At 53.5% G+C, this 71,174-nt stretch overlaps 1 long non-coding RNA gene across 1 annotated transcript; it reads right to left on the bottom strand.

Annotated features, from left to right (window-relative positions):
- Positions 1–46,853: 46,853 nt before the first annotated feature.
- Positions 46,854–49,024, bottom strand: LOC147582916 (uncharacterized). Its single transcript, XR_015243613.1, has 2 exons — positions 48,895–49,024; positions 46,854–47,434 (listed from the first exon to the last, which is right to left on the bottom strand). It is a non-coding gene; the product is annotated as an uncharacterized LOC147582916 (long non-coding RNA).
- Between the last annotated feature and the right edge of the window lie 22,150 nt (positions 49,025–71,174).

Below are 71,174 nucleotides of genomic sequence, written 5' to 3'. Positions count from 1 at the left end.
TCAGAAGTCACAGGAATAGTCACAGATAAATACGCCGTGTTATTTTTTTTTTCCAAACCAAGAACAGCAAGGGTGTCTCATGGCCTGTGTCTGTCTGATCCGGCCCTGAGGGATATTGCACTGTGGGCGCTGTGAAAATCAAGGTTATTTTACCCTCTAGAGATGCAGAGGGAGAGACCCTGTGTTTCTTCCCGAGCTGGAAGGTGTACCATGTTGGATGTTGTCCTCTCTCCGTGCGACCAACTGATTGAGCTCAGGTTGGATGCGTCTCCAGTGATGTTCCGGTGGTCGTACCCCGAGACACCTATGTCGAGGCTTCTGCAGGTGATTCTAGCTGTCAAGGGACGGTGGCATGTTCTAGAACTCTGTCTGCCTCGGAGCCGCGACAGAACGCAGTGGACCTGAAGCCGGGAGGTCCTACTTGCTCTGTGACCTTAGGTGAGATGTGTCATTTCTTGGAGTCCTTCTGTTGCAGGGCTCACAGCTCTTGGTGACCAGAGCCCCAAACTTACTGTGTAATTATGGACACTTAAACCATATTTAAACAGGTACTTAGGTTTCTAATTAAAAACGAAAAAGAGGGGCGCCTGGGGGGCTCAGTCGGGTGAGCGTCCAACTTCAGCTCAGGTCATGATCTCCCGGTTTGTGGGTTCGAGCCCCGCGTCGGGCTCTGTGCTGACTGCTCAGAGCCTGGAGCCTGCTTTGGATTCTGTGTCTCCCTCTCTCTCTGCCCCTCCCCTGCTCCTGCTCTGTCTCTCTCTGTCTCAAAAATAAACATTAAAAAAAATAAAAGAAAAGAAAAAGATAATCTGTGTAATGCTATAATAACTCTTTTTTTTTTTAATTTTTTTTTCGACGTTTATTTATTTTTGGGACAGAGAGAGACAGAGCAGGAACGGGGGAGGGGCAGAGAGAGAGAGAGACACAGAATCGGAAACAGGCTCCAGGCTCTGAGCCATCAGCCCAGAGCCTGACGCGGGGCTCGAACTCACGGACCGCGAGATCGTGACCTGGCTGAAGTCGGACGCCTAACCGACTGCGCCACCCAGGCGCCCCTAATAACTCTTTTTAAAGTTTGAACGTACTGATAAAGGGAACCCAAGAAATTATTGTGTGCCACATTTCTTCCTGCATGCGTTTTTGTGGTGGCTAATTCGAAGCTCCTTTGAGCCATATCTGTGTCATCTGAAACTTCAGTGAGCCTGACGTGCACACTATAACAGACAGGAGCAGACCTGTCCTCAGTATTTCTACAGATCCGTCCTATGTCCAGTCACCAAAACAGAAATCCCATCCTTCTGACATTTGTGAGGGAGTTCAGGTGAGTTCAAAACCCAACGGCGTTTCAGTGAAAAACGCTTCCCTCATTACGCTGGCGTTGAGGGTTTAAACCAGTGACGTTGCACTGGGTCCTCACCATTTAGAGTTGTTTTATTTTATTTTATTTTATTTATTTTTTTTTTTTTTTAATTTTTTTTTTTTAATTTTTTTTTTTTCAACGTTTATCCACCCTTGGGACAGAGAGACACAGAGCATGAACAGGGGAGGGGCAGAGAGAGAGGGAGACACAGAATCGGAAACAGGCTCCAGGCTCTGAGCCATCAGCCCAGAGCCCGACGCGGGGCCCGAACCCACGGACCGCGAGATCGCGACCTGGCTGAAGTCGGACGCCCAACCGACTGCGCCACCCAGGCGCCCCTAGAGTTGTTTTAATCTGTGCGTGTGAGTATTCTTGTATTCACGTCGTCAATCCTATGGAACAGGTCTCGTTGACAAAGGATGAAAACAGAAGGCTGGTCCCTGGAGAAGTTTGCAGAAAGGAAGTGAGATACACTGACATCATTGGATGCCAGACCAAGGACTTTTGAGTAGGCTTGCCTAGAAAGAGCCATCAAGAAGATACTTAACTACATATACCTGGGAATCCAAACCCAGAATTTCTGGTGCATTTTTAAGGTATGTCTGAGACATGTGTGTTTCAATACACATTTCTGAAATTTAAGCTTGAAAATTTAGGGAATTAGTAAAAATAGTACTTTTTTTGGTTTATTTACATGCTTTTTTTTGGTAAATCACTGGATTGAAGCAAAATAAAATACCCGTGACTTAGAGAAATTGTTCTTAGTTTGAGTTCACAGTCTTAGGGAAGATGGTCTAAGAGGTTCTATTCGGGCCCTGGGGTCAGAGCCACTGTGGCTTCTTGTTTTTCTTAATTTTTTTTTTTAATGTTTATTTTTGAAGGAGAGAGAGACAGAATGCGAGTGGGTTAGGGGCAGAGAGAGAGGGAGACACAGAATCGAAAGCAGGCTCTGGGCTCTGAGCTGTCAGCACAAAGCCCGATGCGGGGCTTGAACCCACGAGATGTGAGATTGTGACCTGAGCCAAAGTCGGACGCCCAACCGACTGAGCCACACAGGCGCCCCTGGCCACCAGCTTTCTTAATGTTTATTTATTTTTGGGAGAGAGAGAGAGAGAGAGAGAGACAGAGACAGAGCATGAGCGGGGGGGGGGGGGGGGCAGAGAGAGAGGGAGACACAGAATCCGAAGTAGCTCCAGGCTCTGAGCTGTCAGCGCAGAGCCCAATGCGGGGCTAGAACTCATGAACCGTGAGATCATGATCTGATCTGAAGTCGGACACTCAACCGACTGAGCCTCCAGGCACCCCGAGCCGCTGTGGTTTCTTATCGCCTCCTTTAGCCACCGGGCTGGCAGGTGAGGGCAGCTGCCCCCAGGGTCTGCGTGGGGCCCGTGTGCAACTCTCACAGACCCTCTTTTTGTAGCCCAAACTCTCTTGCAGCAAAAGACTCTTGAAATTATCTTTTTTAACTCTTTAAATTCTTGTGTTCAGGGTCCTCCTGGGAAGATGGGGGAACGGCTAGGTCATACCTGCCTACATTTGCCCCGTATGTTTGATGACCATAAATCTACTTGAACTGGCCCTTCTGCTGACACAAAGTTCCAAACTGCTTGGGTGAGCCTTGTATGCACTTTGGCCTCATTCTAGGGAGCCGTTTCCTGGACCTTCACGATTCTTCCGCAGCCACCTCTGACATGCAGAGGCCCCAAGTGGCCAGTGTTGACAACAGTGGCCAGATCACCTTTGTTCTCGCGCATTCCAGTCTCCAGCAAAAATATGCAATCGCTTTGTTTTTGCCTTTCTGAATAACAGGACCCTGCAATGCTCTTTTCTCAGCATCCATCCAGTTCGTTTCTGAGGTGGGTTTTTTTGTGCCTTCCTTGTTTCTGTTCAGATGCATTCCCACAGGTAGTTTAGATCCCTCCTGTTTGGGTGTGGAGCAATATCTAGTGATCAAGACCTGGTTGACCAGAGGAGCCACAGAAGCACTAAGATACTAGGACCCGGTCTGAGAAGAGCTCTTAGAAGTGGTCCGCTCCTCCCTCCCACGCCTCAGTCTCCCCAGGACGGTCCTTGCACGTAAATTCACCACTGCAGGAAGCAGTACGCTCACTGCGGGGCAGCTCTGTCAGGAAAACCCACCTCCCTCCGTCGTCTGCCCGTCCCACTCTCGCTGGACTTAGTTTCCCACTGACAGATGGAAGGCCACCGTGAGCATGGCCAGCGTGAACTCCCCCCCCTTCACAGCCCTCGTCAACTGGATTCTAGCTGACTCCCCTCTCCCTAGATGGATGGAGGCTGGCAACTGGATACTTGGTTTCTGACAGTTATTGCCAGGATATGAAATAAATCCTGCTTTTATTGGAGACAGGTGTTAAATGAAAGGAAGCAGGAAAGTCTCCATTAGGGTCTGAAACATCCATCCGTGCCCCATCTCCACTCCTGAGAGCCCCTTCCTTTAAGCTCCAGCTATGAATCCTATTCATCCATCCATCCATCATCCATCCATCTATCATCTGTCTTCCAACTATTATCTATGTATCTAGCATCTATCTATCTATCTATTATCCATTCGTCCATCCATCCATGCATCCATCCATCCATCATCTAGCTTCCATCTATCTGCCATCTGTAGATATCTACCTATCTATCTATCATCCATCATCCATCTATCATTTAGATGTCTCTCTCTCTCTCCATATATATGGGGTAGGAGAAACTGTGGCTTCAACAAGGATCACCCAGGCAGAACCACCTGGCACAGATACTGGTGACATCCCTTTCCTGGCAAGCCTCCTCGAATCACTCCCATTCTCGGGAGCAGCCCTTCTCATCTAGTGAATTCCAGGTCCTTCTCTCCTCGCATGAGTTTCTGCGGAGGTATCAGTGTTTGTGAGACGAAAGTGACCAATGGCAAAGACTCAGACCCGTCTCTCTTTAGAGCTGAAGGAACGCATGGTTCAGGCCCATTTTCTTAGACCAGGACAAGGTGGTCCTACTCACAAAGCTACCTGCCCAAAGCCCTGCCAGCACGCCTAAAAGCCAGGCCTCTGCTCCCACACCTGAGCCTGTCCTCTCCAGCAGGCTGCCTCTCCTCCTCTAGAAAATCCTACTCTTTAATTTGTATCCATTAGAATAGGGGTAGAATGTCCCGGGGCGGGGGGCGCTCTGGCCAGAGATAGTGATTTAGGGACAGTCCTCATGGGAATGAGGTTGTGTTTAGCAAATGCTTTTTGTTTTAGCCTTGGGGACACTGAGGATATGTGGAGCATAATTTTTTTTTTAAGTTTTTATTTGTTTTGAGAGAGCGCACGAGTCGGGGAGGAATGGAGGGAGAGGAAGAGAGAGAGAATCCCAAGCAGCTCCACTATTACAGCTCGACACAGAGCTCAAACTCATGAACCGCAAGATCATGACCTGAGCCGAAATCAAGAGTCAGACGCTCAACCCACTGAGCCGTGTGGGGCATAATTTGACTCCAATGATCCTCTCAGACGTGTCAACAGGAGAGATCTCTTCTATTGCGTTGAATGACAGTTCACCTCCAGGCGATCAGCTGGCTGTGTCCTGAACTTTGGAAGTGACACGTAGAGAGGGCTGCTGCTCTGCGTTGGCCTCTTCTCACGTGAGCTTTGCAGGAGTCAAATATCGGCCACTTTCCAACGTCTCCCCGTGCATGCGGCACTCGTGAAGTCCAGAGTGGGGCAGAGACGCGGCATCTGCTCTGGTTGGATCCCAGTTGGGAGACTGAAGTCCAACATTTATTTGAGACGAAAGAGACGTTTTACACATTTTGATTTTCATGTAATATCCAGACCATAACTCTCTGCGACTGACACGAGGATCCATTTCACCTCGAGCAAAAGTAGAGCAGGTGCCTCCATCCGGGCGAGGCTCCCACATTGCGTCTTGCAGTGTCTTCCCTGTAGAACATGTAGTAGGTTTTGAGTAACACTCGTGTCTGCGGAAGCAGCTGTTGGGACGGATAACATTTGGAAAGCAGGGATCTGTTGGTGCAGGAAGCTCTGAATGCCAGGCCTGGCCGCGTCAGGACTAGGGTAGAGCACGCTCTTGATCACACCCAAACCCCTGTCACTTTAATTTTGGGGTGTCTCTGTGGACCTTGATTTCCTTACACACCTTCCTCGTGGACACCTGCAAAGCCAGGCGGGAGTGGGAGCCACACCTGTCACTCTAACCATTGAGGGAAGAAACGTCTGGACACGTACTCAGCCACCTGGCTCCCTCCTTCTGTCTGTGCCCGCCATCCCGTAGGGTTATGAGAGCCTTGACCACGGGGTCACCACCCCACCTTGTAGGTGAGGGCCATGCACTGAACAGGTGCCAGTGTGGGCTACCCCAGGGGGCTGAGTCTCCCACTGACACATGTATTGTGTAGTTTCCACCTGAATTTCATCACTAATTCAGCTCCTCAAAACTTGTATATTCTTTTCGTTCTTTATTTATTTTTTTTTTCAACGTTTTTTTGTTTATTATTTTTGGGACAGAGAGAGACAGAGCATGAATGGGGGAGGGGCAGAGAGAGAGGGAGACACAGAATCGGAAACAGGCTCCAGGCTCTGAGCCATCAGCCCAGAGCCCGACGCGGGGCTCGAACTCACTGACCGCGAGATCGTGACCTGGCTGAAGTCGGACGCCTAACCGACTGCGCCACCCAGGCGCCCCCTCGTTCTTTATTTTTAAGATTTTGTTTTTTTTTTTAAGTAATCTCTACACCCCACGTGGGGCTCGAACTCACAGCGCCAAGACCAAGAGTTGTGCGTTCCACTCACTGAGCCAAGCGGCACCCCAACATGTGTATATCCTTGTTTGTTTCTGCATAACGAGGAGGCGTAGAAGGAAATAAAAGTACCCAGCACTCACTGCAGGTGCTCAGAGCAAAGGGGAAGCGTGGTAACTGAGGGCCACGCTGCACACACGTGGCCTGTCATCTGCGGACCTGGGAGGCGGGGATTCGAGTTCCCCCTTTAAGGAGCGTGGAAATGAAACGTCCTCCAGATGACAGGAGCCAGGATCTGTCGGCTTGACCAGGGTCCTCCTCCACTGAAGCCCCGGTTGTCGTGTGTGTGTGTATGTGTGTGGGCACGTGTATCCACACACGTGAACATGACAGGGACTGGAAAGGAAAGTCCACTTGCTCCTCCTTCTTTGCGGTCATCTCAGCGAGGGTGATGCAGGTTACAGCTGACCTCGTCCCCTCTCACCCTGAGACCTCACTCGGCCTCTGACACCCTCCATGGACCACGTGTTCTGGGGCTCCACGCCAGCACCACCAGCCACGGCAGCCTTCCTCCCCTGCCCGGTCCACCGCACAGGATTGGGCGTCCCTCCCGCGTGCTCCCTCAGCACTTGATGCTGTCCTAACCCGGGGCTTTGGGAACCGGCTGGGAGCGACTCTTCCAGGGGACATCTGGAGTGTCTGGCGGCATTTTTGGTCATCCCACCGGCCACTGTGAGACTGGGTGGGGGCCAGGGATGCCGCCGAACTGCTTACAATGCTCGTGACGACCCCTCGAAGAAAGGGTAAGCATCCTGAGAGAGCGGCACACCAAGGCTGGGAAGGCCCAGCTGCCCTGGACGGGTACCACGACTTATCTCTGTGTTCGTGACAGGTACGTGTAAGTGCTCACTGAGTGTTGAGTACTGTTCCAAGAGTACCCCATCGACTCGTAAGAGTGAAGCGTCTGAGTGGAAGGAAATTCAGAATATTTGCCTTATCTCCCATCGGATACACCCGATCTGTGAAATTTATTATCACTGAGCTGAACATTTACCATGAAAGATTCCTTCCCTCCACCTCTGCAGGGTAGGACTTCCCTCCGCATGGCGTGAACTGTGTTCTGTGTTGAGACTAAATTCTTTGGCAAAAGGCTGGACTTGTTAAGGTTGAGTTTGTTAGCTCTTGATTGAGAGTTTGTACTTCTTGATTTCATTTTATTTTTTTACCTGAATGTATCAGTGGAACTGTGTACAGTGACCGGGAAAACCACATTATTCCTCAGATAGTCCATGAGTGGCCCTGACTTCGGAATCACTTAATAAAGAGCACTTTATTACAACTTTCAGGGAATCATTCTTTTATTGCTTGTTCGAGGGTTTTGAGGTGACAAACATTTAAATCAACACCATGAAGTCTCCTGACGGTGAGATAGAAGATTTCCAAGGATAAGTGACACTCAGCGTACTTACTGAAGAGAGAGGTAGGTGCAGGGAAGGGAAGGCTGTGTCTAAACCAGGAGAGCAATCGCCACAATGTGGGAAACAGTGCCGTGTGCCTTAGCTACGGGGCCGTCAGGCAAGACAGAGGAAGGCCCTGGAGATAAGTACGCTTGTGTGACCCACTGGCCACCCACCATCACCCCACCGGAGGGTCTTAAGGTCTTTGACCTATTGTTTTCAATCTGCGTGACTAACGGGTGACTTTGCCACTTCTCAGAAATGAAATTTATGAACTCTGATATAGTTTGGCACGCTTAATAGGTTCTCACACTTTCACTTTCTGGATGATACCAAAATGGAATCAATTAATTAATTAAAATACTGACTCATTCCAAAAAAGATTAGAGGCGGTGAAATGAGGCATACGTAATGTAAAACCAGTAAAGAGGTTAAGATGAATGTAAGATAATGTGTAAGGGAGCCAGCAGTGGAACTGAGACACAAAAACGTGCTGTGAAATCCTGGGGAGCCGCTGAAGGTGAGTCGCAAATCGGGGCTCGTTCATTTGTTCTTGTTGCAAAGCAAGAGGAGACGGCCGGTTACAAGAGTGGCCGTGGGCAAAGTCAAAGCAGAGCAGCCGGCACGAGATTAATCAATAATATCAGGAACTCTTATGTCAAAGATCTCCAAGGGAGCGTGTGTTAAAATTAGTATGTTAAACAAAGAATCGGACAGCCGCCGCGAACCTAATTACCAGATAAGTTAAATCAATTTCTACCTTGCGTGTGGCTTTTGTAAATACAGGATCGGGACACTGCTGGCCTGTCAACATTTTTCAAAACTGAAACAGAGACGGAAGTCACTAAATGTCTCTACAAAAGCCGTTCAGGTTAACACCTTGAAGCCGATGGCTGAACAGTAGTTGACTGCTTGCGAACGGACCACCTTGTGGCCAGCACTTCTCGGGCCGAATTTGCGTCCCGGATGATCGCCATGTCCACTGAGCGGGGAGGTGGGCCGTGACGCGCCGGGTGAGGAGGCGGCTGGCGTGGAGCGTGGCGTCCACGCGAGGGGGCCACGTGCCAGACACAGGCAGGCAGCAGGCGTGTGGCCCGCAGGGTGCTGGCAGACCTGGTCAGAGCTGGCCGGGAGGCGGGCAGAGCCCAGGCATCCAGAAAGGTGCGGCAGGAGATGCACTAGGGCTCTGGTAAGCCGCTGCTGGGTCTCCTGCCCTGTGCCCCGGGACGCCGGCCCCGGGGAGGAGGGGGAGGTCAGGAATGTCCGTCTCCCGGCCCCTCTCTGGATGTGGCCTTGGCAGCTGGCTGGGGCTGCAGCTCCCACCTCCCGATCCCAGGCTCTCTGGCCCGGCTACAAGTTCCCTCCAATTCTCCGTCCAGCTGGGTAGCGGCCGAGGCTCTCTGCTGTTTCTGGACCCCGAGCGCACACTGAGCGGTGGACCCCCTAACCTCCCACGTGTCCAGTATGGACACCCCAGGAGGGAGTCCCGGGAAGGAGGAGTCAGGGCAAGACCCAGGGCCTTCCATCCTCTACCGCCCGGCATTGATCATTTCCTGCCCTTATGTGGGTTTTCCTCCAGCTACCACAGGGGTAAGCCCACTGCGGGGTGCCCTGGTGGCAGGGCACAGGGGCCCCCGGAAGGCAGCCCCCAAGCAGATCCACAGATGGGTGTTGGCGTCCTCACGAGCAGGTTCCTGCCCCTGGTACCCTCCCTGGTCCATGCTGAGCGCCTACCAGTGCCCATGAACGCAGGGCAATGACGGGGGCGTGACTGGGCTGCCATGAGTCCACGGTGATATTCGCTGGGGAGTGGAGCCCAGGGAGGGGCCGTGGCCACCGTGGACAGAGTTACAGCCTGGTCCTGCGCGATTCCCTGGTCGTGGCTTCAGAGCAAAGCCAGATGCCACAACCTCCGCCTCCCCCCGCCCCGCCCGTGTCCCCTGCACACCCTTGAATCAACAAAGTTGACTGTTGCCGTTGGTAAGCCGTGCCTTAAAAAGCTCTCCGAGAAAACACGCAGGCTTTCACTGCTACAGGCCTTTGAAATCGTCAGCACTTTGTGCAAACAGCCTTTGAAGCCCCTTCTCGTACCTGGCTCGTCTCTAAACTCACTGTTGTTTTGGTTTCTCGAGAGCCTGCTGGGCAGGAATTGCTCCCTTGAAAAAGAAATCGGTTCTTTAAATACGCTTTCCCCTTAGACGGATCTTGCACAAACCAAACAGTGGAGTCTGCTCCCACCCCACCCCGGACGGACCCCTCCGTCCTGCTTCTGAGATGCCGCAGCTTTTCCTCGGAAACCTCTCATGCTTTTAAAACACAATCCCCCCCGGTTCTGTTCCTCAGAAGCTCTGTGTGCCGGGGGATCGTCCTCACGAGGTGCTTGTGAGCTGCGTGCACCTTGCAAAGCACCCTTTTGTCTTTCTGACCCCACCCAGAGCCGCAAGCAGGCCCGATTTGGGGCAAAAAGGGAGAATTCAATTTACTTGTGAGTCACCTGTGCTGTGTGCTCCCGTGCCGCGTTCCGCCCAACGGGGCTGGGCGCTCAGGTGGCTGTGGTCACGATGCTGTGTGGGTCCGGGCTGACGGGGGAGGCGCGGTGGGGCCGCGTCTAAAGAACACATAGGACTTTTGCAGCTGGAGACAGAGGGGCGGGGGCCCCGAGCCCCAGCAGAGCAGAGGCCTTCGGGGAAATAAGCTGAGAGGGGAGGGGAGGGTCCTGCCTGACGTCGAATATTGAGCTAAGACATTTATTTTGTACTTTGTCAGTTGTAGAGTATGGATGGGGATTTGGCTCTTTGTTTATATAGATTCCCTTGGTACAATTCGTGCAGTAACCAATCCCTGTGATGGCGTCTGGGGCGTCTGGTCCCTTCTCGACCGTGTGGACGTGCATCCCTCACGGGAATCACATTTTGCTGAGACAAAACACAGAGCTGGATTGCACAGCACGGTGCATGCCGAGCCCGTGGAGAGACCGCAGAGGAGAGAAATCTGCAGGTTGACGTTTCTGGTGGGGCCGTCCGTGTGGGGCTCTGCAAAGGCCCGAGAGCAGTGAGGTGGGCCCCGAGGTACGTGGGGGAGCCCCAGCCCAGGGGACAACCAGCCGGACGTCCCACACACTGGGAGTTTGACACCATCTGTATGGAGCTGAGAGCAGGGGTAAGAGGTGAATTTCTGCCCTCTGGTTGCTCCTGGAAGGTTCTCAATGTCCTATGTCCCATGTCCCAATGTCCTATGTCCTATGCCCTGATGTCCTATGTCCTGATGTCCCATGTCCCGATGTCCCGATGTCTTATGTGCTATGTCCTATCTCTTATGTCCCAATATCCTATGTCCTATCTCCAATGTCCCAATGTCCGATGTCCTATGTCTTGATGTCTTATGTCCTGATGTCCTATGTCTTATGTCCAGATGTCTTATGTCCTATGTCCTATCTCTGATGTCCCAATGTCCGATGTCCTATGTCTCAATGTCTTATGTCCCGATGTCCTATGTCTTTCATCTCAATTTTCTATGTCTTATGTCCTATGTCCCAATGTCCTATGGGCATGGCCTCCCCTGTGTCAAAACTTCTCAAAGGAAAAGTCTATTTTTTCTGGCTGATGAGAAATTTTAAAGCATCCTACCCACCATCTTATCTCCCAAAAGTGCCTTTCATAAGGATGAAAGCCTTAAGGACGGAGGTTTGGAACCCAGAGGAATTTAAGGGGTCTTGAACCGGCCACAGGGGTGGCTGGAGCATCACCCCAAGGAGAATTTTCTTTAGGAGAATTGCCGTAAAAATGCAGGCCGTTGCCCCCTCTGCCCATGACTGAGCCAGCTCTGAAAGGAAAAAGACCATGTATTAGGCTCTACAGCACCTGTTCTGGAAGTGTCTCTGGCAACCATAAATCCACACCCGCTGCAGACCCAAGAAAGTGTCCTCATCCCCCGGCAGGCGTTCCCTGTGCTGAGGACACGGGGAGACTATTTTCTTAGCATGAGTCACGATATTTCCAGGTTGGAGGGGGTCTGGGGGAGGCTCTCTGAGCTCGTGCTCTCATTCTGATGGGGAAACTGAGGCCCAAAGAGGAAGAGAAGCCATGCGGTCTTGGGCACGTCAGTGAGAAAAGGGACAAAGACCAAGATTTCGATCCCTGATTCACTTCTCCTTTTATTTATTTATTTTATTATTTTTTTAATTTTTTATTTTTTTTCACTTCTCCTTTTATTTATTTATTTATTTACTTATTTATTTTTATTTTTTATTTTTTTTCACTTCTCCTTTTATTATAGCAATTTAAAAAGGGGGGGTGTTTCTATTACACCCTTTCACTGACAGAATTATAAGGTAGGATATTGCAGAGCTCGGTGAGGCCTCAGGAATGATTCAAACTCCAGCACCTTCCACCAGTGTGGTGGAAGATGAGACATCTGTCATCTGACAGACGAGGACACTGAGGCAGGAAGGAACTGAGTGACCGGTGAGGGGGTGGGGGTGCCTGCAAGCCAGAGATGAGAAATTTAAGGCAGACAGCAAACGGCCGCCTCCTCATTGGTGACTTCTGTCTGCGCTACGACTCACCGTGATTTATTTGGGTTATTCTCGTGGGACCCTTTGGAAAGGGGAGGGAGGGATGGCCCCGGTGCACGCACGGACGGGTGGGAAGCCGGGTCTTGCTTTGGTGGGTGCCTGCAGCGGGCTGATCGCCCCTGAATGAATGTGGGCTGCCAACGGTGAGCAGAATGAAGCAGATTCCGGGGTCTTCGAACATTAATAAATGCTTGAGAGATTTGTCTCAGCGCAAAGCCGGGGGCTCCTCCACAGACGACCACAAGAAAGCAGAGACCCGCATTGCACTACCCTTAATTCGGGAGCAAACACAATAGTATTTTTGGAGGATAATGTAGAGGTAGGGAATGTGGCTGCTAATTTCTCTTTGGAGACAACGGAGGGAAAGAAGAATAGAGAAGAATTTATTTTGGCAACAATCCTTGATCTTCTTTTTACAAAGAAAGTTAAAGCCATAATTCCCCCAGGTGCAAATGCCGCAGCCTGAAAAAGCCTTCGTTAAAATATATTAAATTATAGAGAGGTAGAGAAGTAGAGAAGCAGGGAGGAACTTTACCTGTGGCTGTACCAAATGGCCTCAGGTTTTATCCTTTGAAGAGCTCAGAAAATGGGATCGTTTTAGGGACACCTTTCAAAAATCTAAGTATGGTACGAATGCGGGAAATGCGGGCAGTAAGTCACCTTTCTGGTAGGTAGTGAGACACTGACGGGAACCGAGCAGGGTGAGAATCCTGGGGCCTGCGTCCTGCTCTCGGGTCTCACCGGCTCTGGGACAGGGCTCTTGTCACAAATCACTCTGGGGAGGTCGCTGTTAGGCTCTGGGACGTGATAACCGGTGAGTGATGACATCGAGGACATAGTGCCCTGAAGACACCATAGCTTCCGACTGGCAGAGGCACCCTGCACCCCGGAACGCCTTCCCAGAGTGCATTTAGGACCCTACCTGCTTGTAAATCCCTTCTTTCCTTTGGGCTTGCCCCCCTCAGCCTCCTTCAGTGCTGTAAGTTGTAAGACGGAGTGGGATATCTTTTAGGGTTAATTCACTTCTTTAATTAACGTGACCTGCTGTGGATGCGGTTAGCAGTTGCCTCAGCTCCCTGTTGGGGAACCCAGTGACCGCCAAGACCCCAGCTGCTTTCATTGAGGAGGGCTGGCCAAAAGTGAGTGGCACGAGCTAGGGGGTCTCAGGGGCATCCCAGAGGGGACACAACCTCCCTGGGTTTGTCTTAGGTCTCACAGAATTCTGGTTTTTCCACAGCCTCTACCTGCAGCCCTCAACCTTCATTTGTGGACCTGATAGGGTGGCTGGTGCATGGTGTCCCTCTCTCCTTCCTCCCTTCTGCCTTCCCTCATTCTTTCTCGGGGGCCTAAGGATGGGCTTCTGCTATGTCACCGCGGCTCACGGGACAAGACGGGTCAGCGAGGGACATCACTGACCTGGGATCCAAGCCGCTTTGGATCAAACTGGTGGTTACTCAGCACTCTAGAAATGAGGCATCCAGGCCTGGGCTCCCATCTGCCAAACAGGTTCCAGGAACTCCTAGACTCAGAAAATTTTAATTCAGGCTATGGGCCAGGACATATAGCCATAAAGTAACAATGTCTTCATTTTAGACAAATAAACCAGAATTTACATGACGGCAACTTAGTTCTACAGAGCTTGAAAGAATGAGTCCTCTGACTAGTGGAGGGAGTGTGCGTTTCTTTACCCACCGTTAGAAAATATTGAGCCAAATGAATAAAAATATTTCTGCTGTACGTTTAGAAACCAGAAGGCCAGGGGCGCCTGTGTGGCTTCATCAGTTAAGCGTCCGACTTTGGCTCAGGTCATGATCTCACGGTTTGTGAGTTCAAGCCCCATGTTGGGCTCTGTTTTGACACCCTCTGCCTGGAGTGTGCTTTGTCCCTGTTGGCCTGCTGAATTATTTCTCCTCTTATGAGACTCAGCGAGGAGTTCATCTTCTGTGTCTGGCTCCCCAGACCCGCCCCCAGGCCAACTCCTAGCCTTGCACCACGTCGCCTCCATCAGGAAGCCTCTCGTGCTTACCCATGCGTTCCCCGTGCTTCTCAGTAGACCATAGTCTCCGGAAGGAGAGACCTCATCACATCTTCTTTCTTTTCCATCTGGTGAGCCCGGATCGGCACAAAATGGAGGGGCCTGTGCCGTGGAACACAGTGTGGGTGAACAATGAACGTAGATCGAATTAAGCCTCCATGGGTTACGACTGCACAGCCCAGTCCAGTCTGAAAGGAGTCTGACAGTCAGTGAGTAAACAAATCAAAGAACGAGGAAACTGCCAGCAGGTCAACACAGAGAACTGGCGTGGGGTAACGGAATGTGAGGGGAGTGGGGCCCCTTCAGATGGTGTGGCCACGGAACTACCACTGTGGTGGGCTTTCAAGTCTGGACGGTAGGAGGGGGTCTTTCATGATGAAACCCAGAGTAGGAGCATTGCGGTTGGAGGGCAGCTCATGCAGAGGCCACAGGAAGGGAAGTACATGGAGCTCTGACACCCAAAGTCAGGCAGCCTAACTGGCCATTCCGGAAAGGAGAGGAACAGGGTGGAGGAAGTCAGAAGGGACGTGAGGTACTAACCCTTCATCAGATATGTCATTTGCAAATGACTTCTCCCATCCCGTTGGTTGCCTTTAGTTATGCTGTGCAGAAGCTTTTTACCTTGATGAGGTCCCAACAGTTCATGTTTGCCTTTGTTTCCCTTGCCTCCAGAGACATGTCAAGTAAGAAGTTACTACAGCTGAGGTGAGTATCAAAAATCTATAAAGAACTTACCAAACTCAATACCTGAAAAACAAATGATCCAGTGGAGAAATGGGCAAAAGACATGAACAGACACTTCTTCGAGGAAGACACCCAGATGGCCAACAGACACATGAAAAGATGCTCAACGCCACTCACTCATTTCCCTGATGAGGGAAATACAAATCAAAACCACAATGAGATACTGCTTCACACCTGTCAGAATGGCTAACATTACCAACTCAGCCAGCAACAGATGTTGGTGGGGATGCAAAGAAATGGGAACCCTCTTGCCCTGTTGGTGGGAATGCAAACTGGGGCAGCCGCTCTGGAAAACAGTGTGGAGGTTCCCAAGAAAATTAAAAATAGAACTACCCTACGACCCAGCAATAGCACTGCTAGGAATTTATCCAAAGGATACAGGAGTACCGATGCATAGGGGCACTTGTAACCCCATGTTTATAACAGCAATTTCAACAATAGCCAAAGTATGGAAAGAGCCCAAATGTCCATCAACTGACGAATGGATAAAGAAGGTGTGGCTTATGTATACAAAGGAATACTATTTGGTGATGAGAAGGAATAAATCTTGCCATTTGCAACAACGTGGATGGAACTGGAAGGTATTATGCTGAGTGAAATAAGTCAGTCAGAGAAGGACAGATATCATGTTTCCACTCATATGTGGATCTTGAGAAACTTAACAGAAGACCATGGGGGAAGGGAAGGGGGAAAAAATAGTCTCAAACAGAGAGGGAGGGAGGCAAACCATAAGAGGCTCTTAAATACAGAGAACAAACTGAGGGTGGATGGGGGGGTAGAAGGGAAAGTGGGTGATGGGCATAGAGGAGGGCACTTGTGGGGATGAGCACTGGGTGTTGTAGGGAAGCGATGAATCATGGGAATCTACACTGAAGCCAAGACTACATTGTATACACTGTATGTTAGCTAACGGGACAATAATTATTTAAAAAACCCAGAAGGGAAGTGAGGTCTGAGCCACAGAGAATTCTGCACCCAGGCTACCGTTCTGGATCTCACCCGGCCCTTGGGATCCCTGAGGCTGCCGTCTGGGATGCCTGCTTGATGCCCACATGGTATTGGGCCCTCAGCTGCCTCTCCTCCCACTTGTTTCTTGATTTGGGGTCACATCTTGACAGATGAGACCGTCTCTGGGCTCCAGGTAGCTAAGATGGGACAGAAGGCCGAGTGTGATAGAGGCCAGGCTGAAACTCTCAGGTAAAACAACAAGCAGGTGATTGCTGGGCAGACCAGGTGACCAGGCAGGCCACACACCGGGTCGGGTAGGCTGGGGCTTCGTCTTTTGCAAAGGCAGTCACAGCAACACTCAGGCCATCGGGCAGCAATCCAGCAGAACCTGATTTTCTACTCCAGGAGAGATTCTGACCCTTGGACTGTGGGGCTCAGAAGCTGCACGCATTAGAATTCCTGGCCCCTCTCTTGTATTATCCAGGATGGGGGTGCTCTAGCCACGACCTGGAGCCATGTCCACCCCGTGGGCAGTGCGGCTCTGTGGCGTGTGTCTCTTGCCGGTGTGATGGGGCCAGCATCCAGGCCTCTGGTCACAGGAGACTTTGCACGGAGCATTTGCAAAGGCTCCTTCTCTAGGAGGCCAGCATGCGGGGGGCCCATCCTGCATAAAGAGCTCCAGACTTTCACTTACACAACAGCTCCTACACTTAGTGATAAACCCACTACACGCTATTTACAAGCTCATAAAATGGAGTGACAGGAAAGGGTTCAAAAGATGAATTGTGCGTGTGCATACAGAAAGAGAGATCATAGACTGATAATCATGCACTGTAGACACGCAAGTAAAGATATCAGAAGGACAAAGACAATAACTTTGTATTTTAAAGGGTCCGATTCGCAACACAGAGGTATGACTGTTATGAACTTTCAGCGATTCGAAAGACCTCACCCAAAACAAAATGTAGTAGGAGACCTGATATTCAGCCTTGACCGATGAAACAAATTTTAAAGAAAGATAGAGAGAGAATGAAGAGATAACCTTACAAATGATGTAATATAGAAATTAATAACCTAGAGAAAATAAAACCTTTTTCGATGTCTGTAGAAAATTGGCTCACATGTATCAGGGAAAGTACCGTCAATAAAATCCCAAACGGTCAAAAGCAGAATGTGTGTAGACCATGATATGCAGACAAAAAAAGAGAATAAGAAGGGAGGGAGGGAGGAGAGAAAGTTTAAAAAATGATGGTAAGTCGGATGCCTGGGTGGCCGCGTCGGTTAAGCGTCCAACTTCGGCTCAGGTCACGATCTCGCAGTCTGTGAGTTCGAGCCCCGCGTCGGGCTCTGTGCTGACAGCTCAGAGCCTGGAGCCTGCTTCGGATTCTGTGTCTCCCTCTCTCTCTGCCCCTCCCCTGCTCGGTGTCTCTCTCTCTCTCTCTCTCTCTCTCTCAAAAAAAATAAACATTAAAAAAAATTTTTTTTAGATTATAAAAAAAATGATGGTAAGTGATAACAAGGAAGAAAGTTGCATTGACCAGTTTTACCGTCAAGAAAGTAATTTAATCTTTTTTAAAAAGCGGGAGAAAATACGAGGATTAAGTAATATGGTGCATTCAATATTACTTAGCGCATTTCTTGGTGTATTTTAAACGCTCAAAAATTAGCCGCAAAAAATAGCACACACTAAATCCTACAAACTAGTTAATTCACTGAAATATTGCAAAGCCCAAGTTGATGATATATGTCTACCCTCACTGTTACTGACCAGAAGACCCGTGATAAATACTTTACGAATAAGAGGTTACATCACAAAACGTCTACAATAATGCCTTGGCATAAAATCCTAATTCGCACAAGAATGTCTGGAAAACTATTCACCAACATATAAACCAACAGTGGCTTTCTCCGGTGATGTGGTTTTGGAGGATTTTTGTCTTCTTCCTCCTATTTTTCTGTATGTTTGAATCTTCCCTTTTTCCGTGATGAAAATGAACAATTGTTATGGTCCATGAAGACAATGATGTTTTCCCTTGGGGAAAGGAAAACACATGGAACAAAACCGCTTGAGCAACTGAAACATACATGAAAAAAGTTTAAGAGCCTTCATATACAAAGGACATTATGAGTCATTAAGAGTCAAAAGACATGAAAAGACAATTCACATACACAAAACAGCACAGCCAACAAAGTCCGGAGGACAAAAATCTTTAACCTCAAGAGCAACAAAAGAGAGGCAGCAGACAATGAGTTTCCATTTCGTTCTGTAACACTGGTAAGGAAACCAAATTCTTTCCATCGGTTCACAACTCCTGGCTGTTTCTAAAAGTCAGATCTATTATCAGGAGATGATTTAATGTTAACACAGCTGCTCTTTAATCTTGAGCCCCATTCAGATCAGCATTATTAATATTATTACAATTACCGGCCACTTCCCAAGAAGACGCCGAGGTAGCTTTGCCGGACCTGGCAGGGAAGCTCTGCTCTGCAGTCACAAAGACCGTCGGGAGGAAGGGTTCGGGCGCCCTGCCATCTGGGGGGCCGAGATCTCGTCCACCACTTGGATGGAATCCCACTGAGAGCTTTCTCGAGACTATTTTAATTTGATTAATTTCTCCAATTTATAAAGCTGGAAAGTTTTTTTTAAAAAACACAATTGCATTATGTCTTGGAGCCTTTATAGATTTGAACCACCAATATGCATTAAAACAGCCACAATTAAAGCAAACTAAATGTCTTTGTTGGTAGGGTCTCTGCTCTGCAGCCTTTAAAAATGCCATCTCTATACTTTATCTTTAGCAGCGGGACAGAACGTTCTGTTCACTCAGAGACGTCCATTCATCACAGCACAGATGAAACTCAACTTCAAAACAGTGACCTTGCAGTTGGGAGCTAGATTCTCAGCCAGCAGGAAATAGAGAGTATTCTTGCAATGCTCGGAAGGCCTTAACAGGGAGGCACGGAGGCGGACTTGCAAAGAGACCGTGTGACTCCAGGGACATCCCTGTTCAGCCTTGCACCCTAAAACAAATGCCTCTCCCTTTTCGCTCTCTGGTGCCCACATTTTTCCAACCGAGCCCTCTTTTCCACGACACGACCAAAGGCACAATATACAAACTCTCCACCACGGGGAACATGATGATTTATACTCAGAACAATGACTGGTATCAGGCCTTCTGTACAAGGGAGGGCACAAGGCTCAAGGTCATTCCTGCCGGAGGAAGAGACGGAAGAGAAAGCAGAAGGAATGGTGGACGGAGAGTTACGGTCTGTGTGGTCCCATGGCGGCCGGTGTTGCACGCTAGTGGACCTCACACACAGCTACGTAGCTGGAAATGGTCACCATTGTCCACTTGTCTATTTCAGCACGCACAGATTATGACTTCTCTCTTCATCTTTGAAAATAAAGACTAATATCTCGTGTATAGAGTTTCCATTAAGAGAAAACCAATATATCCAAGCAGCCAATTATCCTCTGTTTTCTTTCACCCTACGCTAAATAAAAGACAAATATGGAAAGACGGGCAGCCGATTCTGTATCACAGAACTGCACGTGTCCCTGATCTTTTTTCAACCTCTGGTTTTGGACGGTTAGCCTTCCTGGTCACCATGTGGGGCTGACCTACGGTGATGCGCCAGACGTCTCGCTCCCCTCCCTAGACTCCTTCCCCATGGGCTGCAAGCGCTTAGAAAGCATGCAACAAGTCCTCTGTCCCGAGCCCCTTTCCTACGATTCCCTTTGGCAAGAGTCCCATGTCATGAGTTCAAAATATATTTAAATTCCAAAGCGAATTCAGTGCATGTAACTCTTACATAAGGTTCCATAATGGGCATATTATAAAAATATAATTCAATAAACCCCACACTTAGGAAAACCATTAGGCCCATTAGTTACCTTTGAGATTTCAAGGGGATTTGGATGTGACACTAGAAAATCTAAGGAAAGTCTAAAAAATGGTAATAGTCCTGTGACTTTGAATTTTTTTAAAAATTACTCTAGCTGAAGAACCACTGAGAACATAAAAACATACTCAGTTCCCAAGCCCGTACGATGGAGTAAGATGCTAAGCAAAACTGTTGAGGTCCATGGGGGTCAGATTCTGGATGATGGACCCAAAAAGCATCGGTCCCATCAGAGGCGGGAGGGAGTTAGAGGGGCCCTTGGAGATGTGACCCGGGGTCCAACCTGTCCAGAGTCAGAGGCCGTTACGGATGCACCTGCTAGAAATTCCATTTCTAGCTCCAGCTGCTGGAAATGCCTCCTTTGTGAGCCAGGATCTGTGTCCCTCTAATGTCCTCCCTGTCCTTGTCCCGATCAGGGGGGACGCTCAGCACGTGTCATTCGCGGGCACTGGAGACTGGCTCCCGTGTGTCTCTGCTCACTCACGCCGTCCTGAGGTAGGCGCCTCCTTACTCCGTCCCTTCTCTGTCGGTGGTGGGATTGCCAGATGCCTGGCCTCCGGGGCCACCAGCCTTTACCGCACAGATGAGCTGCCCGGACACGTCTATGCACTGCAGGGAAGACATGGACTGTCATTACCGATTCTCTTGTCCAGAACCTTCCTCTTCACACCGATGCCTCCTTACCGAGATGCAACAAGCGAATGGGACGGTCTTTCCTTCTCCGGGAAAGCGTCAGGCTTTGAAAGAGGGAAGGTGCTTTTATCTGTTTCGTGTCTCGTGAGACTTTTGCCCCCAAGGCACACAACTGCCTCCAGCAGTGGAGGAAACGCAGTGGAGCTGTTTTGGGGAAGCAAGGTGAGCTTGTCACCTCAGACACACACTTAGCCTGGGCTCAGGTGTATGTTTGTCCTTACCTACGGGAGCCGCTGCGTCCCCTCTCTGTGAAGGAACGCCCTGACGGCTTGGCCGAGAGCTGCCGTGGAGTCGTGGATGTGGGTTCATTCAGGGGCGGGGGTGTTGGGATGCGGGGAGAAGTGGACTTCAAAGAAACAAACGTCTGGTGGGAAGGTCTGGAGGGAAAATACAGGGACCGCTAGCGTCCTGGCCAGTTTCCCGATCTGTTCCCACTTTCGCTCCTGCATTAGGTGGATTCTGGCCCCGGGGGATGCTTAGACTGGCTTCTCCCCGGTGTGGTGAGTCTGCAGGCTGGAGCAGGGAGCAGCTCGATTCAGAACCGTGACTTTGCACCAGCTGCAACTGTAAATGCAGCCGGTGGGTCCCCCGAGCCCCTCGACCTTGAAATAAGACTGGTGAGCAAATACCACCGGAACAGCCTCCGAGGAGGCTGCTCGTCCGTGTCGTGTGCTCCTGACGCTGGGCCCAGGGGAACACATCTCAGCTCGGGTCCCCACGGAGCCGGCCCTGAGGAAGGATGGCTCAGGAGTGGTTTGGGAGCAGGCCGCGGGAAACACAAGCGAAGGACGTGAGACGGGGGAAGGGAGACACAGGGCTGGTCCCCGTGGAAGCTCTCAGAGGAGCTGTGTAAACGGTCCTGCCCGAGGACCGTCCGCTGAGCCTCAGAGGACACGGGATGGGCGTCCCGTCCCCAGGACCTCCCTCGGCCTTGCACGAGCCTAGAAGGCCCCCTGGATGCCGGAGCAAGCGGGCAGCAGGGATGCCCACGGGGCGTTCGTGGTCTGACTCGGGCTCTGCTTTCCTAACTCGATCCCGACGGTCTGCCTCGTAAGCTAGGGAAACGACAGGGGTCCTGGGCTGGGGAGGGCGGAGGGGTGCGGGTACACCACTGCGGAAGGACCCGGAATGGCTCTTGGGGAGCAGGCAGGTGGGCGGAGAGGGTGGGGTGTGAGCTCCGGGGACAGGGGAGCCAGCGCAGTGAGCAGGGGGACAGAGAGGTTGGCCCTGGGCCTCCAAACAGAACCGAAGGGGGACAAACAGAATCGGAAAGAACAGCCACAGACCCGGGGCTCCTCCTGGTCTGAGCGGGGAGGCACAGGCAGTTCTACATCACTGTGCTCCTGGGTGGGACGTGTCCTCCGGGGAGGGTTCCTGCTCCCAACCGCAGACCAGGGGAGCCTGCTCCCCTCTGCTGGTCCGATCTTCCCTCTGGCAACGCACTCCGAGCCCTGCCGAGTGCGCGGTCAGCACTACCCCAGGGGGACAAGAGGCGAGGGCTCTGCTCTCCGGGAACCCACCTTCCCGGGGGCCACGGGGAGACCGCACTGAGCCTGACACGCACCCCGGACTCCACAGTGAGGTCCAAACCACACTCGGACCAGCTGGGGGCATCCGTACCCAGAAGGGCGTCAGCGGGAGCCTCTGGGATGTGGCTGCATCGCGTCTGACTCCTAATCCACACCCAGAAATGCAGGCAGCTCAGTGATTTCTGAAGGGGTCTGTGTCCCCTGGTGACGCGGGGTTCCCCGGGCCGAAGGGAGCGGCACCAGGTCTGAGCCTTGCACACTTCAGTCTGCTTGTCACCGGATGCGGAGGCTTCAGAAAGGACATTCAAGGGGTGGTGGGGTTGTCGCGTGTCTGAGCCACATTTTCCTGGTCCCGGGGCAGCTCCGCCCGGCCCAGGATCTGCGGCGGAGGAAGGCGGCTGCGGGCACAGCTGGAGCTGGGCGTTAGGGGCCTGGGTCTCCCCCGGTGCGCATGGTTACTCTCCGTGGCCCCGGTGTGCTGCTTCTCAGTTGCCCTCGGCACCTGTGTCTGTTTGAGAAAAGACACACGCGCCCGCCCTTGAACCCCCGTGGGCCTCTGCTTCACGGAAACCCAGAGCTGCAGGCCCAGGTCAGGCGCCCGCCCAGGAAGCCGGGTCAGGAGGGACACCCGGTGCACGTTCAGGCCTGAGTCCCAGCGGCTCATCCCACTCGATCTGAAGTCACTTCTGCTCTGCTGTGTGTGTGTGTGTGGGGGGGGGTGACTCCAGGACCAGAGGGTGGGGTGGGCTGAAGCAGAGGACCCAAGAGAAGTGGTCCCCACGGTTCTCTGCTCCTGTGCTCCCGCAGGTGAGCTCTGGGGACTCTGCCAACGTGCAGAGCGCGGGGCCCGATGACTCCCTGTCTCCGTGGCTGTGTGTGTGCAGGGAAACACGCGCCGGGCATCGAACAGTCCGAACCCAGGACTTATCCATCCGAGAGGAGTTGCTGGCGGAGGGGAACGCCCGTCAGGGCCCCGACAGGGGGGCACCAGTGATTAAGACACTTACGATAGACCCCACGTGTCACCAGGCAGCAGCTTTGCTGGCTGTGCTACTGGTAACAGGCAAGTCCCCCTTTCTGCCCCCCGCGTCTCTCGGGCTGGAGGGTGTCACCTGTGGCCGGGACAGTGTCATCAGAGAGCTGGGGCCCTCCTCCCAAACCACCGTGCCACTGCTGCCTTTTATAATCTGTCCTGAGCCACACAATTTCCTTGACATGCATTTCGAGGGTCACGACCGCATCCACTCTGGTGAGGGAAACAGGCGTCTTGTCTCACACGCGTGTTTGCAAAGGTTCTCTTTGACACGAAGGCCGGCCCTTTGTCTCAGCCGGAAGAATTTTGCAAGTCAGAGCCCCGCTGTCCATGCCGATGTTTGAAGAAGAGGTTAGAAGGGATCTGCTCCTGTGTGTGGGCAGTTTAATGTCCTCCTCCAAGAGCAAGTGATGTCCTCGCTGGGCAGAGGAGGCCCAGGCCCGGACAGGCGTCTCCTGGTGGAGGAGAGGGGACTGGTTTGCCAGCCACGCCCAGCACTCCTGACATCTCCCCGCCCCCCCTTCCTCCACGGCCAGTCCCCCTGAGCCGCCCCAGCGCCCCGAGGCCTCAGTACGAGTCTCTGGCTGGCGTGCGTGTCCCGGCGGCCAGCCTGCTCCCTGCCTGTTCCTCGGCGCCCCGTCGTGTGCTCTGCGTCCTGACAGCCGGTGCCCCCACGTGCAGGGACAGCACTGGCACAGTCCCCTAGAGAAGACCTCGTCGCTCTTGGTGGATCAGGGATGAGTAGAGAGTCGTGGAGTGACCTCAACACCCCTCAGGCCCCACAACACGATCACGACCGGGACTGGGCTGTGGATCCAGACCTCCCTCCTGACCCCCTCATGGGGGAGGCCGAGCCCTTCGGACCTGAGTCCCCGCGGCTCGGGCACCGTGGGTGTGCGGGAGGCCCTGGCAGAGAGCAGAGCTTCTCAGTAGGTCAGTGACGCCTGCCCCACACGTCCCACGTCCCTTCTGTAGGTACACAGGAAGTGTGGTTTTCGCTAACGGCCAGGAAGGGAGATGCGGTCCAAGGCCCTGTGGCTGCCGGGGGCTGGAGACAGAATGCCCTCGGCCTTCTCCAGGCTACCGAGCTGCGACGGCGATTCCAAGGGCGGGGTCCACGCCAGCCCAGAGCGCGGGCTTGTGACCAGCTCCCCAGACGTCACAGTGCCCCAGCTGAGCCTGCATACACCCGCCCGTGCCTGGAGCCTGCACGCTGCTCACAGACAGACAGAACTTCCTGCCCAAACAGCATGTCCGGCCGCAGGGACCACACTGCTTCATCCTGAGTCCCCGGCACCCACGACTTGGCCCCACGTGGGGATCATTTGTTAACGAATGCGCATACGTATTACCCGCCTGACTCCTGAGCTCTTGCTACCTTAGCGGCATTTGATTTTTAAATGTCTGACTTCTGGAAAATCTGTTTTCTTCTAAAACGTGGTAGGTCAGTAAATGCGTCTCCCGTCCTCCCTCCCCTCTCCTGTCTTCACGGGGGCTGGGAGACTCCCAGGAGCCTCTGGGACTCTGTCTTCCACTTGGGGGGATCTTGGCAAAGCCTCTTTATCGCTGCTGTGCCTCAGTTGTACCTTGACAACCAGAAATCTATTCTCCAGTATCAGTTTTCAATCACCAGAGCCTCGAGTTAGCAATTACTTTAATTCAGAAAAATCAGTGGGAGGCGGGCAGCTTTGGCCCCGCGGTGAGAAAGAGGACTTGTTTAAATGCCGGTGAAGAGTGGCATCGAGCTGCGTGACCTTGGGCAGGTCACAGCCCCCCTGTGCCCCACTTCTCATGGAAGAAAGGGGACAAGAAAGCCTTTCCTGCTTACCGTCCCCCCCCCCAGTATTTCAGAGGATCGAATGGGATCCAGTGAGAAGACCCCAGGAAAGTTCTTGCAGGATGTTCCGTTCAACGCCAGGAATTACAATGACCACGTCACTGTGCGTGGGCACCCGGGCCCTGCGCTTTGCAGGGTGGCTTCAGGAGTGTGTGCGACAGTGGCCAGAGCCCCGGCCACCTCGGCAGAAACGTCACTGTAGCTGCCCACTTCTCGCTGAGACCGCTGGTGGGTCCCTCGGCTGTCTGCCGCCAGAGAAGCAGTGAGCGGTGACCATAACAGTGACTTCATGGTGGACCCCCATTTTCGGTTCACGACGTGTCAGAGACCGGAGGTGTTTGTTGACGTACGCCCCAGAAAGGGGTGTGTCACGGGGAGACTGGTGATACCCACCTGGAACAGCATCCTGATGGTGGGAGAGGAACATCTGAAAGACCACCTGTCGGGTCTTAACATTTCACCATTAGTGACATACTCCTTTGCTTTTCTTCTGTGTTCCTCGTTTTTTTTTTTAATTTTACATTTTTATTTGTTTATTTACTTTAATGTTTATTTATTTTTGAGAAAGAGACAGAGAGACCAAGTGCAAGCAGGGGAGGGGCAGAGAAAGAGAGAAGGAGACACAGAATCCGAAGCAGGTTCCAGGCTCCGAGCTGTCAGCACAGAGCCCCATGCGGGGCTCGAACTCATGAACCGCAAGGTCATGACCTGAGCCAAAGTCGGACGCTCAACCGACTGAGCACTCCCAGGCGCCCCTTGCGTTCTTTTTTAAAATTAAAACGTTTGGGGGGTAAGTAACATGGCAAGTGCCAAGATCACTTGGCGTGAGGCTGGGCTCTGGAAATGATGGGGAGCTGGGGGTTCTGTGGGAGAGGAAGCAGGTCTGAGGGAGGAAGGGAGCCGACAAGAGGAAAGGCAGAGGGGAGGGACAATGTAGGGAGGCCCGAGCGGGGAGGCTGGGAGGGGGCCGGAGAGGGAGCAGTAGGGTCACCCTGTGTCTATTTTAATGTCATCGGGGGCCAGTCTCCCCTCCGAGAGCCCTTTCCAAAGGGCACGTCTCATTGCTTGGCTTTCCCGTTTGCCTCTGCCTTTACTCTTCAGATAGACTTACTTCCCTCCGAGTCACCCCCGAAAGTCCCATCTCCCCACACGGGAGCCAATTCCAAGTCCAGCCTTGCACCATTGACCCTGGGAACTTGTCCTCATCGATAAAGTCCGGGCTCAGGCCTGGCATCCATCACGTATGCACTGCACCCGGGTGACCAACCGCTGCTCGGCCAAACGGAACAAAACCAGGACGGGAGGCTGGACCCTTAGGGCAGGATGACAATGGGCTTGGGGTAAAGGCCCGTGGCCGGGGACCCCAAACGAGTTGGAGACTCCTCGCCCCAGGCTGAGTGGACACCGGGGGGTCAGATGGTTTCTACTCTTTGTACCCATCAAGGACTTTGTGAGCAAAACGGTCACACAAATCTCCAAATTATAAATGTTAGGCTCTAAATATTTATTTGCACATCAGCTGTTTGTAATTAAGGAAACGTTTTCTAATGGGAACTGTTAGCTCTGGGTAGGTTCCCAGGCTACCTCACTTGAAGTGAACTAATAAATCAGAATAGAGCACTTTATGTTCATAGTTTACCTTTAAATACCTTCGTGTCACTGTAGAGGTGAATACAGAAATAATTTCTGCTAGTCTGTGGTTTAATAGGTATTCGTGGTTAGCCTGAAAGCCAGATTATTTTTTTAAAACACTATTTTGGGGTTTGAAGGTGCTCTGTTCTCACCTGCTGTCACAAAGAATGCTACCGAATGGTCCCTCCCCCCACCTCAAAACAGTGAGGACCGCAGTTCATGTTTTTGTTATTTGCAATGTTTTTATGTTAACTGGTGAACTGGTGGGTTAACTCGTTTTTGTGTTAACTGGTTTCTAAGGACACTGGTTCTAAGAATTGGACTTTTCCGGGACGCCTGGATGGCTCAGTCGGTTGAGTGTCGACTCTTGATTTCGGCTCAGGTCATGATCTCAGGGTTCGTGAGTTCGAGCCCCACATCGGGCTCTGTGCTGACAGTGTGCAGCCTGCTTGGGATTCCCTCTCTCCCTCTGCCCCTCCCCTGCTCATGATCTCTCTCTGTCTCTCTCTCAAAATAAACAAATAAACTTAAAAAAAAAAAACAAATTGGAGTTTTCCATGCTCTTTAATCGCCTGATTTAATCTTGAATCGGAAAATTAGTGGGCAGGTTGAATGTTAATGGCAAGCACTTAAAAATCCTAATACTTAGCACTTGTCTGAGTCTCTAGATCAGGACAGCTCCCTATGAACCTTTCATGGTTTTGTGTTCAGGTCCAAGTCTTGATAGCAAATGAAGATAAACCAACCACTGTCTTAAAAATCCCTCCAAAGAGAAACAGCAGTATGGGGAAATCTGGCAAAGGAAACTGTCCCGTAACCACACTCGGGGTGTGTGAACAAGAGTCACCACCTGGGAAAGCATCCAAGGAGGACACACAGGGGGAGAGTATCGCCAGCCAGGTGTCATCTCTATGGTCACCTCCTCCTTAACTTCAGAGCAAAAATGGCTGTCCCTGAGCTCACATAATCACTCTAGACGGACGCCTGACATCCAGACCATGAGCGCCAGGAATATCTGGGTAGGGACGCTGAAGGAGAGCCAGAAGGAACGAGACACTTAGGACACTGACAGTTTCCTGGGATATGCACCGAGTGGGCATATGGGTGGTCTTAACGATGCCAGTTCGGGCCGATCAGTGGATCATTCTGGGCTCGGGCTGGTCACCTGTACTGGGGCAGGATGGGCACACACTCCCCGTGGCCAGGGGCACCGTGGCTGAGGGACTGGGGCCGCCCAGATTCGTCAGCAATCAGCCTGTGTGGTTCAGCGTTGCCGGATTTTCTGGGGCAGAATTCGAGGTGAAGAATCGTTTCCATCAGCATTTTGAAGATATGGGTCATGGTCTTCTGGTGCCTTTTGGTGGCTGTTTGTTCCCGGACAATTATTGTTCTGCTTTCTCTCTAGTGCTTTTAATACGCTGTATTCTTTATTCTAAATGTATGCTCTACACTCTGCATCTATGTACTGAACATTGTATACTGTTTATACCACATTCTTTACTGTTGATGCTTTATAGTGTCATTGTCGTATCTTTCCATGTGGACTTTTATTTAAGTCTCTTTGTCTTCCGAGTGCATTTTTGATGCGGGAATTAATGTCTTTCGATTCTGGAAATTCCCAGCCATTCTTTTTTTCACATATTCCTTCTTCACAATTTCTTCTTCTCTTCCAGAATTCCTATTTGATCCAAGTTGGAAATTCTCCCCCTACATGTTCTCAGTGCTTCTCATAAGCATCAGTTTGTGGTCTCTGCCCTGGGCTGTGGCCGAGAACACGAGCCCTCTGCTCTCTGTGCTCAGTCTCAGGACGTCCTGCCTACAGGTCCCTTCTTTTGAGCCATATTGTTCATTCCCAAGATCTCTTTTCGTAGTCACCTCTCATTGTGTAATTTCAGCCTGTTATTGCTTAATTTGCTCACAGCCGTTCTGAAATTGCATTATTTTCCTTTCCTCTGGAGTGAATTCATGTTCCAACAATTGGCTGTGCTCTCCGTTTCTGTCTCTGTCTTCTTATGTGTGATGGTTTGTGCTCACATTCTCATCGTGAGTGGGATGCTCTCTCCTTTCCCCTCCACACTCACCCCTCCCAGTCCTCCCGCATTTCCGTTTCTTGACCCCAGCCTTGAGGGGCCTAGCCCAGGACTGCAGCCCCTGTGCTGACCCTGCGGGCATCAAAGAACCAGCTCTTGGGAATCAGGTGGCCGGTCTTGGGTTCCGGTCCACAGCTGTGTCTATATTCCGTGTCCCCAGGCCTGTGACTTTGTGTAAGCCATAACCCAGCACAGGGCTCACAGGAGCTTAGCCTTCAGTCCCTGGGCCATGGTTTAAGTGATAAGCCCAGATCGGGTCCATGACATTGCCTTAGAGAACACAACTCTGTTATTGCCAGGAGCTCAGTTGCAGGATGTCTCTGCCCACTTCTGAACCTCAAGAACTTTGAAGTTTTGTCCATCACTGTGCCACAGAGACTTTGTTTCTATCGAACTTTGAGAGACAATGCAGACGTAATACAAAGATCGCGGGTGCCTTTACCCAGACTCCCCCAGCGGTGACATCTTACAAAACACTTTGGCACATATCGCAACCGGGTGTTGTCCCCGATGCAGCCAAGACTCAGAACATTTCCATCACCACACAATGCTGGTGTTGCCAAACTGCCTTCTTTCCCTCCCCACCTTCTCCTTACCCCTCGTGCCCACTCACCTGTTTTCCATCTCTGTAATTCAGTCACTTCGGGAAGGTTATGTAAACGGAATCATACAATGTGTAGCCTTTTGGGGTTGACTCTTTTTTCACCTAGCACAATCCTCTGAAGATTCACTTAGGTGTTTGTATGTGTCAACAGCTCCTTTTTGTTGCTGAGTTTATTCCACAGTATGGATGGGCCACAGTTGTTTACCTTCTGAAGGACAGAGGGTTGTTTCCAGTCTGGGATTATTACGAATTCAGCTGCTATAAACACTTGTGCACGGGTGTCTGTGTGAACATAGGTTTTCATCCCTCTGCAGTAAAAGCCCAGAAGTGCATTTGCCAGGTTCTGTGATGGTTGCATGATTAGTGTTTTTAATAAGAATTTTTTTAAGTTTATTTATTTATTTTGAGAGGGAGAGTGTGAGCAAGGGAGGGGCAGAGAGAGAGGGAGAGAGAGAATCCTAAACGGGTTCCATGATATCTGTGGGAAGCCTGGGGCTCGAACTCAGGAACCGTGAGCTCATGACCTGAGCAGCAATCAAGAGTCAGATGCTTAACCGTCTGAGCCACAGGCGCCCCTGTGTGATTAGTTTTTAAAGACACTGCCAACTGTTTTCCGGGGTGGCTGTAAAATTCTACCCTCCTTGAGCAGTGGAAGGGCGATCTGGGTTCTTCACATCCTTGCTGTTGTCACCATTTTTTATGTTACGCATTCCAGCACGCACGCGCTGGTCTCTGACTGTGGCTTTCCCAATGGCTGATGACGCTGAGCGCCTTCTCACAGGCCCATTTTCTAATTGGGTTGTTTGCTTTTGCTTCGTTTAGCTTTGTTGTTTCTTTCCTCTTGTTGTTTTTCACTGTCGGGCTTTCACTTTTTTTAAAGAGTCTACTTTTTCTCACTTTTAAAATTGCAGTATAATTGACATACAACATTATGTTAGTTTTGGGGGTACAACGTAATGATTCAACATTTGCAGATATTTTGGGGCAATCGCCACAGAGAATCTACTTCACACCCCTCATCATGCATAGCTACAGGTGTTTTGTGTGATGAGAACGTTCAAGAACTACTCTCTTAGTAACTTTCAAGTATATAATGGAGTATTCCTAACCACGATCTCCATGCTGCTCAACTCATCCCCACGAGAACATTCTAGATACCAGTCCTCTGTCAGATCGGGGCTTTGTAAGTGTGTCCTCCTCCCCGTGGCATTTCTTGGCACAAGTTTTTCATTTACGTCAAGTTCAGTTTATCATTTTGTTTTTGTTTTTACAATGCTTTTGATGTCAAGTCTGAGAACACTTTGCCCTGGCTCAGATCCTGCAGATCTCCCATACTTTTTCTGAAAGTTTTACAGTTTAATAGTTTACGTTTGAGTCCATGATCCATTTTTGTGGAAAGTGTGAGAATTAGGCTGACTCTTATTTCTTTGCAGATGAATATCCGACTGCTCCGGCACCATTTTTAGGAAAAGCCATCCCTCCTCCATTCAATCGTGTTTGCACCTTTGTCAAAAACGAGTTAGGCACATTTGTGTGGGTCTATTTCTGGGCTCTCTGTTCCGCTCCATGATCTACACATCTCTTTCCGTGCCAGGGCCACACAGTCTTGGTTACTGTCGTCGTGCAGTAAGTCCCAAAATCAGGAGACCGATCTTTCCGCTTTAGTCTCCCTTTACAAAAAAAATTTTTGGCTATTCCAGTTCATTTGCATTTTTCATATAAACTTGAGAATAATCTTGCTTGTATCTACAAAAAAAATCTCGCCGGGTTCTGATAGGAATTGTGTAAAAACCTTGTATCGGTGTGGGGAAAATTTGACATCTTTGCTGTGTTGACTCTTCCAGTCCAAGAACATGATACGCCTCTCAGCACCCAAGTCCTCTGCACGTTTTGTTGGATTTACTCATAAATATTTCATTTTTTAAGCAACCGTAAGTGGTGCTATATCTTCGCTATCGATGTCCATGGACTCACTGCCAGCATGTAGAGATACAATTGATTTTTGAACGCCTACCTTGTCTCTTGTGAACTTGCTGACCTCACTTATTAGCAGGAAGAGCTGTTTGCAGATTCCTTGGGTTTTCTGTGTCTGTAACCATGTCATCTCTAAGTAGGGACAGGGTCCTCTCTCCCAACCTGTATGCTGTCCATTTCCTTCTCTTGCCTTATTACAGTGGCTGGGACTTTCGCGCTGTGTTAAATAAAAGTGGTGAGCACAACATCTCTGCCTTGTTCCAGGTCTTAGGGAGAAAGCATTTGGTCTTTTATCATGAAGTATAAGATAAGCTGTAGGGTTCTTGTAGATGCTCTTTATCAAGTGGAGGAAGTTCTCCTTTTTATTTTTCTGAGGGGGGGAGGGGAAAGGAGATCATTTTATCACAGGGATAGCTTTTATTTAGCCAAGTGATGCAAAACTCTCATCCTCATTTGTTACTTGCTATATACTGGTAAGAAATCTGTTGGAAAAGATGGGGAGGAAAGAAGAAGATGCTGAGGTCAAGATATCTTTCCAGAAAACTCCAAGGAAATTATCCTGGTGCATCTGAGTCTTACGTGCCCAGCTGACACACATCCACCTACCACATACACACTCTCCTCTTTGCAGATGGGCAAATTGCAATTACCTAGGGAACTTACTTAACTGTCAACTTATTTTCTAATGACATGTGTAAATGAGACATTGTAATTGGTGCGGGCCAATTCTTCCATTTTCAACAGGAAGGTGCCCCGTCCTTAGCACGTGTTAAATACGAGTCTACTTGTGAAGTCCTCTGCCCGGGGCTACCCTGCCTGGCTGGACCTCCATGGGACTCTGTCCCTGAAATTTCTTCCACCTCACCGAACGTCCATACATCAACCTCCCTACTACTCTCCAAATTGTGTGTGTGCGAAAAGAGAGAAAGGTTTGTTCCTGGGGTCCCGAAGGAGAGCACAGAGGCAGACCTTCTCCTGCAGCAGGAAGCAGAGGGAGGCAGGGGGTTGACAAGGAAGGAATGAGAGAAGGAGATGCCGGAGCCCCAGCCCACCCAGCACTCGCTGTCAGGACTCCAGGACAAAGCTCTAACAGGTGCATTTGTCCGTCAGGGTTCCAGAACCAAAGAGGCAGGTGTTTTCTACCATGTTTCCAGAAGGTGTTCAATATGGGAAATTAATTCAAATTACAGGCCAGACAGGGAACACTCAGCTGGAAAGTCTCGGAGTGCACGGCGGTGGGACTCACAAAGAGGACATTCAGCTCCACACAATCTCTGCTCATCTGACCCGTCCTCTCGTATCACTGTTGCTTTGACTGCCACTTATCATTTGTGTTGGTGGAGTCGGGGTTTTCTTGTGAGCAGAGAAAAAGGTACTTAATTTGTCACCAAAGCTGGATTCCTTTTTTCTCCCGCACATAAATCCTGTCAATTAGGTTAATAATAGAAGCAAACTTCATCATGAAATGAAATCTCCCCCAACACGTAGGACTGTGTGGCGGGCTCTTTGCCTAATTGTATTAATAAAATTTTTAGCAACATAGTTTTGGGAATCAATGCAGCAGGCCCTGCCAATCAAAGACTTTTCTACTCACTGAAAAGGTGCTAGACTTTTTAGTTTCTTTGTGACGGACTAAGGAAAGGCTGAGTTGCCCCCAGAAGATTAAATCTTTAATTTCACATTATTTCCAGCCATGTCTATAGAACAAAGTGGGCTTTACCTGTTGAATATGGGGCTTATACAACTTGAAGCACTCTTGAGACATTAAGAGGCGGCCGTGAACGGTCTCTGAGATTTAAGCTGAGGGGCATTCTAAAGGGATTACCACTGCATTTTCCATAAAACGAGAAATAAAAACAGACTTAATGCATGATCATAAATGCATTCCTGCTGTGAGGGAGAGCCCTGTTCACACTGCCGGGCGGAGGCCCAGGCGGGAAGGTCTGCAAAGGCGTCCACACTTGTAAGGATTTGTGTGAATCCAGCTCACAATGAAGTTAGGGCTGAGTACTTTGGAAAGATTGGCTATTAGGAAGAAAAAAAAAAAAAAAAGATACTCTTCCATTTTCTCTGGTCCAAAGGTGAGAAACGCACACATCATTTTGACATCATTAAGATATCTTTTGTACAGAACGCCAACCTGCCTCGACCAGAACCGGATAATTCTCTCTATGAATAAAGTAAGAACAAAACTCTTCCTGGGAAGATTTTCATGACTGATTAACTATGTGGGATGAAAAAAAAAAAAAAGGGATGTCTTCCAAAGCCTAAAAGAAAATGGGGACCCCAATTAGAATCCCACCGTCCTCACTAATCAGCTTAGAGACTCAACTAAAACAAAAGTGCTATTAAAAATGTGCCCGCATTCTAGAGTATGCATTGATTATCCAGCGACGCACGTTTTATATAAACACTGGATCTATTTAAGTCGCAGGCACATCTTGCTTTGTAAGCGGACGACGGAAATACAGCTAAAGAAAATTAGAATATGTCGCAGACAAAATATTATGGGCTTGGAATAATGTGATGTAAAAAGCTCAACTTGTTTTCCTATGTATTTTAAAAATAATGGTTTCTAGATTTGGAGGAATCCAGAGAATATAGAATAAAGAGACAACGCCCTCCCCGGGGCCATTGCCTTATTTCACAAATGAGTTACATTAACTCATCCATCCTGATCACAGTTTTTTAATAGAAAATTAAAATTTTATGACGTGTTGCTCCTTACCCTTACTGGAAAAGACTTTTCATGGCTTTCCGGCCATAGCATTTCACAATTAGATTCTCCCAGCCCTTGGCTTCGATGATTCTAGGTACTACACTGGTATTTTCCAGCAGTACAAATACAGACCAAATATGTACACAGGAAATTTAAGAACTGGATGGTTTTCAGACCGGAAGCTTCTAGGATTTTATAATTCTGGGGACCGACTTGCTCAAGACAGCGGATCTAGTTGGCGGACGACCTAACGGGAGAGCCCAAGCGTGCTGATGCCCCGTCTGGTCTCCGTCCCCCTCCCTGTCATCTCATGCCCCGGCTGTTGAGCTCCAAGCTGGGACTCACACCCTTTCACCCACAGTCCTCCTACCCAGGCTCCCCGCAGCGGGCAGAGTGGGCTGGTCCCGCGGGGAGACGCTCTCAGCCCCGGTGCTGGTGAAGTGAAGATGCCCTCGAGGTGCACTTCACCCCCCTTCTGGGTCCTGCTCTCATTCCCAACTTGGCCCGGCAGGTGCCCAAGGCCACCTCCAGTCACCTGGAAGGCGCTCCCTCCTGGGAAAGACCCCACTTTCTACAGTGATTTCAACTGACATCCACCTCGGGAAAGGCCAGGCAGTGTCCACACGGCCAGCAGCAGGCTTTCCGGTCTGCCTGAAGCATCCCGTCTGGAGCACTCTGCCACCTGTCCTGTCACACGCGGGCCCCAGGGGCAGGACACGGATGTGCAGAGCGGGCTGAAGCCGGGTGCAGGAAGGGGAAAACAATACGGGGGCAGATGGGGCGGTGCTGGTCTCCACCCAGGGGAGCAGCAGCCCCACCCCGACCGCTGCCTGGAGACCTGCCCTTGTCCTTGATGCTTTCCTGTGGGGGGTGAGTCCCCTGGAGAACAAGTGTCTCTGGCAGCGGAGTGGCGGGAGCGTCTGTCCCCACCTCCTGCGTCTACGTGGCCCCTGCGTTGTGTGCTCTTGGGGTCGGCCCAGCCCTGGACTCTCTCCTACCACGTCTCCCTTCCCAGGTGGCCCAGCTGCAGCTCAGGGCTCCTGGGACATGGAACCGCCTCCCTCGTGAGACTCCCGCCCCCCCTCAGTCGCTGAGTCTCTGAATCTCCATTCTCGTGACGCCCTGCCGACAGCGGGCTCTGGGTCCCCTTGGTCCCACCTGGAGGTGGCTCGGGACATTCTGACCAGCCTTCTGAAGACACCTGTTACCTGCTTTTCTTCAGGACAGATACAGCCCATTCGTCCTTTGAACCCATTCACATGTGACATGGTCCACGGCCTTGTCACCGTCCTCCCCCCGGGGGCATTCCAGTTTATTAAGAACCTCTTAAAATGTAACACTGCAAACTGAATGCCACACGGTAGGAGTTGTCTGACTGGCAAAGGGTGAAGCAGGGGAGAGGCAGAGAGAGAAAGACGGAGGGGGAGCAGGGGAGGAGCAGAGAGAGAAAGACAGAGGGGGAGCAGGGGAGGGGCAGACGGAGAGACAGAGAATCCCAAGCAGGCTCTGCACGCTCATGGTAGAGCCTGATACAGGGCTTGAACTCACAAACTGGGAGATCATGACCTGAGCCGAAATGAAGACTCAGAACCTTAACCCACTGAGCCCCCAGGCGCCCCCAGCACAGTTGGTCACCGTGCTCTTTGCAGTGGGGTGCTTCCTTTTCACCTAGAGCCTTCAAAGCTCACCTCAAATTTATAAAATGCCCACTCCGATCACGAAGACCCGAAAACAAATATTTAGCTTTTTACATCTCATTATGTTAAGCCTGTGATATTTTGCCTCCCGCTTTTTCTTTTCTTTTTTTAAATATTTTTCTTAATGTTTGTTCATTTTTTGAGAGACCGAGACAGTGCGAGAGGGGGAGGGGCAGAGAGAGGGGGGAGACACAGAATCGGAAGCAGGCTCCAGGCTCCGAGCTGCCAGCCCAGAGCCCGACACGGGGCTTGAACGCACGGACTGTGGGATCATGACCTGAGCCGAAGTCAGATGTTTAACCGACTGAGCCCCCCCCAGGCGCCCCTTGCTTCACACTTTTCCTAATGGATTTCCATGATGCTATTTAGGAGTTAATCTAGAAGCAAATGTCTGTCGGACGGAGAGATACGGTATTACATAAAATGGATATTATTGTACATCCTCAATAATGCTCTCGGTTTAATTCTATTTCTGGGCTGCCAACAGTGGGGGTTAAATGCGGCTTCAAATTTCTTCTACTTCTTGGAAAATGTCACTGTTCCAATCCACACAGGCAGTCGATGTTTGCACCTGGGCTCCCGGCTCCCTGCTCGTGGTGCCCATAAGGTCACGGGAGTTTGTCAGAATAGTCTCGTGTGTACAGGTATTTCCTGCATCAATAATGTGCCACACTTGACTGACCTTTCCAGAAGCACATTTTGATGGAGACCACCCTCCGACTCCGGCCTAGGAGAAGAACACCCTCCCCTCCCCAAAGCAGCCAACATGCGTGAACTCTAGCTTTGAAGGAGTCACTAGCCTCACAAGGGTGTCCAGGCCCAGGGCTGTGTCTCTGGTCTGGGCAGCGCTGTGGGAGAGGCCCCTGAGGAAGGGGTGGTCCAGGCTGGCCCTCGAGGGAGGACTGTGGATACGCCGGGTTGGCGGGAACCCATCGACAGGGGCCTCTACGCAGGCACAAGCGGGGCCGGGCTTGGGAGAGAGGCCGGGTTCTGTGGCCTCATTGGAGGTTCTTCCATAGACCTTGTGGCCTGGACACGGGGCTGGGGCCCTCTCCTCTGGGGAGACCACGGAGATGAGAAGCAGAAGGCCTGCGGGGGACACCCCCGGCTGTTCTCCCGTGTTATTAATTGTCCCAGTGAAGGTTTGAGGCAGTGAGGACTCACAAATGGGGCTCTGGGAGGGTGGGGATGGGGGGGATAGATCTGAGGTTGTGCTGGGTCTGGATGTGGGAGACTAGGGGCTCGTCGGGAGAGGGCACTATCCAGCTGGGACCCCTCCTGGGAGCCGTGCTCTGGCCTCTCATCGGTCGGTGTCCGTCCTGCTGAACCGGAACCTCGGCCGTCCTGGCTGAGCTTTGCCTCCGGGAGTAGGTCTTAAAGAAAACAGGAAATTAGGAGCATGATCGGGCCACACTACTAATCCGAACACGAGAGCTTCAGAGACCCAGATGCCTCCTTCCACGTGGGTCACCCTCCGACCACCCTCCATGGATATGGGTGTTTTCCTTAGTTTGAAAGAAGTCGAGAAATGTGTCTGTTTAAACACACGTGAAACTCCAAGATAAAACATAAATCATCATTTCTGTTATGTTTCAGCCTCTTAACTTCTCCAGCATCTGTACAAGCCACTGAAAAAGTGGCTACAAAAGAGACTGAAATGGGGGCGACTGGGTGGCTCAGTCGGTTAAGCATCTGACTTTGGCTCAGGTCATGATCCCGCAGTTTGTGGGCTCGAGCCCTGCATTGGGATCTGTGCTGACAGCTCGGAGCCCGGAGCCTACTTCAGATTCTGTGTCTCCCTCTCTCTGCACCTCCCCTGCTCGTGCTCTCTCTCTCTGTCCCTCAAAAATAAAATTAAAAAAAAAAAAGAGATCAAAACTTTTAAAGTTAAATGAAGCTTCAGGGCGCCTGGGTGGCTCAGTCGGTTAAGCGTCCGACTTCGGCTCAGGTCATGATCTCACAGTTCATGGGTTCGAGCCCCGCGTCGGGCTCTGTGCTGACAGCTCAGAGCCTGGAGCCTGCTTCAGATTCTGTGTCTCCCTCTCTCTCTGACCCTCTCCCACTCACACACTCTCTCTCTCTCTTTCTCTCTCTCAAAAATAAACAAATTTAAAAAAAAGTGTAATCTTTAAAACAAAAATAAAGTTAAATAAAGCTTCACTTAGCAAAACTACAACAAAGCCGAGAGGCCCCGTGGCCTGGCCCAGGCACACAGACCCCGTCTGGACCGGGGCGGGGGAGGGGGGGCGGTGGGCAGGAGGCAGGCAGAGGACGGGCTGGATGAAGCAGGAGTGAAGGCCCTGGTTAGACCAGAGATGTAGAAACGCTTCATGGTTGGACACTGATACGAAAGACAGAGCGACAGGAAGGTCATCCCAGCATGTGGGCACAGCACACTCCCTGGGCTCCTGGATGGGGAGGCCTGGGTCGGGGCCACGACTCTCAGGTCTCAGAGGCGGCTTTATTCCAGCGCAGGGACGTATTGTCTCATTTAATCCACGAATGCAGCGGGTAAGGGGCCGGGCCTGGCCGCCCCTTCGTCACCTGGTAACGCACACGGAGCTGCTGCTGGCCGCTCGGCGCAAACACACAAACGGGAGCCGAGGCCACTAGAGGCACGGGCGCGTGGCCCCACCTCATTCTTTCTTTGTGCTCAAAGCCCGTGCCCACGCCGCTTCCTCCCAGACCCCCACGTTCCCGAGCCCCCTGGTCTGCACTGCTTCCAAGGGGCACGCAGTGGCCAACCTCTCCCCCCCGGAGCCACCTGGGCAAATGTCCCCAGCAAAGAAAATCCCCCTCTTGGAGCAAAGCCCCTCCTCCCTGGTTTGACGGGACGGTTCCACGGCTCCGATGACCCCGGCGTGTCTAAGTGGCCTGCCTGATGATGCTGGCGGGGTCCAGCAGACCGAAGGTGCCAGCCGCCTGGAAGGGCCAGGCCGCCTCGCTGTCCCCAGCCTCGCACCTGCGCCACACTTGTGTTCCGTGTGTACAAACATGCGCTCCTTCAGGTCACCGCAGAAAGCGGGGCTGCGGCGCGGAGGGGGCGTCAGAGTCACCTGGGGAACCGGGAAGGCGTTTGCAAAGGACGCCTTCTCAGGTCCCTCCTTGGCCACCAGACAGTGAGCCCCCGTGGCTGGGCACGGGGAGGGACCGGGGGGCTGTTGTTTATGGGGCAGGGAGTTTCAGATTTGTAGGAGGTGAGGGTCCCGGGGGCCTCTCTCGCGTGAGAACACTGTGTCCTGCACTGTGCACTTGAAAAGAGTTATGATTAGGGGCGCCTGGGTGGCGCAGTCGGTTAAGCATCCGACTTCAGCCAGGTCACGATCTCGCGGTCCGTGAGTTCGAGCCCCGCGTCAGGCTCTGGGCTGATGGCTCGGAGCCTGGAGCCTGTTTCCGATTCTGTGTCTCCCTCTCTCTCTGCCCCTCCCCCATTCATGCTCTGTCTCTCTCTGTCCCAAAAATAAATAAACGTTGAAAAAAAAATTTAAAAAAAAAAAAAAAAAAAAAAGAGTTACGATGATAAGCAGGATATGTGGTGTTGACCACACTTAAAAATTTTTTTTTTTTTCAACGTTTATTTATTTTTGGGACAGAGTGAGACAGAGCATGAACGGGGGAGGGGCAGAGAGAGAGGGAGACACAGAATCGGAAACAGGCTCCAGGCTCCGAGCCATCAGCCCAGAGCCTGACGTGGGGCTCGAACTCCCGGACCGCGAGATCGTGACCTGGCTGAAGTCGGACGCTTAACCGACTGCGCCACCCAGGCGCCCCTTGACCACACTTTAAACTGAAAATGTCCAAAATTGTTTACTGTACCTGCCCACCCACCGTGCATGGAGATAAGAGAGACCGGAGAGCTGTTATCCTCGGCGCCCTGCTCGACGTCAACCTGACCCTTCCCTCCCCCTCCCTCCACGCGCTGCACTTGCCCATGCTGCCCAGCACATTCCAGACCGTTCCTGTCTCCTGTGCCCGCGTCACTCCTCCCACGTGTTGGGTGAGGACCTGTAAAGTGACAGGCTGTCTGTCCGGGGGTCCGAGGCTGTCTCTGCAGGATTGTTGACCCAAGTCAACGATCGCCACAGAGGGAGACTCAGACTTCCAAACTGTAAAGCTCCCTCTCTTCCTTCTCTCTGGCTCTTTTCAGTAGTGATTATAGACTGATTAATGGATATATTTCAACTTCTAAAACACGCTGCCTTTGTTTTCCCCCAAAGAAGAAGGGGACATCCCTGCACATCCTTCGGGTGTGATGAATCACGAGAAGAGCCTTCCCCTTCATGGGGAGGAGAGAATTGACGAACTTTTATCGATGAGCTGCTCAAAAGCAATGGTCTTCCTGCCCCACAGAGTCCCTGCCAGCTGGAGAGACAAGTCTGGGCAATATTTATTTTATTGTACAGCAAACGATCTCAGGTGATTACATTTTTTAATAGATTAAAGACATTTTTGTCATTTTTAATGTCTTACTACTAGTACTTTATAGAAAGTATTTGAGATTATGTTGACATACGTTTTATAGCAGGAACAGCTTCCGCGGTACTTAATGGATTACTTATTACAAAGAAAGGGCCCCTTAGGCTCATTTTCCTTGGACTGGAGGTGCCATCTTCGAGCGTGTTAGCCGTGTACAAAGTAGTGTGAGGAGTAATAAGGCAGACCATAAATAGCACTAACAAATATCTTGCTGGTTTATCAAGAAGCCTTAAGAACCCCTATGTGAACAAGAAAAGCATCATCTGTCAACGAGGGGGAAACAGAACAAGGGCTTCGAAAGTATTCCTTAAAGTGTCACCGCAGAAAAAACAACCCGATGCTTACTTTCACAAAGACTTAGAAGATGTATTTGTGCATTTTGGATAAGGTGCAATTTCGGATCAGATCAGACCTGTGATGAGAAATGTTATATCGATAAGAGGTCTCACGTTTGAGGAAGAAAATGACACCTGAAGTTGAGTTCCGTTTGCCTTCAACTGCTTTGAAGGACAAGCATCTATTCTTTCCAAGTTCTGCTAGGAATGCTCTTGGGGAATCGAGACTGCACGTCAGACAGCGCCATCCCGGGACCGTCTGATGGGAAGAAGTGCAGACCAGCCACATCCACTCTTGACCTCTGTTCTCCCAGAAATGAGATTCTGAAATCCCTTCCCTCTTGGGTTTCCAGAGAAGCAGAGGATGTCCACTTAAATCTGAATTTCGGATCAATGACAAGTATTTTATGGGACATACTTAATACTAAAAAATAATTCGTTGTTAATGTGAAATTCAAATTTTACTGCATAGCCTCTGTGTGTAGTTGCAAAATCTGACCATCCCTTTTCCATTGTCGGTGCATTTCAGAGCGGCCAATCGACAGAGTTCAGGGCGATAGCTGTCCCTGGTCTATCATCACTGACGGTCATTCGGCAACAGTTCTTGAACCACACAACCCTGCCCTGGGAGCTATCGAAGATAAGACATAAAAGGAAGACCCTAATTTCTGCCTTGTGGAGCCTGGGGCAGAACTCTCACTGCACAGCCACAAAAGCTGGAGATCTTGTACTTTACATACATTTTTTTCAGTAATTCTTTTTTTCTTTTTCTTTTTGTTGTTTTACGTTTATTTATTTCTGAGAGACAGAGAGAGAGCGAGAAATAGAGCACCGGCAGGGGAGGGGCAGAGACAGAGGGAGACACAGAATCCGAAGCAGGCTCCAGGCTCCGAGCTCTCAGCACAGAGCCCGACGCGGGGCTCGAACCCACGAACCGTGAGATCGTGACCTGAGCTGAAGTCGGAGGCTCAACCGACTGAGTCACCCAGGCGCCCCGAAACTTCAAGATTTTTGATGTCCAGCACAGCATCGTGACAGTGTCTGCAGATGTTGTGTAAAGATGGCCCATTCAACAAGAGGGGACAAGGCACGAGAGGGAAGTTTCATATACTTCACCCACTCAAGTCCACCCAGGGCTTGACCAGGAGATGCTAGAGTGTCAATCCTGTGGGGGGGGGGGGGCGGGTGTCTTTCAGAGCTGGCTCTCTGCCGAAATCCAGGCATGGAAGACAGCACACAAGCGAGTGGGACGGAGGCCAGAGAGACCAATGAAAGATGCAACTCAGAGATGCCTCCCGGAGGAGGGGCTGTCCCAGAGCTTTTGGGTATGAAACCACTAACGGGAAACACTTTTAAATTAAATTGACAGGGGGAAAAATCTGCAATTGGACCATAGGAATCTTCCATCATGTAAGATACTCTCCTAGAGAAGAGAGTTATTAAACGTTTAAGATTGATTGGGGCGCCCGCCTGGGTGGCTCCGTCGGTTGACCGTCCGACTCTTGATTTCGGGTCTGGTCATGACCCCAGGGCCGTCGGTCTCTGCACTGAGACCTGCTTGAGGTGGCGCCTCAAGGCACCAGGTTGGGGTGCCAGGTTGGTGCGGCGCCTGCTTGAGGTTCTGTCTGCAGATTGAGGTTCTTTCTCTCCCTCTGCTCCTCTCCCCTGTTCTCTCTCTCTCCCTAAAATAAAAAATTAAAAAATAGTTTAAGATTTTTCAGTAAAAGGGCTTCAGTATTCATTCATTCATCTATTCAGCCATCATATTAAAAATGCCCTCTTGTGCCAAGTCCTGGGGAAGCAATGGACACGTGTTGGCTAGAAAGTCAGGGCCCCTGCCTTCATGAATTTGAGGGTCCAGACTAGGGGTCTGAAAACTTTTCCGTAAAGGGCACAGTGATCAACGCTTCGGGCTCCGTGGGCATGTGGTCTGTGCCACTGCTTCTCCCACAGTAGGCCAGGCAGCTGGACGCCATTCCTGAGTGACCAACCAGGGCTGTGTTACAATTACACTTCTCTCTGTGAATCTGAAGATTGACCTTCACGTGATTTTCACGTATATGAAGTAATTTTTCCCTTGGTTTTCCCAACCGTTTAAAAATGGGGAACCATTCTTAGCATATCAATAGTAAAAAATTCCCGAAGACAGGATCGAGACGTGTAATTTTCGTATCCTCAAAAGACTGCGCTCCTCGAGGGTGGGCCCTGCGACACCTTGCACAGCGCAGGTGTGGACGGAGCAGATGTGGACAGTACAGGGGAGAGCCCAGTGAGGGTGTGGGCTGTGCGGGTGTGAACACAGTGCAGGTGAGGACAGTGCCGGTGTGCAGTTGCTTGTGTGGTTACACGGGACCGACTGAGGCTGTCCACACGCCCTCAGCTTTGGAGGGTCTGTGACCTGCATCCCACGGAGGCAGAAGACGGGTCATTCCCACCTTCCTCCCTCTTCTGCTCCGAGACCTGCACGTGTGTGGACGGCCGTCCCGAAGCTGGAGGTGTGGACACAAGACACACAGACTGCACTGCCTGTGGCCTGGCAGAGGCACGTGGGAGGGAACGTGTGCAAGGTAAGCATGACTCTCGGGATCAGAGATGTGCCACTCGGGCGCAGACGGTGAATGGCCTCAGATTAGGGTGCAGACGGGTGCGGGCCGGGCGGAAAGCCAGACGGGAGGGAGACGCAGGGCTTGTAGATTGCCGTTTGTGGGTGTCTCTGATTGATTTAAACGGAGGAGAAATCAACTGATTTCTTGAGAGCACAAACTCTAAAGTGCACCTCATTTGGGTTCCCCGTGAAGCAATTTGTCCCGCGCTCCCGGCCGGTCTGGACGCCCTGGGGGTTGGGCGGCTCATCTGTGGCCGCCCTCTCCTCCGGGGCGCTCTCCACTTGCTGGCCCCTGGACCAGGGACCCCTGTGCCACCGCCATTATGCACCTGGGGTCTCTCCTCCGGGGCCGCGGCCGTTGCCCCGGACTTGTCTCTCCTCTTCCCTGCCCTATTCCTCCCAGCACCAACCGCTCTGGGAGGTTGGTTCCAGTTCGTCATGGGCTGATTATGGCCGAAGGAGGTCCCCCCCCACCAGGCAGTGTTTCCAATTTGCCAGAGGACTTGTGTGGCCTTGGCTGAGGCCCCTCGGATACGCGGTGGGGCCAGGGGAGGAAGGGTGGCTCACGGGTGCCCCTTCACACCCCACGGGGTGGTGGCAGCCTGCTCAGCTCCAGGAATAAGGACATACCTGCTTCTGGTGCCCTCACTCACCAGATGCTTTGAACACACGTCGGTGGCACCGGAGAGAAATGGGGAAGTGTCTAGGTGCTTGAGCCCCAGGACACGTCTCCCCTTTGACGGGTGAGTGACGGTGACATGTGGTCCTGCCGACCGCAGTGACACATCCACCTGCCTGGCCAGCGCGCGTGCGTGTCAGGCTTCGGGCCCAATGCCAGAAGCAAACGGGGAGAGAAGAATGTGAGAAGGGAGCCCCACGGGCAACTTGGCGGCTGCTGCAGACTCAGAAGGAGGGGAGGGCAGAGTCGAGAGGACGTGACACAGAGACAAGGCCGGCGCACGGGGCGCCCCACGGCACCCACCGCGGGAGGGGGTGGCCCGGCAGAGGGGCAGGGCCTCTCGGGAAGGACGGCTGCGCTGCGGACACGGCTTGCCGGGCGACCGAGAACAGACGCTTGGGTCTGGCAGGGGGCAGAACTCCTCTTAATTGCTGATGTTTGTCCCCAGACCTCCCGAACCGCCCGCCCTCCTGTCTCCGGGCACAGTCGCAGGGACACGGATGCGGTTTTAACATCAGAGGCATCCACGGGCCAGCAGCTACCACGACGGGGCGCGGACGAGCCGCCCACCCGGGACTTTGTCTGCAAGCTACGGCCAGCGCTGAGGGCCACCCTCCCCTCGTGCCGGGTGCACAGTGGGACGGGAAACTGTGGCCGCATCTGGTCAGCGGTGTGGTCACACCAAGTAACATGGACATGTTTACCCACGTGCGACAGCTACTGTCGCCGTAGATTTTGCAAAACCCGTGTTTCCCCGCTAATGAAAATCCCGTCTTCCCTCGTGAAACACCCAGCGGCTCCTGAAGCTGAAGTTCCTCACGAAAGCCTCCCTGTGCATTACGTCGGTCCTGCCTCTGCTCCCGGGTGCAGGTACCACCACCGACAGGAAACCCAGCGGGTTTGCCCAGGGGGCCGCACGGGGGCCACACGGGGGCCACACGGGACTCCCTGCTCCGGATGCCCAGCTTCGTAGTGCCTGCCACATGGGGCAGAAGCAAAGCGTCAAAGGTAAACTCCGGTTCCTCTTTGGGAGAACGTGCATGCTCTTCCCCTTGCCCCCTCCCCAGCTAGGGTGCTTCTGCCCCGACTGCCCCCCAGAGCGGGCTTGCGACAGGCCAGCTCCCCGGGCCCCGGCCCCCCGGCACCTGTCGCGTGTGGTTCCCGCAACCTCGGGGAAATCTACTGTCTCCCGAGCCCTCATCTCCAAACACTAGAAGCTTTGGGCCAAGAACTCGGTGGGTCTTCGGGGCTGCTCGGGCGGGGCTGGGGGGGCAGACGACAGCTGGCTCCAGATGCTGACAAACAGTGAATTTATTTCTCACCCTAGCTCTCGTCCTGAGATGCTCGGTATCTTTACGCTGCTGATGCTGACCCCTAACAACCGCTTATCACATCGGGAAAACAAACGCTATAGAAGCTTTTGGTGAGCCAGCCAGGGGCCCAGCTGGGTGCGCAGAAGGACGGTGAGCCGGGAAGGACCCCGTCTCCGGGACGAAGGCCGCCCTTCGTCGGACATCCAGCCGGCCTCGTGGGCCCCACAGCCCCTCCCAGGTGTGTGGAGCGCAGGCGGCATCCCCAGTCCCGCCGGCCCTTGGCAAGCAGAGCGGAGGGGGGCCTTGTGTGCCTGGGTGGGCGTGTGCACGGCTGGAGTGGGGGAGGAAAGCCCCCTCCAGCCATTGGCTCACCCTCACCCCACCTTTTTCTTGTGGTCCGGGGCACTCTTTGATGGCAAAGAATTTCCTTCCAAAGTGCAGAAAGCCCCTAACGTTGAGCTGTTAGCTAACATCCCCGGGCACATTTGCTGGGCTGCATTGAAAGCTGAGCGGGATAGCTCTGGGCCTGGACGTGGGCAATGGCCTGGAGGGGGCGGACAGGGCCGGGACCGAGGAACGCGGCCCGGGGGTGACAGGCTCTGGCAGCAGCTAAACAAGTATGTGGCTCAGTGTTGCCCCAGACTGCGGGGTTTCTGCGTGGAGCTGGCTCTAAGGGGGGGATCGACGCCCCAGGACTTAGCGCACACGCTCCCGGGAGCCCCGGTGTGGTGGGGTTACGGGGAGGAACAGGGAGGCCCCAACCCTGCCCCCACCCTGGCCTTCCAGCGCCCGGCCCGGCATCGAGAGCCGGCTTGAACAGCCACAGGAACAAGCACACAACCTGCACCCGCTGGCCATGGAGACAGAGGGGTTACCAGTGAGCTAAGACGCGCCTCCACGTTTCCGGCACTTTCGGGAACCTCAGAGTCCCCCCGGGCCTCTTCGGTGAGGACTCCCCCAGGTCACTGACACGAACGGTGGGGCCTGGGGTGCTCGAGGACCAGCTTCTGACCCCTGGAGCTTTCGAAGAGGCCAGAGGCCATGACATTCCTCCACACTGCGCCCATCCCCCTCCAGGCACCTGTCCCAACCCGACCCTCCCCTCAAGACGCAACCGGGAACTCGCTGTCCCCCCGAAGCCTGACTTACTGTCTGAGGAGCGCTTCTGGACCCCCCACCCCCACCCTCCACGTTGCTGGAGTCACCTTGCGACCCTACCGCAAACCTGTCCTCACTGGGGCCACGTCGTACTTTGCTTTCGCACTCAGCGTGTTGGTACAATGCGCCTGGCGAGGCATCGGACACCTGAAGAAGGGCTTGAGGGACCCAGTTCAGTGAGTCCCCACCTCAAGCTGAGAAGGCTGTCCCTGGGGAGAAGGAAACGGCCTTGATGGGGACAGCCGCGGTTTGCCAAGAACCTTCCAGGGAACACCTGGCGGGCACCAGCTCACCACACCCGGCACTGTGCTGGGCACGGCGGAGACACAAACTTTACGGTGCAGCTTCCGTGGTGGAGCTTCTAGTTGTGGACAGACAGAGGCTCACGAACGAAGCAAGAACAATCACGGGACAGCGCATCTCGGAACGTACTTGCCGAGCTGCTCGTGAAAGTGCAGAGAAAAGCCTTTCTCTCTGCTTTGCTGTCTCCGGGTATGTCTCATTCAGAAAGCGAATGGATTAGCCTCCCCTCCTTCCTTGTGGCCTTGACCTCGTGCCCCTCACCCCGCCCACCCCTCATTAACGCCACGCCTTATTTCCACCTCACCAGCCACACATGTTGCGCATCGTGACCCCCAGAGAGTATCGTTTCTAACACCTTCCTCCTCTGGACAACAAGCAGTTTCCAGAAATAATCGCGTAACACATCAAACGATAATGATCATTTTCTTGATTTGTTCTTTAGAGTCAAAGCAAGGCACATTTGTCAAAGAACGAATTTCAACTTTGAGCATATTATTCAAATGCAGTGGTGCATTTGTCACGTATGAACAAAATGTTGTACTTACCCCACAAAAATCTTACCCCTCCGCAGTTTGCAATCTGTTTCACTGCTTTGAATTTTAAATAGAAATTTAAAAACTCCAAGAAGTCACACAGAAATATAGAAACTTGGGGTGCCTGGGGTGCTCAGTCAGTTGAGGGTCCGACTTCGGCTCAGGTCGCGATCTCGCGGTCCGTGAGTTGGAGCCCCGCGTCGGGCTCTGTGCTGACTGCTCGGAGCCTGGAGCCTGCTTTGGATTCTGGGTCTCCCTCTCTCTCTCTGTCCCTCCCCTGCTTGTGCTCTGTCTCTCTCTCAAGAATATATAAACATTAAAAAAATTAAAAAAAAAAAAAGAAATACAGAAACGCAGGTTCCGTGTCTTCGTCCTGATGATCGCTGACTCCGAATTTGTTCTTCTAATTGCAGGATTTGGAGACGTGGACTTTGCTCAAAGGACCCTGGGCCATTGCAAACCTGCTCTGCAAATGAAGTGAAGGTGTGAGCAGAGTCTAGGTGCGGCTTCTCCAAGTTACCTTCCACGTAAACAAAATGCTTAACGAAGAATAAATGATACAAACGTGCTCATCTGAAGCTTACCTACGCTATGTAGTTAACAACGAGCAGTAAGCCACTGTCTACAACAAAAGATCTTTTTTTTCAGGGAGGTCTGTTTTACGCTCTGGCGTCCTTTCGAGTGTCAGGTGCACGGTGAAATCAGAAGGCAGACTCCCTCGTTTGCATCAGACAATGCTGGGGGGGGGGCACTTCGGTGGCCACTGCGTCCCCTGCCCTGGCCCACGCGTGCTCCCCTCCAGGAGCTCCTCTCTGCACGCTGGGAAGCCACAAGGGCCAGCACCTGCCGTATCCCCTCCAGATTTCTCAGCTCAGAGACAGCGTCCTGAGCTCCCTGTTCGGTGCACATCATTCCCGGGTCAAGCCTGTCTGGAGCCTCCTGCCCGTGGGCTTATTGTACTCTTTACCCGAAAAGCCCTTTCCTCCCTGACCCAAATTCCACCTGTCTGAAGGGACCATCTCTCAGTCCTCCCCATGGAGTCCCGTTGTCTGGCTTGTTTGACAACAGTTTTGAATAGGGATCCCATGGCTCACGCACCACCTCCGCTGGGTATACGCATGCGTCTTCCCTCAATTAGAAGGCGGGAGGCATACGTCTGAAAATTTATTTTAGGAAGCTCACATAACCTAGTCCAGTTCTCGACGCAAAATAGATGCTTCAAGAAATTAGATACGAATATTCTGAGCCAGAGACTTTGAAGAAAACATAGCGTATGGGGTGGTGGGGGGGGCGGGTGGAATACCCTCTTCATTAGATTTTTGCCTCTGGGTGGTCCACCACAAAGCACCTAACCTCACGGTACCTCAGTTTCCCCGTCCTTAACCTTGGCATAATGATATTTATTTCCCAGGGCTTAATTAATATTTTCAAGGTGCTTTGATATCCTGAGATGAAAGGAGATCCAGCAAGCAAACCATCATCAACATTTGTGAATCTGTCATTATAGCCATTGCTGTTGTTTATAGACATTATTATTACTCCAATAATAATAATAATAATCAGAGCGTTGTTGCAGGCTCTTGCCACGTGACCCTGGGCACCTTTGACCCCGGGCTGGGGGCCGGGGGGCGGAGGCCGTGTGCTGATTTCCCGTATTGTTTACCCCAGGGTCGCGCAGATGTCACAGGGGAGGGAGAGGACGCGTGACCACCTGACGCACTGCAGGCAGAGGACTTCCGCAGTGTCACTCTGGACATCTTACTCCAGAAATCGCCAGTGGTTCCCACAGCACATCCGAGAGGGCGCCCGAGGGGGAGGACCCTGGACCGCGGGTCGGTCACGCTGAGGCGGAATCCTGCAGCCTTGCCAGCAGCCGTCAGCTTGTCCTGCCCCACAGGCCACCTCTCTGGGACTCGTTCTGCTCACCTGTAAAACTAGGATCACGGCGGCCACCTTGCCAGGCGGTGACAGAGGCAAATCACGCATCCGATTGTAGCACCCCACAGGGAGACACACGGTGCCCCAGCTCGGGGACACGCAGGCCGTGTGCAGGCCGTGTATCACACAGCCTGGGTGTCAGTGTGGCCCGGCCACTCGAGGATGAGTGGCAGTGGGAGAGCCTTTCACCCTTCTGTGCCTCGGCCCTGCCACCTATAAGGCAGAGGTGATCATAGTACCCACTTCATAAATGAGCTAATGCGTGAAAATGCTCCTAGCCGTGCCTGAACGTCCTCAGTCCCTTATACGTGTTGTTGCCACCGTCTGCACCTGTCGGGCTCAGCGTGAGGTCTGACGCGTAGAAAACGGTCAACAGTCAGTACCTGTCATGAAAAGTTAGATGTCCCAGCTCCTACCTCGGGCTTCCGTCATATAATCTGGCCCCGGGTGTGGACCGGAGTTAAAATCCTCTGCACGCCCGGCTGCCTCCACGCAGCCACGTTTGCACCAATGGCCCCCCAGGGGCCGCAGTCTGCAGAAAAGCAGGGCCACGTTACCCACCGGCTCGGAAGGCCGCCGTCTCCGGGACTCCAGCTCGTCTCCGATTTCTTTCTTTCTTCCACAAACGCAGCCAATCCCGACGTCATCCCGGCAAACTGCACCGGGCCATCCCAGGCCTCTGCTGGTGGCCCGTGACGTCCCCAGGTCTGCAGGGGTCTTAGCATGGTCTCTCCAGGTGGGTCTTATCCATCATTTGCGTCGAGCTTCTGTCATCTCCCTGGCCTCCTTGCGACGTGGGCCTGAACTGTATGGTCTCTGCCCCGGGACGCTTGCTGCCTGGGTCGTCCACGGGGTGCACATCATCGGCTCTCCGTGGGTGACTCCGCCTGCCTCCGGAGGGACGCCTGCCTTGGACACACCCGCGCTCCCCGCGGTACTGAGCGCACAGTCGATGGTGGGTACTGGGGTGAGAGACCCAGCCTTACCCGTCCACCTGGAAAACCCCAATTCTTCCTTCAAGGCCCGCTTCAGACGGCAGTTCCTTCCGGAGCCTTCCCTAATCCAGGCAGCAAGAGCAAACTCGCCAACATCCCTGAACTGCGCTCACCCCTGCCCCCCGGGGCATAACCCCAGGCTCACACAGTCGGTGGGTCTCCGCCGGTCGCCCGGGGCGCAGACTAACACGGGAAGGGCCGGCAAAGCCGGATGAGTGGCTGGTTGGCGGGCTGGTTGGCCAGTGCCTCAGCCCCCCCTGTGGACTGTCCGAGGACCCGGTGCAGCCGAAGGAAACTGGACACGTCTCCCCAGGGACGCCAAGACGACGCGGACAAACGTGACGCAGGATCTGACAACACCACCGTCGGACCGTGAGCTTGCGACTCTTCAGTGCTGCGTCCTCTGTTGGGACTCTGGCTGTGCCGCTGCAGGGGAAGTCACCTCCCTCATTCCCCTGGCTCCCCACCCCTGCCCCAGACAGGGCAGAGGAGGAGAGGAGGAGAGTTTGCTCGTAAAACCGGGAGCTAGAACATTAAGGAAGAGCGGGGCATGTAGGTGTTGGGGGTTCTCTGCCTCGGATAAGTCTGTGTCCCGGCCCCTCTGCCTACCCTCCTTATGACGCTGGCTCACGACAAGGCAAAGACATACTCTGGTTTTGTCCTGCGTCGCTGGCCTCATTATGCCAGCGACCGTGGCGGAGCAGGGTGCGGACCAGAAGGCCGGCGCTGACCGGGCGGCCGTGCGGGCTGCCTCCACCGGGAACTTTCCCAGCAGCTCTGTTTCCACCGGGAACATGGAGGGGCTGAGTGAAATTAGCCCCGGTGGGTGTTTTGATTCTAAAGGAAAGATTTATCACTTTGCAGTTCTTTGCCTGACCGTGACCTATTCACGGACGAAGAGCAGGGAGACCTGGGCAGTGCCACGGGCTACCGTGGAGCCCCAGACCCCAGGCCGAGGGCCGCCGAGGCCTCAGGACGGGGACCCCTGGGCCACAGCCCCTCCCTGTTCCTCGGCTGACGAGGGTAAGGGCCGAAAGCAAGACGTGATCTGTCCCGGGTCCATCGTGAGTTCAGATCACCGCTCATCTGTAACCCTCGGGTGTCCCAGAACCAGAAAGCACCATACACGTCGGCCGTGGCTTGTGCTCTCGGTTCTCCCCGAGACTGGAGCCAACTTCTAGAATCCCTTGAGGATCTTGCATTTGCCACTGGAGCGAATGCCAACTTCCACTCTCCTATTATACCGAAAGCACACATCTGAGGAGAAATAAGCATTTCAGAGAGAAAGCTAATTCAGGGCTTCTGAAAAGTGTTTGGCTTAGAAGAGTAATTACACAGTTCTGGAGCCTTTGAACGTGTGCGCCGTCTTTCATCAGTTGTGTGCAGTCACACGGTGAGTTGCCACATGCCCTCTGGGTAGATACTATCGCCCTCCTTCCACAGCTGGGCGAAGGGAGCCCATCAAGAGGAAGCAACTTGGCAGAGGCTGTGGCGGTGAGCGAGCCGGGAACCCGCGGGCACAGCCGGGGAGCGCGGAGGCGCCGCTGGGAGCTCGCTCCGGCCGGAACGGTCTCGAGGCGGCCTCCGGCTCCCTCTGCGCCCGAGTCCCCAGGACGTCCGCGGGGGAGGCAGGCGGACTCAGTCCAGTTCTGCTGCTTCCCAGCTGTGGCCTTCCACGTTACCCGCCTCCACCGGCACCCACTTCCCCCGTCCGCCAGGTGCAGCGGATGGGACTCCGGGCGGTGACCGCGCTGGGGGCACGGGGCGGGTGGGGGTGGGGGTGAAGCCTGGCCAGAGGTCCCCGCAGAGGGCAGCGCCACCTCCGGGCCCCGCTGTCCCTCACCTGCGGGAGCCCCGCCCTCTCCCCTGCCCCCCCCCCCACCTCCCCACGCTGCAGACTCCGCTTTGGAGTTTTTCTGAAAGGCACTTGCGCTGGTGACCGTCCCGTCCGCGCCCCTGCGGGTTTCACCCAGGGAAGCGCGAACTCACTGGGTTAGTTAATCAAAGACACGGCCCTGGCGGATGAAACCAGCACAGCGTGTCCCCAAAGCCGGGTGGCCTTTGCCATCCTGATGGGGGCCTTGCAGTGACAAGGAACGAACAAAACAGAGCACGGGGAGAACCCGCTTCCCAGACGGCACACGGGGAGCGGGGGAGGCGAGAACACTCACAGAGGCTCCTCCGGGACTCAGCGGCTCAGTGGCCACACAGGCGGTGGTCGGAGGGGAAGAAGATGAAACTGAAAAGGTCTGAGTGACTTTGCACTTTCCCTCGTCAGGCCGCCTGTGGGGTCAGACTCCATCTGCAACCTGTCCAGGGTGGGGGTGGGGGGTCTTACGGGCGCACAGTCCTGGGGAGAGAGAAGCGTGGCTGGAAGTCAGAGACCTGAGTTCCGTTTCCTCCACCCCCATCATCAGTGCGTGTCCTTCAGGGGGTCACTGACACATTCGTCCACGGCGTCCTCAGTTTCGGACACGAGCCTGGACTGGCCGGCGTCCCGAGGCCCGTCTCCCCTGTCCCGCAGAGGTGTCTGGGGAGGGGCTCAGCTCCTCTGTGTCCATCCCTGCCCTTTCCAGCTCCTGTGGGTGCTGGGGAAGACCCCAGATCGTGGGTCGTACGCCGTGAGGTCTGGCCCCGGACGCGCCTGACGCCGCGGAGATCCCTGCTCGCTGCGAATCGCTGCCTCCACTTGTCACTTTCAAAACGCCTTTCGGGAAAGTGGGGGCACAGCTCGGCTGTGCCCTGCAACATCCCTTTCCTGACGAGCTCTTTTTCTGGCTGTGGCTGGCAGGTGCACAGGCGTCTGGGGGGAAGAGCGAGGTCTGCGTGTCCCTGGGCCCCCAGGGCCGAAGGGCCAGAGGGGACGACTCCTCCCCTCCATTTCCTACACGGCCTTACGCTGTTGTCAGCTGCAAAGGACAGGCAGGTCCTCAAACGTGCTGCCTCGCTAGGACCCCACTGCGCACGGCCCCTGCCCAGGGTGGGCACCGTAAGAGGACACACTCCCGCCTTGTAATCCTTCCTCACACACCTGCCCGAGGCCCTGATGGCTTCCAGGCTGGACGTGAGTGCTAGGACTCTGCCCGGCACACCGGTCCCCGCCAGGAGGAGGGACTGACCGTGGGGACAGAAATGGTCCCTGGACATCATGGCGGCCAGAACCCAGCGAGGCAGGTCCCTCTGGCGGGTCCCTCCAGCTCCTCTGCTGGGCAGGCGTCTTGCCTGCGTGGCCGCACCTGTGGCTGTAACACAGAAACCCGCACTTGGCGGTCCTTGCGGGGCGGGGAGTTACACGTGTCTTGCTCCGGGGAGTGCGGAGTCATCAGTGATGAGTGTCCCAGAGTTTAGCGGTAAGCGCCTCGGCTTCAGAGTCACATGGCTGGTCACGTCCCGCGTTCTCTCGGAATGAGACTTTGTGCAGCAAGGTACTGCCTCTGGTGAGCCTCGGTCTCCTTACCCGTAGAATGGCAGGGACTACATGAGCGCAGTGCCTGGCGGGTCCCCAGGGAGACCCCAACAGCGAGGAGGGACACTTGGTCGTCAGCACCTCTGCACCGTTCCCTGCTGGGCTTGGGACTCTCGTGCGGATCCCGGCCTGGAAACCTCTCCACTTCCAGGCCGTTTTTCTGAAATTATTGTCACTCTTACAGCTGCAAACAAATCTCTTCCCTGGGAGGTCGGCTGTGCCCACCTGGTCCCCCGTGTTCTGTTCCTCTGCGGAACCCTAGAACACCACTCGACTCTAGTCCTGGTGGGACCACTGACAGACCGCCATCTGTGCGTATCTGTTGGACTTCTCTGTACGCTACGTCAACGTCGTCCAGTGGAAATGAGGGAGGGGATGTAAACACAAGCCGCTATTGCCATATGTATTCCTAGTGGCCCCCTTTCTAGAAGTAAAAAGAAACAGGTGCAATTAATTTTTTTTTAATGTTTTAATGTTTATTTTTGAGGGAGAGAGTGAAGACAAGTGGGGAAGGGGCAGGAAGAGAGGGAGACGCAGAACCCGAAGCAGATTCCAGGCTCCGAGCTGTCAGCACAGAGCCCAACGCGGGGCTCGAACTCACAAACTGTGAGATCATGACCTGAGCCCAAAGTCGGACGCTTAACCGACGGAGCCACCCAGGCACCCCCTTGTTTGTTTTTTTTTTAATTTTTTTTACTTTTATTTATTTTTCAGAGACAGAGAGACACAGACAATGAGCAGGGGAGGGTCAGAGAGAGAGGGAGACACAGAATCTGAACCAGGCTCCAGGCTCCGAGCTGTCAGCACAGAGCCCGACGCGGGGCTCGAACCCACGAACTGCAAGATCACGACCTGAGCCGAAGTTGGACGCTCAACCCACTGAGCCACCCAGGCGCCCCTCAACTTTTTTTTTTTAACGTGATGGATTCCTCATGAAGTACTTTGTCATACATCTGCGTGACCCGCAGCAATTTGTGCCCCTTCAGAGATTATGCTTTCTGGCACCGATTTTCAGGGATGCTGTTAAAACTCGAGCACGCATCAAATCCTGGTGTTCGCCTCGTCTGCTTCAGAGTCCTGCATTTGGACTCCGAGCAACCCGGAGTATTTCCTGCCTCACTGGCCGGTCCCCACACCACCTGCAAGAGTCACCTGAGCCTCTAAAGCACCAGACTGCTCTCCTGCACAAGTGTGAACCCAGAGGTGAACGTGGTGACAGAGCGGGGGGGGGGGGGGGGGGCTCGGTGCGTGACAGGCAGCCTCCTCTCCTCGGGGACCCACATGGCAGAGAGGATGCCACTCACCACAGCTTAGGACACGTCGGTCCTGAGCAGCCACGATTATAACCACTGTGTTTGCAACTTTGGAATATTTTTCCATCGGTGAAGGGCCAAAGCCGTGTCATTGGTGAGCGCAACGTAGAAACTCATCTCACAGAAGAAGATGCAAATTACTCTCCCCCCACCCCGTGATTCAGTCCCGTGGACGTTTATCTGAAGTTGTGAAGAAAGACACAACAGACTGGATTTTCAAGTCTCTCGAGGGGGTTTCAAAGGCAAAAATCCTGAATTGCCCCATAGAGAAGATGTCTGGTTGATTTGCAAATTGTTGGTTATACCAGAGGCATTAAAACACATCTATAAACGCGTGTTAAAAAAATAGTATCACATCAAGGAGGCCTCTGATATTGGAAACACGAAGTAAGCCAGGGCCGTGAAACGCTTTGGTGCGTTCCTATTGGGAAGTGAACGTGCACCTCTTAGCCATAAATATTGTCAACACACCCCTTCGGTGAACATCACTTAGACTCGATCTCTTTGATAATGTTTTTAAAAATACACAGGTCCCTCTCAAGCGACCCCGGATATTGCCGTGTTTGCCGCGTCTGAAGCCTCCAGGCGTTTTATAATGAAAGACTTATGATCTCAAAAATCCCCCAAATTATAAATAGAGGGCTCCGCCTCTGCCTTGGCCTTAGGAGGGGAGACCACGACCTGCCTTGACACACCACCGCGAGCAGCCCCGGTCGGGCGTGGCGTGTGCAGAGTGTGGGCGCGAAGAGGGACAGAAGCAACTGAGACGAGGTGTTTGGGATACGACGGCCCGTGTCGACCTGGAGGGCAGAGACCCTGTGCCCGGCAGACACGCGTGTGGACACGGGAGGGGTGCGCCCCACGGCCTCTCCCCATGGTCACTGTGCAGCCTCACCGCCTCCCGCCCCTCCCTGCAGGCTGGCCGGGCAGTGGCTGCTTCCCCCACGGTGTCTATGGGGGAGGTGTCCGGGGACGGGAAGGGACGCACCTTCCTGCATCGCTGATGTTCAGGCTGGCCCCGGGCTCATGGTGGCCGGGAGTTCTCAGTTCCTGTGGGGGCTCACCTCCGGGGCAGCGGGTCCGGTGAAGGTGCTTCACTTCCTGCTGTTCCCCCAGGCTGAGCCCAGCAGGGAGCTGTTCCCTGCACGTCCTGCTCTGTGCAAGGAGCAGATGCCCAGGGAATAGAGAGAGGAACACCCTCCCTGCCCGTCCCCATCGTCCCGCCCAGCACATGAAGACATCCAGACGCACTAGGGAGGGGCACCCTCGCCCTGCAGACCGCCCTGACCTCGGGTATGCTGGCTCTCGGCCAGGCTGAAGGGTCCTCCCTCCACGGACTGCGAGCGGGCGGGGTGGACAGGTGGCTGGATGGGACAGCAGGTCAGGGAAAGTTGCGCCCTCGGGCCTGTTTTCCAGCCGGGACCTTAGGGAGGGTGAGTGGCGTCTCAGGCTGGGGTTAGGGTTTGCCAACGTCGGGGGTCTGGGGGGCAGAGAGAGCATCACCCCGGATCAGAGCGTCACGGATCCTGATCGATCAGCGGGACACACGGTTCAGCTATTCACTGATGAGGCCAAGAGTAGGAGCTCAGAGGGCCCGGGTCCGCCCTTGTCCTGGGTGAGCAGGGGTACACGGGTCTTCTTCAGGTCACACGGGGGCGGTTTCCTGCAGGGGCTGTCTCCCGGGCCCTAAGGAGGGGGCTTCTCCACCTGGCTGTTTTCGGGGGTCACAGGGCTCGGGGGAGATTCTAGTGCCCCCCACCCCGAGGAAGTGGCCAGCAAAAGGCAGGGAGAGCTAACGAACGTAGAGACCCTGCTCAGGACGGGCCTGGCAGGTACGGACGGGAGCCTCCCCACGCAGGTGGACGGGGGTGCCCGACTCCAGCACGGCCTCCCTGAGAAGCAGCTCTGCCCAGCACCCCGACGGCAGGAAAGCTGGTTGGAAAATCAGACGGGAGCAGCAGCCTGCTGGCCAAGCAAATGCTGTGGACCAATTACCCCTGAACGACCCGGAGCTGTGGTCGAAGGTGAGCTGGCCCAAACTCAGCCGCTGGCGGGCGGTGGCTGCTACCCCGGGAGCACGTCCCCCAGCCCGTGCTCGATTAACCGCCCGGGAGGAGGGCGGCCGGGTCACTGCGGCCCCGAAGGCTCCGGGCAGGGAGGCGGTGTGACCGGGAGCCCAGAGGACGGGTGGCGGGAGCATCGGAGGCAGGGCCAGCTGCAGAGGACGTGGCTGGTGCAGGAAAACGGGGTCAGGCTTTGGGCGACGCGCTAACGAGGAGGGGTCTTACCCCGTACGTGGGGTGTAGCCGCCGTACCTTCTGGAAAAGGACCGAAGTACAAGGCCAGCAGTGTTCAGGAAGTATCGACCTGAGGACCGGAAGGAAGACCCTCCCAGAAAGTTCCATCTCTCCACGGCCCCTTCCCCCGCCTTTCAGAAGGGGCAGGAGTCCCCGCTGGTGGGTGGATGGCACAGCTCACGCCAAGTGCTCACCCCCCAGCGGGCCAGAGCTGCACACGCTCACGTCCCTGTGTCCGGTGAGCCCCGTGCTCCCTCCCTTCTGGGGCCCGGGGGCCTCTTCCACCTGCCGCCCCTCCTCTGGAGCGGCTGAACGACCCCCAGGGTGGCCGCTGTGCCCCCATCGCCCTTCTCCCCTGCCCCGCTGTCTGAGTACTGGCGAGAGGCCCCGGGAAGGCCCTACACAGACTGAAGCACAAAACACCCCATCAGCACAGAGCCGAGTGGTCCCCGCAAATGGAACACGTCAAAGGCAAAAGGGGGACTGTGGCGTCTCTTCGGTCATCCGACACGACAGTGGGGCTGAGTAAGACATCAAGACAGATTTCCCATAAGCCGTGGCAACAGCCGCGCACGGAGGATGCCCGCCTGCGAGGGCCTGTCCTGCCGATGCCCTCGCCGGGCAGAGAGACAGGCGGCTGAGACCTCCAAGCTGGAGGAACACTCGGTGCGAGAGAGGCCCCGGGCACGGCGAGGGCTCGGACACCCACTGTGTTCTTCGGCCCTAACATTGGTGGTCTGGGGTTCTTTTGTTGTTTTGCTTCGTTTTAATATGAATTATTGTCAAATTGGCTTCCATACAACACCCAGCGTTCATCCCAGCCCAGTGCCCCCCTCAATGCCCACAACCACTTTCCCCTCCCTCCCCCCCCCCACCAACCCTCAGTCTGTTCTCTGTAGCTAAGAGTCTCTCGTGGTTTGCCTCCCTCCCTCCCTGTGCCCTTTTCCCCCCTTCCCCTCCCCCACGGTCTAAAGGATGAACACACCGGGGGCGCCTGGGGGGCTCGGTCGGTTAAACATCGGACTCTTGATCTCGGCTCAGGTCATGATCTCACAGTTTGTGGGTCCGAGCCCCACACCAGTGACAGTGGGGAGCCCGCTGGGGATTCTGTCCCTTTCTCTGCCCTTCCCCCACTCGTGCTTGCTCTCTCTCTCTCTCTCAAAACAGAAGTGGGGGCGAGCACACAGCAGGGAGGGGCCAGCACCGCTTGCTGGAACTCGGGAAGGTGGGTTCAGGGCAGGAGGAAGCGAGCCCCAAAGGTCTAAAGACTCAGAATAGGAAGCAGGCCCAGAGCCCGGGCTGCATACAGCTTCTGTCCCCCGGCCTGCTGGAGGGGGTGTCGGTGAAGGCCGCTCCACAGGCCACAGAAGACCCCCATCCCGCCACGGCGCACGGGGCCAGAGGGCTGGGGAAGAAGAGGCAACGGGGGGGGGGCACCCTGGCCCTTTGAGCCGTGGGTTGGGGGGTGGGGGGGCTTGTGCTCTGTGAAGTCCGTGGGGGCGAGTGGTTGGAGCCGGGAAACATGCCTGACTGGGGCCCGAGCCGCAGAGCCACCCGCCAAGTGGAAACGGCAGAGGCTGACCCAGTCCCAGAAGGGATGCAGGAGGACGAGGACATCTGAGAACTCAGCAAACAGACGTAGTCGTGGGCGTCCCGTCCACCAAAACAAAGTACGTTCCCCCAACCCTGCACTGTCCTTAGCCCCCCCGGGAACCGCAAGCAGCTCCCGTGGGCAAGGACGCCCCTTCCTGGTGGGGCTGGGGGGCCTTGGCGGGGGTCCGGGGAAGCTCCCATGGGCTGTCGCCTTGTGCCTCCCAAGGAGGTGATTTCCCAGGATCCTGAGCATTGAAATAGATCGTCGCGTTTCGAGGAAAAAGGGAAGGGAGTCAAAAAAGGGCAGCGGAAAGACATCGAAGACGGGCACCACAGCCGCCGACCGGTTTCTGTCTCTTTCTCCACGCGCGGCCCCTGGGACGCCTGTCCCCTCACGCCAAAGGCCTGTCCCGGGGGAGTGTCCTTACGCGACACCAGGCACGGGCTCAGAGCCTTACAACACGCGTAACTGAGGCATAACTCAGTCCTTACGATCGATTCAGGGGCAAGAGAACCAAATTCATGAAATGCAACTGATATTTTAGATAGAGCTGATGTCAGCCAGGAAGTGGCGCTGTGGGTCCCCCAGGCGCAGGTAGGCTGCGCCCCTCAGGAAAACACCTGAGGGGTGGGGCAGGTGACCAACGGCTGTGTCTGGGCCCCTGCGGGTCTGCTGTGGGAGCAAAGCCTCAAGAAGGAGTGTCCTCCCTCGCCGACAGACGGCAGGACAAATGGGCCCACGCCCTCGGAGGGGACAAGCCCACACTTCCGCATAACTAAGACGCCAGGCGTGTCAGGAAAAAGAAAGCAACTCCCGAAAGAACTGAGACTCCTAGGAGATTTGTTCTGACCCTGCAGGAAGGGGACCCAGCGCGCGGCCCTTCATCAGAGTTTCTGGGGGGCCGGGCAGAGGTTCCCGCCCACACCAGGGCAGGAAGGGGGCCGGAGATCACTTTGCGTGGCGAACCCGAGTTCGTCTCTCGCCCACCCTCAGCCGCAGGACAGGACGGGCTGGAGGGTTCGGGCCAGACTGCAGCGCCACCTGTTATTCGGCGTCCGCTCCCCCCACTCCCCGAGCCTCCCTCCGTCTACACCTGTTCACCACAGGCACCCGAGTGCCTAAACCTGCTTGGACCCCCGTCCGCCTTTCTCCTCTGAGGGCCTTCACCGTGTTGACGTTTACCTGAGAAAAGTGACTCAGGGCCAGATGCCAACGGCTGACAATAATGAAGTGACTCCCCTCTGCTCCGCCAGCCAGGGTGTGAGCGTGTGTGCTGTGTGTCCGCTGTGAGTGTGCCAATCCCGCCTTCCCGTGGGGCTGGTGTCCACAGAACGAGAAGAGTGTCTGCTCACAAGCGGGACTCGGTAAATATGTGTCGGACGGATGGAAAACCATTGAGTGATTCTGCAGAACGAAGACCGAACGTGCATCTCGTGCATGAGTCCGGGGCCTCCGCCAACGACAGACGGATGCACCCGCGTGGGCCATCCACCCCGGGGTGGGGCGCCCCCTGCTTCAGCTCAGCCTTCCTCCCCCCGCCGCCCCCGTTGCCGGATGCAAGCACTTGGGTGCTTGGTGTGACGGAGGGGACTGAGTGGCGGGTCCCCCCGCAGCCCAGGCTGGGACTGCCGTCCACACTGAGTCGTGTCGAGACGCAGCATCCAAAGCCACCGAGTGTTGTGGCGGCAACACTATGGGCCAGACCGGCCCCTGATTGCCGATCTCAGAAGGTCCTCTCACACGAGGATGCTCTTCTGCTGAAAATCCTGACGGAGCTCAGGAACGTCTACCCCAGCGCCACAAACACCCAGCAAGGAGCTGGGTGGGGCAGCAGGACCCGGGTTCTCTGGAGCCGGGAGCAGGTGCTGGCAGAAATCCGGAGCGCCGCCGGGGCCGAGCACGAAGCCCATCGGTGCCCGGCCACACGGCCCTGGAGGCGTCGACTTCCCCTGGGGGGGTAAGTTCCTTCCTCACCTTGAAGGGAAACAATAACCCCCGAAGCCACAGGGAAATCTCAACGTCTGGGAGACGCTCTTAGAAGTGCTGCTCCTTGAAGGGAGGGGACTTGGGGACAGGGAGAGCAGGGTGGAGGCAGGAGGCTGGGCACCGTGTCCCCTCTGTGAGAAACGGGCCCCAGATGCTCCCAGCTGGTCCCACTTCAGGTCCGCGCATGTGCACCGAGGACACAGAACGGGTGCCAGATGCCCGCACGCTTCCTGCCCTGTCAGCCGTCTGGCCCCACGGCCCCGCGACGGTCCCCTGGGCCACCGCCCTGTGCTGCCCGGGATGTGCCGACGCGGCGGTCTGTCTTCCCCACCTCTGTTGAGCTGTGACTGACACACATCTCCGTGAGAGTTCGGGGCGTCCGGTGCGATGGTGTGACCCACGCATTGTGCGATCGTCGCCTCTGCAGGGTCACTGACGCCCACTTCCCGTAGACACAATCAGACGGATGGAAAGAAACTCTCCTCGCGAGGAGAACGTCAGACCCCCTCCCTGAGCGACCACGCAGCGCACCGGCAGCCTCTGCCCCTCGGGGCCCTGCCCGGCTGGTGCGGCCTCACGTCCCTCAAGGCGCTTGTGCCCCTGAGGCCGGGCGCAGAGGCGGGAGTGGCCGGGTGCAGATCTGGGGTGCAGGCGTCCCCTTCCTTTCCGTGAGTGTTCTGAGCCCTCGAATGTTGGGGGCTCACCCCGTCCTCTCTGCCACAACATCCTGCTGAACTTCTAGCAAGTTCCTCCCACGGGGTCTCGTCTCCTGCAGGATGGTCGCTCTGCCATGGCAAAGGCAGGCCGTGGCTGCCCCCCTGCACGTCGAGGTTCACGCGTCAGGACGTGTGCAGTGCGCTGGGCCCTGCCTGGCTCGAATCCCGGAAGGCCCCTCTGGAAGGGGTCTGTGGGGTTGAGGCGAGGGGCTGCAGTGCACACAGTAGGCGCTCAATCAGTGCTAGCATTCACCACCGCTTATGCGCCGCACGTTCTCTGGGGCTCGGGGGACGCAGTGGGAGCAAGGCACCCACTGCCCGGGTCTTCCTGACCTCCAGGGTGGGGGCGCGCACCCGCAGGCCCGGGCTGGCCAGGGCACTGAGCGGCCACTCTGGGGACACACAGCTGAGTGACACCCGCTCCTGACCACAAGCACCAGGGCCTGGGACGGAGGCGGCAGAACCGAGACGCCTGGCCAGCGTGGTCTGCACAGGGCGGGAGACTGGGAGAAAGTGCTGCGGGCCCTGGGGGGCGGGGTGAGGTGGGGAGGGGGGCGGGCTGAAAATGTCGCAGCAGAGCCCGGGCCACTGGCATTCGGTGGCTTACGACAGCCGAAGCGTTGCCTTAAGGCATTTGCCAAGGACGCTGTAGGCACCCCGTAAGCCACGTTTGCTCCTGGACGAAGATGGGCTCTGTGTAGACAGGAGAAGTGACACGCTCAGTCACCTCTGCACACGTCCTTCCGCCCCAAGGAGCTGCTGCACCAGCTCTGGCCGCACCCCCATCCCCGAGGGCCCCGTGGGAGCGGAGGGACAGCTGGGACCCTCCCCCTCCCCGCCCCGGCCCCCTGGGGCTTCTCTTCCCCAACATGCAGCCATGGGACCAGGACAGGAATGAAAGAGCAACTCTATTCAGCAATTTTTGTTGACATTTTCTTATTTAGTATTTAAGAAAAACAGATGGTTTTATTAAAAAGTTTCAGCTTGTTGATGACACAGGAAGTAAAATAAAGGCTCGGTTTCGCCCCCTGCGGTCACCGAATTCAGCTGCGATTCCATGGGAGACGAGCTCTGCAGAGGCTGGGCAGAGGCTGGGCGGGGGCTCACGTCCCTCCCGAACAGGCACACAGGCTCCAGGGGCTCCACGGCTGGTCTGGTGGCCCGGGACGGGGGAGGTCACGCATGGCTGTGAATCTCTGCGCACACACCCGGTAGGCCGTGGCCCCGAAGTTTCGACTTTCACCCACACAGACTGGAAACAAATACCGCACGTTAGAGCAAATGAACGCACATTCCGCTGACACTTGTAAGTTGGTTTTGCTGTCGGCCACCCTCCCAACAAACACCAGTCATGGACCGATCCCAGGGCTCGAGGTCCAGACGCTTCTGTGAGGGGCCAGTAGTGCATGTTTTAGGCTCTGTGGTCCATGTGGTCTCCGTTTGGTTACTCAAGTCTGCATGACGCCAGGGAGATAGTCTGTACGTGAATAAGTGTGGCTGTATTCCAATAAAACTTTATTTACAAAGACAAGTGGGAGGCCAGGGCCCTCGGGCTGTAGTTTGCTACAGTTGACTTGTAGTTGACTTGGTCACCATGGGGATATTGAAGACTTCCAAGGCCACTCAGCCCACCCCTTCCTTTTTATGGAGAGACGGTCATTTCCCCAAGGGCTCAATTAGTTGGTGAATGACTGCTCTGGGTCAAAGGTACACACACACACGCAGGGCTCTCCTCAGTCATTCCCTCCTCTCTCCTCTTGCCGTTTGTTAAATCCAGTCAGTGGGAAAGCAGGTCACACTGAGAGTCAGCAAAGCTATGTCCTGATGACCTGGGACAAGTGACAGACATGTTTATTGCTCTTGGGTAGACTGGACCCACACTCTGGCTGGTGGCTTACGATTCCACTCAGCTCCCTGTGGGCCCAGCCTTTGTTAGGGGCTGAGCTGTGTCCCCTAGATTCATTAGGTTAAGTGAAGTCCTAACCCCAGGACCTCAAGAAGTGACTGTGTTTGGGACGGGCTTTAAAAGAGGTGATTAAGGCAGTCAGGAGGGTGGCCCTGATCCAGTGTGACCAGTGTCCTTACAAGAAGAGGACGTCAGGATGCAGACACAGAGGGACAACCCTGTGAGGACACGGGGAGAAGACAGTGTCCACGGGGCGGGGAGAGAGGCCCCGGGAGGACGCAGCTCTGCCCACACTGTGATCTCAGACTCTCAGCCTCCAGAACTGGGAGAAGATAAACTGCTATTTAACGTACCCCATCTGTGGCCCCTGGTGATGGCCATCCCGGACGCTGGGGCACTAGCCTGCGGGGACTTGATGGGGCTGATGACCTTCCTCAGAGGAAGCAAAGCCAGGTCTGGATGTTCACTGGACGCAGACAGTTCTCTTGGCTTCCGGTCAGGCCGCCGGTCCCCAGTCCGCTACCCTGCAAGCCTCGGGAGGGCCGATCCATGGTCAAGGAGACGGGTCAGAGACCCGCCCCAGTGGCACACGTGTGTGGAACATGGCGGGAGGGCGGGGGGCTGCACCTGGGGCCTGGGAGTGCCCCCCGGTGTGGTGGTGCACAGCCGTGTGAGCCCGGGGCAGCTGCGGGCACTGCCGAGGGTAAATCCCCGAAAGAAGAGTGTTGGGGCGTCAGGACGCGGTGGGGCTGGGCTCCCGCCGCGTGAACCTGACCGTAATCGTTGCCCTGCACCGAGCGCGAGCCGCTCCAGTCCCCCCCCCCGGAGGGCAGCTCCGAAACTGAAGCCAGTGGTCAGAACGTCCTTGAAGACTTTAATCTTTCTAATTTCCTCCTATATCTTCTAAGATTATTTTCCTTCTGAAATGAATTGCGAACGACACAGCATTTGGCAGCAATTTCTCTTCCTCTCCACCCCCAAGACGCAGACCCAGATTGACAACGTCCCTTTAAGACTCCAACCCGAAACGTTGCTCTCGTGGGTTTCAAAATAAAAACATGTGATCAGTCCCTTTATTTAAAAAAAAAAAAAAAAAAAAAAAAAAATTTTTTTTTTTTTTTTTTTGCAAGTCTAAGAAATCCTGTGCTCTTTTGGGTCCGTCCCTGCCCAGAATGGGAAGAAAGATGGTAAAACAGATTATTTTCCTCCACAGAAAGGACGTTGCCAGAGGGGGGAGGAAGAAACGGCCTGGCAGGTGCAAAGAGCTTGGAGGTGCGGCCGGCGAGGCTCGTCCCTCTGCTGTGCAGAGCAGACCTGCGAGTGAATACAATGTTTCCCAAACACTCCAAGATGCTCTGTGTGCGTGTGTCAGAAAGACAATGAGGACAGACGTGATGGAGCCTCTGCGCCGTGGCCCCGTGCCAGCCTCGGAACAGCTGTGTGGAGCGTAAGAATCACAGCAGCTGTATTTAAACTAGAAATTAAATCTGCTTCTATTTAATGCGCAGTCTTTTTAGTTATCAAAAAGGAAACATTAGCAATTAGGGAGTGCGTATTTCATGGACGGCGCTGGATTTGCTGGTTTTGTTTGGGATGCCTAATTCCAACACACGAGGAGGACGGCGGTGGCCAGGTTTCTTGAAAGAGAAGAGCTGTTACTACCTTTCCCTTTGTTAGCAGACGGGGGGATTTCAGACATGCCCTTATCCCCACGTGGAGAAAGGGCTGGGGAGACGGCAGTCATTTTGTTCCTTGTCGCGACTGGTGTTGGTTTGGAAGGCGGGGGTCACGGGAGAGGAGGGGAGGAAGGAGGAGAGAAGCAGAGAGAGAGAGAGAGAGAGAGGGAGAGAGAGAAGAGGGAGAAGGAGGATGCATGTATACCCAGGCGCACATGGAGGCCAGTTAATGGATGTCTGCATTTCACGGGCAAGGCCCTGCCCGGAGGTGCGTGAGCCGAACAGTGAGCTCGGGGCCCTGGCGGGTGAAGACACGCTCTTCCTCTGCTGGCCCTCAGCGCGTCCTACACACCGGCCACTCGGAGCTCCTCCGGGAAGGGGAGGCAGGGGTGGGAGGGGAAGGGAGGGGTGGAAGAAAGGCTGAGGTCCCTCTGGGCAGCTGGGCAAGTGTTCTGAATTCTCAAGAGGGAAACCAGGCGTGTGGACCCTTCTTTCTACATTCCACCCCCCCCACCCACCCACCACGGATGCTGCCCAGCCTCAAGGCGGAAGCATCAGAACACCTAACCCGGCCACAGGACTATCTCAACTAATGAGGGCTGAGGGCAATACCCATGGTGTCTCTCGTGGTCCGTACCTCACACTAGTTTTTACTCAGCAGAAGTGTTCACATCCCTCAGTTGGCGGGTCTCTGTAAAAACCTAGGAGTAGGACCGTTTTGGTCTCCCCTCTGCACACAAGAAGCATTCTAGGTGTTTCGACACACACGAACTTAACACGGAAAGTAAGGGGCACCTGCGTGGCTCAGTCAGCTAAGTGTCCGACTTCGGCCTGGTCACGATCTCGCAGTTCGTGAGTTCGAGCCCCGCGTCGGGTTCTGTGCTGACAGCTTGGAGCCTGGAGCCTGCTTTGGATTCTGTGTCTCCGTCTCTCTCTCTTACCCTCCCTTGCTCATGCTTTCTCTCTCTCTCTCTCTCTCTCTCTCTCTCTCAAAAATAAATAAACATGAAAACAAAAACACCTTAATACAGAAAGCTGCTTGTGAAGTTGGTGCAAGACCAGGAACCTGAACACCAGGCTCATGCAGATGAGCCACAGCAGGATGGCCCAGAGACCGGAGTCGGGGTTGGCCGTGAGGAAGGGGAGCCCGGGGAGCCGCGGAAGCAGACAGGAGGGCGCGCACAGGCCTCCACCTTCCTCACACCCTCACCCCTGCTCTCCACCTGACCTGTGCCAGCCGCTGGCCACACCGCCAGAGGCCAGGGGGCAAAGGCACCGGGCGGTGTGGCTCCCTCGGGTGTAGACCACAGCCGGGCATTCAGGACAAGGGAAGGAGGGGTAGCAGGAGACTGGTGCACGGAGGATCCTGGCGGGCAGGCCGCGTGCCTGAAGTCGCCAGCTGGCAACACCGAGGGCGCTGATCCTCTGGGCCTCCCTCTACTGGGCACGGGAGTCAGCGTTTTGTCACGTCGGCCTCAGAGGAGACGCTGCTCGCCCCCTGGTTTGGGCACACGGACTTTGCTCCGTCACAGGTAGGAGCACAACGCTCTCACGAGGGGGCTGAGCCGCTCCTGGGGTTCTGTCTATCTTCACCAGAGGGGACGCGGGCAGACGTGCAGAGTCCCCAGCCCCCACGACACCCCGCACTTTCCTTGAGTGACGACAGGCAGGCCTGGTCACGAGGCGGCTCGACAGGCAAGGCTTTAGCCCAAAGTATCTCAATTTTTAATGACAGGGAGTGTGCCCCATAATGCGGTGCTCTTGTCTCAGTGACCTCCCTGGTGGTCGGAATCGCCCTCCAGGATCATCGTCAGAGACAGTTTACAGTCGTGCCCAACCTTTAACCCAAACAAAGCCACAGCTCATTCACTGACCATCTTCATGAAGCTCGTCTCTTGATGATTGTTCACTGTTTCCCAAAGTCAAACCTGGGGTTAAAGAATTGACATTTTCCACCGTAAAGATATTCAATTTTTTTTTTTTAATGTTTATTTATATTTGAGAGAGACGGAGACAGAATGCAAGTGAGTTAGGGGCAGAGAGAGAGGGAGGCACAGAATGGGAAGCAGGCTCCAGGCTCCGAGCCGTCAGCGCAGAGCCCGACAAGAGGCTCAAACTCATGGACCATGAGATCGTGACCTGAGCTAAAGTCGCACGTTTAACTGACTGAGCCCCCCAGGCGCCCCAACCACCATGAAGATATTCAAAAGAAGGTGCCATCACTGAGGCCAGCATCATAAAAAGGCATCCAGGGACGCCTGGGTGGCTCAGTCGGTTGGGCGTCCGACTTCAGCTCAGGTCATGATCTCGCGGTCCGTGAGTTTGAGCTCCGCGTTGGGCTCTGTGCTGACAGCTCGGAGCCTGGAGCCTGCTTCTGATTCTGTCTCCCTCTCTCTCTCCCCCCCCTCCTGCTCACGCTTTGTCTCTCTCACTCTCAAAAATGAATAAATGTTAAAAAAAAAAAAAAAAAAGACTTCCAGAACGTACTGTGAGCAGAGAAGCGGTATTTGAGTGAGGCGACAGCCCCTCAGCCGGGCGGGGTCCTCACCGGGGTGGAAGGTTCTCGTGTGTTGGCCAGAACCCCCTCGTTGTTACTACATAGTCCGGCGTGCAATGCAGGTCAGTGGAATGGGGCTCTTGGGGTTATGAGGCACCGAGACTGGACAGCCTGCAGCCCAAGCCTGTTTGGAAATAGTCCCCGGAGGTGGTGACAGCTCTGCCTAGCCTCAGAACACGTCCACTCGGGGCGAAAACAAGGGGCAGGAGGTCACTTGAAGGACACAGGTGGCAGTGGGAGATGCAGAGTGGTTCAGAATGACGTGGGGGCCCAGAGCAGAGGCGGGGGGCGTCTGAATGGCAGACATGACCATCCCCAGGCAGGCAGTGAGGAGGGAGGGATCGGTCTCTTGGATCCAGAGCCTCGCTGGACTCCACGCCTACCGCCAGCCCAGGAAGGCTGGGGGTGGCCGGCGGTGCAGTGGAGAAAGGCGGTCGGTGGTCCACCATTCATGACGCAGAGCATCGCACTTATAGATTAAATACAAATTTCGCATTTAGAGCTAGGAGGTGAGAAGACAGGGTCCCCCAAAGAGATAACCTGTTTTAACACACACAGACACCAATCTCAATTTCATGCCTCTACACCAATGCTCCCCATCATCTTCTGACCATGTGACCTCAGACCATGCGTTTTCTCCAGAGGGAAAGTCGGCATAGTGCACAACACATGCCTGTTTCCAGAATTTCTGTGTCTGTTATTTACCGCGTCGTTATGCCCTTCTGCCTCAGCAAGGGCAATACCTAACCATTGGCAGCTCATTAGGATCCCTTCTCTGTGTCCAATTTTAAGAGAGAATCACTCATCACAATTATATGTGAGCTTTGTTGAGGTGAAGAAAGCCTCTCCATCCACTGACGACCCTGAGAGGTGGTTCTAAGTGAGCCATTTTCGGAGCACCAGCCTTGACGGGGCTGGGGTGAGCATGAGACAGAGTGGAGTTGAAAAGTGTCCTCAGAGGGAGCGGCAGGTCCCCACTGAGGGAGTGGCAGGGTCCGCTGTGTATGCAACAAAGACAGTGCAGCTCACTGCAAGTCTATAGGACGCGCGCCCTCACCCCGCTAAGTCAGAAGAGGAGATCCAGAGCGCTTAAAACCCAAGGGAAGGAAACATAGAAATCACTGGAATTGAAATACAGACTAGGGAACATTTTAATAAGACTATCGCTGTGGAGCTGACCTTCAGATTTAAAACCACCTTAAAAATGCAGATGTTAGACACGGAACAGGAATAAGGACGGATGCTTTTCCTTGTCTCCCTGATTACCTGTCTCGTGCACATCACCATCAGGGAACGTGGCCTGAGTATGTGACACTCCTAGGAGACATGGATGAACACCTGGGTTGCAAACCAGCAGTTGCCTTCACAGCATTTTCCCAGGGGTGCCGGGAAATCTCATTTAAAAAAATAAGTTTCACTGGACCCAAGTTCTGCTTGGTTTTATGATGGTGTTTGGGGACAGTTAACAGTCACTTGTGCACTCCCTCCTGTGGCCCTCGGGGGAGGTGTGTAAGGTGGCTTTCTCATCCCCTCTTACTTCCGCAAGACCAGGGCTGAAGGCCGCGACATTGTGGCGGGGAACGTCGGTGCCGGCAAAGAGCGTTCTGTCCCCTGCTCCAGACCACACACGAAAAATGCACAGTGGCTGAAGAAATGGTTTATGAAGTGGGTTATGATTTTTCAAACGAGGCATCCCATTGCAAAAATCAGGCATAATTTAAGACAGAGGATATTAAATTATTTGTCTTTGTGCCAATGGTTATAATTTCATCTTAGCTGACTCCGGGTCATATTTTCATTACAGAACTAAGAAGCAGGAACAAACTACCATAAAGGGTTGAATCAAGATCCGACCAATGTGTGATATCAATGTTACTTAAACTCTTTCAGGGCATAGAAAACTCATTTTATAAAGCAACGTAACTTTAATACAAAAACTCAATAAAAATAAGACAAAAATTATGGGCTAATCTCGCTTAAAAACATAAATGCAGACATTATAAATAAAATATTAACATTGAATTAAGAGAATAACACAGTACGACCATGTAGAACACAAGAATTAATCAATATGGAGAAGGCTATCAATACAGTCCATTGCTTCAATAAATTATCATAAATGGAGATTTAAAAAGTGTTTGAAAAATGCAGAAAAACTTCCTAATAAAAACTTTCTGTGACACAGAAAAGAGAGAAAAATAAATATAGGTTACTTAACAAAACCCAATGGCAAATATTTTCCTAAATGGTAAAATCTTACGATCATTTAAATTAAAATCAGGAACTAGAAAGGGATGTCTATAATAGCATTATACTTTGACACTGTCTCAGATTTTTAGTGAATTCAGTAAGACAAGAAAATGACTTAACTTGTATAAACAGAGAAAAAATAGAAGTGAAACCATATCCAGTTGCTGATGATTGATTGGGTCATGGGAACCCAAAGAACTTATATCAAAACAAAAAACTACAATTCACTGGAAAGCTTAGTAACTTGTCATATTTATGCAAATGTACAAAATTAATAACTTTCTCCACCCTAACAATAAGAATTTAAAATGAGAGTAAGAGAAAAAAAATTATATTCACAACAGTGACAAACACTGTCACATATGTAGAAATAAAGTTAATACGAAAGGCACAATATCTACAAGATAAAATCTGGGAAATCTTTTCTAAGGACAGAAAACAGAATCTGGACCAATAAAACAATAGCCATGTTCCCAGATGAAAAGAATTATTGTCCTCAAAGTGGCAATTCTCCCCAAATTAATGTAATGCAAATTTAAAGGAACTGCAGGTAGAACGCCAAGTTTTTAATAGGCTGAAACGATGTTAATATTTGTATAAAAGAGCCAGTGCCAAGAAGAGTCAAGAAGCTGATGGGGAGAAGGACCGGCTCTCATTCCAGGGATCAGAGTGTAACCCACGGCCCCGACGTGAAGCGACCAAGACACCGGTGTGTGATGGGCAAGGGGGACAGCCGAGTGAATGGCGAGCTCAGAAACTCGTCACAGTGCCCATGAGAACTCAGTGCAGGACAGAGTTGACAGCTCATGTCCATTGACAAAGAGACCGATAAGTGATCCTGACACAGCTGGCCCTCCTGATGGAGGAATCAGACAATGAAGTTTCATCCCCTACAACAAAGAAACTCTAGAAGAATCAGGAAATGAAGTGTAGGAAATAACTTGCTTAGGAAATCCAGGCCACAACACGTAACATCTAGGGTTCAGGCCCTGGAAAGGTGTTGGAAAGAGTGGAAATCCAAGACTTAAGAAAACATACACATAATTGATTACATACGTAATAACAAAAGCTCAAAATGTATTCTATGCAGAACAAGCGATAGGTCTGAAAACATATGTATTTGTGCCTCAGATGACAACGAGGTAATCCCTGTAAGGTAAAATAAACAGTGATGAAGACAGTTAAATAAAAATAAAAATTTCAAGTTGAATAAATAATAAAGAATAACCAATGGGAAAATGTTTAAAGGTGTAAATAGGCCATTCACAGAACAGTGGTCAAAAGATATGAAAAGATATCACCATTTATTAATGGTGAAAAAATGCTGATTAAAATGACAATAAATATTACTTTATGTCCACTAGACTGGCACCAACTTACAAAGAATTAGCAGTGAAAAAGAGTACTCATATGTTGTTAGAGGGATTATTATAAAGTGTTACAGATTTTGGGAGGAAGAGGAGAAACTATGGCAAAAGCTATTAAAATTAAAAACACATTTACTCTTTGGGG

Source organism: Puma concolor, chromosome A2, assembly GCF_028749965.1.
Source record: "Puma concolor isolate L17-30 chromosome A2, mPumCon1.1.hap2, whole genome shotgun sequence".
Classification (NCBI taxonomy): domain Eukaryota; kingdom Metazoa; phylum Chordata; class Mammalia; order Carnivora; family Felidae; genus Puma; species Puma concolor.
The sequence above is the reverse complement of the archived record's forward strand: the minus strand, read 5'-3'. Positions and strand labels throughout refer to the sequence as shown.